General features: G+C 39.2%; 1 protein-coding gene across 1 annotated transcript; it reads left to right on the top strand.

Moving 5' to 3' along the window:
- The first annotated feature begins 42,447 nt into the window (after positions 1–42,447).
- LYPLAL1 (lysophospholipase like 1) lies at positions 42,448–69,450 on the top strand. The gene is made up of 5 exons (XM_065834093.2): positions 42,448–42,604; positions 46,608–46,707; positions 56,883–57,052; positions 68,475–68,590; positions 69,198–69,450. Exons 1-5 carry the CDS (start codon positions 42,520–42,522, stop codon positions 69,429–69,431), a joined length of 705 nt encoding a protein of 234 aa, XP_065690165.2. The 5' UTR covers positions 42,448–42,519; the 3' UTR covers positions 69,432–69,450.
- Positions 69,451–72,089: the final 2,639 nt, after the last annotated feature.

Genomic DNA, 72,089 nt, shown 5'->3' with positions numbered 1-72,089 from the left:
CTGGGGAGGGATGATGAACCAGCTGAGACTTTATGGGTCAGGACTGGAGAGCAAACCAATGTAAGCAACATTGTGGTGGGTGTCTGTTAAAGACTGCCTGACCAGGTGCCGTGGTTTAATCTGAGCTAGCAATATAACCATGATAGATGCTTGTTCACCCTGTCCCCCTCCCACCACCAAATAGGGGAGAGAATCAAAAGGGAAGGGAGAAACTTGTGGATTGACATAAACACAGTTTAAGACAGTAACAAAATAACACTAATATACTACTAGTGGTAATAATACATATAAAATGGAAATCGAATATAAAATAAAAGATACTAATTGTAATTCCTCTCAAACTCCATCTGCACTGAGCAGCCAGTCCCAGGCAGCAGCACCTGGTCCTGAACAGCTGATCCCAGAGAGAGAAAAGAGAAAAAGGTAGAAAGGTCCAGCAGCCTCTGCAAAATGGCAGAATGGCAAAGGGCTGAAATAAAGAAAGTCCTGAACAGGACTCCCCCAAACAGTTCTCCATCCCAACTCCATCCTTCCCCATCCTACTCTGTCACTATGTGGAAGATCTCAACTGGCCTTAAATATGAAGCATGACACTAAAGGCATAGAATATTCTTATCGATCACTCTGGATGTCAGTCAAGGTCTGCCCCATCTATGCCCCTCTTCCCAGCTGCCTCACACCTGTGGCCACAGTGCTCAGAACGTCCTGCACTCCCAGACAACAACAATTAAAAATATTAACTCTGTCATGGGGTGTTCTTTTCTTGTTCTCAAACTAAATCCAAACAATGACCATGCTAGCTACAAAAAAGAAAGGTTTCTAACTGCACAAAGGAAAATTAACTTCTTTTCAGTCAAACCAGCACATCAGGAATAAGTAGATGAGAACTTCTTCAAAAAACTGGAAGAAGTATCATGTTTGCAGGCCCTGGTCATCATGTGGACTTCAAGCACCCTGATATTTTTGGAGTGACACCACAGCTGGGCACAAGTAAACCAGGAGGTTTCTGGAGCGCACTGAAAAGAAGTCAGGAGCTGCTTTGTCTGCAGTTACCTTGAGAAAGTAGAACTAAGGATCTTGAGAGGGCATGGAAAAGTAAAATCAAGACCAGAACCCTGGATTTCAGGAGAGCAGACTTTGGCCTATTCAGGGGTCCACTTTGAACAACCCTATGGGAGACAGCCCTGGAGAAAGAGCAGTCCAGGAGGGTTGGATATTATTCAAGGATCACCTCTTCCAAACTCAAGATCGGTGCAACTCAATGTGCAAGAAATCAAGCAAAGGTGGCAGGAGGCCTGCATGGATGAATGGGGAGCTCCTGACAAAACGCAACTGTAAAAAGGAAGTGTACAAGAACTGGAAATGGAGGTAGGTGACCTTTGAGTGATATAGAGAGGACTGGAGGATAGAAGAGGATCAGGTTAGGAACATTTAAGCAAGCTGAACATCCATGGGAGCTGAGGGGATCCACCCATGAGCGCTAAGGCAGATGACGAATATCACTGTAAAGCTACCCTCGATAATCCTTGAAAGATCATGATGATTGGAAGAGGTTACTGAGGACTGGAAGAAAGCGAATGTCCCTCCTGTCTTCATGAAGGGCAAGCAGAAAGATATGGGGAACTACAGGCTGGTCAGCTTCACCCTGATCCCTGAGAAGGTGATGAAGGAAATCCTCCTGGAAAACTATTTCCGAACAGGAAGAACAAAGAAGATTATATGGAGTGCCCAGCATGGATATATGAGTGTGAAATGACACCTTACCTTCAGTGGGCAAAGAGAGTGAAATTTACGTTGTCTGTCTTCACTTTGGCAAGGCTTTCAACATTGTATTTATCATAGACACACCGATAAGGTACAGACTAGATAAACGGACAGTGAGGTGAGCTGACAACAGGCTGAACTGCTGTGCTCAGAGAGTTGTAATCAGCAGCTAGAAATTCAGATGCAGGTTACTCACTGGTTGTGTGCCCCAAGGGTTGATACTGGGTCCAACAAAGTTAAATATCTTCTGTAATGACTTGGCCAACAGAACAGAGTGCAACCTCAGCAAGTTTACAGAGAAAGGAAAATTGTGAGGAGGCGGTTGTGCTGCCATTCAGAGAGACCTGACGAGGCTGGAGAACTGGGCAACAGAAATCCTGTGATCACCAACAAAGGGAAAGGGAAATTCCTGCACCTGGAGAGGAATAATCCCAGAGGTACCCTCCGACCTCAGACATTCTTTAGTTTTGTGACTCTCTGTTATTCGATTCCTATCAGAACATTAAACACCTGTTTATTGCATCATTACAGGAGACACCAGTCTTCCAGTGATTATTACTTTAGGAGACCTTTTGTTTTAATAACTTCACAGCATTACCATACAGAATTTTTTTACAAGTTGACACATTTTAAACCAAAATAATAGACTAATTCAGTTTTCATTGTGAGTGCACTGTAATCTTTCCATTTACCAGTTGTCACTATGCACTCACCTTAGAGAAATTATTTGAATTAGGTTAAGGATTATCCTATTAGTCTATATTTCTCAGCTGGTTCTTCAACTAACTATGACTTACATGGCCCTCTATCTGGGGAAGTATCACTTTTTGGAAGCAACATAAATCTATATCCCAAAGACTGAAATAATGAAGCAGTCTCTGACACTTTCTCAACAGTATTGCTGTTAAACCTGCTGAACATGAAAAATGTAGTTTTCAATAATTTTGTATTTGCTTCTATAAAAGTCCTTCTTTGATTTCAGCTGACTGTAATTTTTCTGATTCTTCAATCACCCATAGAGCTTAGAAACTCTAATTCAATATAAATCAATGCATGTGCACTGTTGTAAAACTGGTTTTAGAACAGGGATGTAAAAGAAACGTAACTGGTGAATAAGGACATTGCAGGGTTAAGAAAAGAGAAGATATTCACTGTACCAACACTAGGAAACTGACAGCTCAGTATGTGAATTTTTATTCCAACTTCAAGGTTGGTCTAAAAGCTCAGTTTCTAACAGTGTTTTCATTTGCAAAATAGCATGCAGAACTAGAAAACTGAGCTTAAGCAAGATTATTGTTCACAGTCATAAATCTAAAGCTGATTTTCACAAGAAAAAAAAAATATTGGCATATATTTACACCATGCATGACCTTGCTGAATCAACTTGGCATTCTCAAGAACAAAAATAAAACCAGATGACAGATTCTTGTTTTCAGAGTCTACAGATATATCTCACAGTATGTGAAGAAGAATAATTGCAGTGAGTATGAAGGAACTCATCTCATCCCTCATGGACTTCAGGTGACATTTGCCTCCGTTAAGGATATATGCATCACTGAAATCCTTCAAGTAGGTCCTGAATGAGGCCTTCAGCACAGAGATGAGTTTCATTAAGAATCCATGGCAGAGCAGACTGTCTCATTAGGAAATACAATGTCCTCACACAAGCAAAATGTCCTGAGGGGATACATATACTACAGCTAATTTTATGAGCTTTTCTGGAATTGATACAACATTAATCCCTCAGAGAAACTTTTGCAATAAGGGTTTTCATGTGGTCTTCCCACCATGTCCAGTGGGGAGATCCATGGAAAAATCTAGTTCCAGCTCTGTATGCCCCTCATTCTTCTGCACTTTTCTTTGGATACGAATAGGCAACAAGGCCTATTAGTGGTCTCTGTGATAGGAGAATCTGAGGCTGGATATGGGAAATGCATCACTGTTAGTCAAGAAGCAGAATTAGAGTTGCTGGTTTTTTTTCTGCACTTTCTGCTAGTACTGCATACAGATATGGAATGTAAAATGGCAGTTCCCAGCCTCAGAGCCTGCTCTGGACACATCTCTGTCTACTAGAGAGAACTTGAGTTACATGCTAGAGTCACTGTGGACTTTTTAGAAGATGACTGTGGAGTGCCCCACTCGCATTGTCAGGAGGATCACGTTGTTCTGGTTCTGCTGCAGTAGCCAAAGCCACTGCAACCATGGACTCTGCAGCTTGGGGCGGCATCTGCAACACCGTCCGTTCTTCCTTCATCCACAAATGTACATAAAATTAATGAGAAGGGTGAACAACAGCATGGAGAAGCAACATAGTCACCTCCCTAAATTTGGCGCCTCTTAAATGGATTAGAAATTGGCAATGACAGTTTTGTGAGTGTCTTGAAAGACTGTGACGATACAGATGCAAACACTGAAGGAAACTGAAAAAGGGAAAGAGGAACATTATCTGTTGAAAGAATAATTGACTGTTTTCACAGGCAAGAAACATTATTTTGTAATCTTAAATGTAATCGTAATACTTCATTCTGCAATAGATAATCATAATACAAGCATATTTGCAAATAAGCACTTGTCTCTCTCTAACTGCATCATCTGTTTGCTACCTACACTGCCTGTAAAGTAGATGGTACGTTTTCTTTTTTGCATTGCATCCAGAGTGATGTTTTTATTAATCAAAGTTCACACTTGATTAATGCTCCCCTGCCATCACTACCACAAAACTGACATTTAGCCCAACCATGAACAAGATGTTGGCTGCAGTTCTCCTATCATTAGAGTGTATTTCCTTAATACCCCATGTTAATATGGTGTATATGACTAGACAACTAAGACAGAAGCAGAATTTTCATATTTCACTTCAACACATTGTATTCTGGGAGCTGACATTCTGGCACAACACAATACAGGCTGTAGCTCAGCAAAAGGATCATTTGCTTTACAAGAATCTTGTGTACAAGTTGTTAATTGAAAATCCTTGCTCTACAGTTGTTTGGACTCTATGAAATGTAAATGTATGATCCCAACACTTTGCCTGAGAGGAAGGGAGCAAGGAAGCAGGTTTTTAAGGTTTTTATGGACTGAGATCTGAGGCTTGAACCAAGATGATACTCCAGTTATTCGGTAGGCAGAGGGACAGGTTCAGAAATTATAAGAATCCTACATGTTAAAATAATAACCTGCTTTTTAGAAAATAAAATCAAAACTGAAACAGAATGTTTCAAGGTTCCAAAGGACTTTTAAAATAATTTTCTTCTTTCTTTTATTCTTTTCTTTTCTTTTCTTTCCTTTTCTTTTTTCTTTTCTCTTTTTTCTCTTTTCTTTTCCTTTTCTTTTCTTTTCTTTTCTTTTCTTTTCTTTTCTTTTCTTTTCTTTTCTTTTCTTTTCTTTTCTTTTCTTTTCTTTTCTTTTCTTTTCTTTTCTTTTCTTTTCTTTTCTTTTCTTTTCTTTTCTTTTCTTTTCTTTTCTTTTCCTTTCTCTTTAACACAAGAGTGGGAGCACAGGTCGAGGCTGAGGAAGGTGATTTTGTTATTCCCAGCACCATCAGACTGGGTGTGTGAGAACTCTTGGACCTCCCAGGGCTCAGTTTTGGGGAGGGCTGATTCTTACCCAGTAACTCTGCTGAGTTTCCTCGTGGGCTTTCTGCTGCTCTTACACAGCCATCATTGCTCTTCCTTCAAAATAATTATTTCTGATTCATACCACAGGATGTGAGAGAGAACTGGCCTCTCATTTCCAGTGCGGTTGTACCAGGGTATATTTGACTCATGGGTGTCAGATAACTAGGTCAGCATCAGCTGCACATGTGAGCTCTTGGGTGGTTTTCCCAATTAAAACCATGCTACTAGCTTCCAGCATTTTTTCCTTCGCAAATTGATAGTTGAAAAATGCACACAACTCCAGATGACAGAAGTTACTGAGGAATGAGGAATATTTGAAACCTCAGAAAAGGGAAGAAAAAAACCAAAAGGACATGAATGCTACATTTAAACCTCTGCTTTCTGTTATGATTATTAATGTAGTGATTCCCCAGATAAACCGCAACGTGACTGACCCTGTCTTCGAAAGTATGGCCATCCACGTGTGACCTCTAGGACTGGACATGTCACATACATATAGCACTAACGGTACTATGTCACTGTGTATTTGTTCACCTAGATTATGATATATGCCTCTCACTTTAAATTTGAATTTACTCTCACCTTCATAAAACAGATGGTATCTTAGTAGTAGTAGGAGTTGTGGGGTCACAGAAGTTTTGACAACAGATGCTTAGGCTGTGAGCCCAGCCTGCTTTGGAGATCAAAGGAGTAACATAGGTTGAACATCTTCAGAGCCTGGTTAACAGACCTCCTAGTCTTCCCCAAACTGAACTTCAAATGAGGCTAGATTCACACTGCTGCATCTGACAGGTCCATTTGCATTACAGAACTAAAAGAAAAACAGTAAGGACAAAGACATGCTCAAAATGAAGAACTGGTCACCTTACACAACAGCCAGTAGACCTTGCTTTGATTGTAATATGGGGTTTACTCTCAGGTTTCTACAGAAACCTTGGTGTACAGTATCACATGGATTAGAGCTCTGTCAGCTTTGTAAGGGAAGCATGACAAGGGAGTCCTATACATGCAACTTCCCAGATTCAGAGCTTTACGTATAACATTGCAAAGTCAGGAGTTTCCATTGTTTGTACTCTATGTCAGAGGCTTAAAGAAACATTAAAAGACCTGAAATTGCCCCAGCAAGACTTGTCTCGGGAAATCCTCCACTAAAAAATAATTTCCAAGGAGTATAGTGTTTGCACATCCAGATCCTCCCACCACCGCCACTGCTCCCAAATTCAGTGTATACTTGTGGTGGGGGGCAGTGAGCAACAGTGATGGAGCAGTGCTCCATTAATCCTCCAGCTAGTACAGCCACAGAGGGTGACTGTACCTTCATCTCATCCAACTTGGTCACTTAAATTTTAGGCATACAGTCTAAATTAATAATTCTCCCTCTGGTCTACATGGCCCAGTTAATTCCATCCTAAGACAGATTTGTGACAACACTTACCTCTCTCCACTGACTACAGAGAAAGCTTAAATAAGCCTTGCCAAAGTTGGATGAGACAGACCCAGCTCTCAAGGACCACGACTCACTGACATGATTCAGAGCAGCCTCTCATAGATTTCAGGGAGAAGAGTGACTACACGGTGACACAGGCTCATTTCTCACAGTTAACTCCTGATGCACTCAACTGAACCAGAGCAGTGACACTGCATGGATACGACCCTTCTTATCCTACAGCACCTCCAGTCTTCAAAAAGGGCAAGAAGGAGAACCCAGGTACTATAGACCAGTCAGCCTCACCTCCATCCCTGGGAAAGTGATGGAAAAACTTATCCTTGGTGCCATCTCAAGGCATATCAAGGATAAGAGGGTCATTGGGGGCAGCCCACATGGCGTCACCAAGGGGAAGTCATGTTTGACCAACTTCATAGCCTTTTATGAGGACATAACAAGGTGGATAGATGATGGCAGAGCAGTGGATGTGGTCTACCTTGACTTCAGTAAAGCATTTGACACAGTGTCCCAGAGCACCCTTGCTGCTAAACTGAGGGAGTGTGGTCTGGACAATCGGGTAGTGAGGTGGACTGTGAACTGGCTGAAGGAAAGAAGCCAGAGAGTCGTGGTCAATGGAGCAGAGTCCAGTTGGAGGTCTGTATCTAGTGGAGTGCCTCAAGGGTCAGTACTGGGACCTGTATTATTCAATATATTTATCAGCGACTTGGATGAGGGACTAGAGTGCACTGTCAGCAAGCTTGCTGATGACACTAAGCTGGGAGGAGTGGCTGACATGCCAGAAGGCTGTGCTGCCATCCAGAGACCTGGACAGGCTGGAGAGTTGGGCGGAGAAAAATTTAATGAAATATAACAAGGGCAAGTGTAGAGTCTTCCATCTGGGCAGGAACAACCCCAGGATCCAGTATAAGTTGGGGAATGACCTGTTAGAGAGCAGTGTAGGGGAAAGGGACCCGGGGGTCCTGGTGGACAGCAGGATGACCATGAGCCAGCACTGGGCCCTTGTGACCAGGAAGGTCAATGGCATCCTGGGGTGTATTAGAAGGAGGGTGGTTAGTAGGTCCAGAGAGGTTCTTCTCCCTCTCTACTCTGCCCTGATGAGACCCAAACTTGAATATTGTGTCCAGTTCTGGACCCCTCAGTTCAAGAAGGACAGGCAACTGCTGGAGAGAGTCCAGCGCAGGGCAACAAAGATGATTAAGGGAGTGGAGCATCTCCCTTATGAGGAAAGGCCAAGGGAGCTGGGGCTCTTTAGCCTGGAGGAGACTGAGGAGTGACCTGTGAGTGTCACAAGGATGAAGCCAGGCTCTTCTTGGTGACAGCCAATGGTAGGACAAGGGGCAATGGTTACAAACCGGAACACAGGAGGTTCCACTTAAATATGAGAAGAAATTTCTTCACAGTGAGGGTGACAGAACACTGGAACAGGCTGCCCAGGGGGGTTGTGGAGTCCCCTACTCTGGAGACATTCAAAACCCACCTGGACACCTTCCTGTGTAACCTCATCTGGGTGTTCCTGCTCCGGCAGGGGGATTGGACTGGATGATATTTCGAGGTCCCTTCCCATCCCTAACATTCTGTGATTCTGTGATCTAGCAGAGTGCTGGCCCACTCGCCCACCAACAAAGACCGAGACATTATACTCACACAACCTCAGTGATTTCACACTCTGAAGATACTATTCAGCCTCTGATGCTTAATCTCAAAGGAGGCATGATAAAGAAAATCAAATAAATCCCTTCTGTGATGAATTACAGCTGTAACACTAACTGAAGCTCTCCTCAAGCACCAGTCTTCTTGTCATCACTGTAAACTGTCTAAAAACTCAACACAAAGTAATAGAAATTAAATCTCAGTAATGCTTTAAATCCTTTCATTCGGTCTCTAAAGCTCTGTAGCTTTGCCCATATATTCCATGAATAATAGTTGAAAATATAATTTAGTAGTAGCATCTGATAAATCCTCCTAGTAGATCGTCAATTGTTACAGGATCAATTGTTCCATTATTTTTTTCATTTTATTAATGTAAAATCTATTCATTTACAGAGTATTTATTGTCTCTTCCACCCCACCCCCCCTTGTTTTTCTCTTATTGCACTTTTTGCTCTGAGTCAAATTAACACACAATTTTTGCTAAAGTAGTATGAAAAAATCAACCAGCTTTCCTCCCTCCTTTTCTCTTGCACCTTCCCTCCCAACACGTCAGCTCCAATTCATTTTAGTTTCTCTCACTGGAAGATGAAAGATGTTGCTGAGCAGTTTAGAATTGGTAACTTGAAGGATTTCCAAGTAGCAAAACCAGCTTTAAAATGAAAGCACCCTCCTACGGGCTTCAGAATTCAGGTGGGACAATGATTTAGGGATTTTCTATTTTCTTACACTGCAAATCAGTAATAATTAATGATCTGATTTAGTTTTGACTTCTGGTAGCTTTGACTGATCAGTCTGATTCATAGATGAGATGAAATTCTTGTGGACTCCGGCTTTGCGATGGCAGTTTATCCTACACAAGTGGGCTGATAAATTGGACTTCCAGGACTCTCTCTAGCAGAGATATTCCTCAGGTTAGTCCCAAAGGTCTCTAAAAAGTATAGCACAGCATTTAGGTCACTGGATTTTTTTTTTTTTTTAAGCAATAAAGCCTTTTTACTTGAGCTTGAAAATGAGATCACACACAATTGTCACTGAGGACGGTAGATGTACAGAATATGGAAGACGAAGAGTGGAGCAGTTGCTCTGTGGTGAGAATGATTTCCACAAATAGACATCCATTGGGAAACAAGCTGGAAAAACTTGACTTAGTGTTTTTACAGTCTGGTAAGGCACTATTAGCATTCCTTTGGCAAATGAGGATTTATTTGCTTGCGCATTGTAGATTACCTTATGCAAAATTAAAAATTGGTGCTATGCCATGTAACTATTGCTCAAGTCCCTTTTTAAAAGTCACTTGGTACATCATTTAAAATCAGTGAGAGTGGTCACTGGAAAACATCAGTTACATGGTTTCCATTGAAAAAGAAAGTACCTGTTTATAGTTATGTATTCATGCAAACAGTGTAGCATAAATAAATATCACCATTCTGTACTTAACATCACAGTGGAAGCGAAATAAGGCAAAACCCAATGCATAACATCTTTATTGGTTCTCAGGAGGAAGAGAGTAGCAACTTTTTCAGTGAAATGTCCATTGCTCTGGGCTGTCAACACTAGTCCTCCAATGCAGAACAGTCTTCCTAATTGTCCACAGGAGAGGAATATAGTGTTATAGAAAACATTTGGTAACTTGATGTAACCTGGTTTCTTCCACACAGAAGTTTTAACTGTTTACTGATAGTTGTCACACTGTTCTTGAAGCATCATTTAATTTTTCTTTCTTATTAGGGAGGTTAAAATGAACTCCACTTTTTGTGCTTCAGTATGAAGTCTTCGGATTCCTTGTCTGTGGGGTGATTTTAGGAACTTCTGCCTTCCACCTCCTGCTCTTCCCACTCCTCTTCCCACTCTGTCACAAGGAAATGATGCAAAGAGAAGGGGACAAGGACCCAGCCCCCTCTTCAGTCCATTCTGCTCTGTGATGGGAGATGATTTTTTCCCCTGCATGAGTATTGGGGCACAACCTAAGGTCCACTGAAATAAACACTTTTCCTTCTGATGCAAACCCCTGCAGAAGAGTAGGTGCAGTCCCAAGCACAGAGGTTTCCATTAGGCATAGCAGAAAAGCCAAGTGAGAAGGAAGGATGACCTTCTGGGGTCTTCTCCCTCTTGTAAAACTCTTTATGACGGCTGGTGTCATGAAGTTCTCAGAAAACTTAAAAACAGAGAGAGAGAGACTGTACAAATATTGTAAGCTTTAAAACTGGCTTATGGACAGGAAACAGAAGGCTTTAGTAAGAGTTCAGTATAGGGAGATGTAGCAAGTCATGTGCTTAAAAAGTCAGAATATCATATACATGAATTGTCTTGTGGAGTGTGAGGTTTTTACTTCAAAACTGGTTTTACTGATAACACAGTAACTGAGGATGGGAAGAAAAATACACAGAGAAACTAAGCCAGATGGACTGGAAGGACAGAAAGGGAGTGGAGACACAGAGAGGGGCAATGAACCTCTTGCTTGGTAAGTGGCAAAGGCAGTTTAATGTAGTGAATAAAAGTGAAAAGAAAATGTAGAAAATATTTTCCTTTCCTCTCCTCAAAAATGATGCATCTGATTCTCTGCTTGCATAATGATTCCAGCTCCAAAACAGAGAATCAAGAGTTAAATAGATGTTGTTTAAATCAAATCAATTCTAGACAGTAAATACAATTCCCATCAACTTTAGTGAAAATACAAAGTGCTGAGAAAATTACATTCTGACTCGGATTTTTGTCCCCAATAGAAAGGAAGAAGCTTACCAGTCATTATGGTCCTCTGGGATACCTATTTTTTATATGAAGTTCATGGGCATCGGGTGTATCCAATCCAACGGTAAAGAGTGTTTCCAGAGTTAACAGGAAGGTTTTTGGAAATGTCTTACCAAAATGTTATGACTTTATCTAAATAAAAGCTGTTAAAATCATATTTTAAAAACTAATATTTATATTTCATGATAAAGCAAAAACCGTAAAGAACACTGGCTGCAGCTGTAACAGTTAAAAGCTGGAGGCATATATATAATAATAATTCATCTAATAGGGCAGATTTTACATCCAAGATTAAAACATACTTTAAAAAAAAAAAAAGTGGGTTTGAATTATAAAAAACGTACAGTTTTATACTGCCATCTTACTACACAATTTTATTCTTGGTGAAAATGGTGAAAATCCTCATACCTCACTGGAGACTTTTTCATACAGTTCTCTTCTGGCTGTTAGAAGATGCATTAAAACACACTGAAAAAATCCTACTAAATTCTGAAAACTGACTTTCTCAATTTCTTTCAGGAGCACAAAGTTGACCTGAGGAGCTTGCAGCTTCTCTTGCCTCTGTTGTTTTGGTGCTCTCAGTGCTTCAGGAAGTATCATCTTCCTTCTAGAGTAATTGAGATATAACTCTTCTGTGCTTAATATTCATTTTTACTCCTGAAACACAAGGTTCCCAATTTAAGATTTCACATCACAGGGATAAATAATCCTTTATATTCTTCTACCGATGTTACACCCTACACCCTAAAGAAAATAAAATGAAAATAAGAGTCTTCTTTCTTACTTGTTCTGTTTGAGATATTTCACTTAGTCCTCTAAAAACCATTCAGAGGTGCATGCTCATGTGTATAGTGGGAGGGGGCAGATGTTTCCAGATAGCTTGTAGTTTAGGCTTATCACCTTTCTTTGTTTCCCCACAATTGTAGTACCCTAATGTACTATGGAAATGTTTTCCTGGAATTTTTCATGTTTTTTCTTGCTGTGGATGCTTTCCTAGATGAGTTAATTTCCACCTCGAGAACTTTTTGAGTCATCTAAATAAAAGGAGATGAGCCTTTTCCTTGCAGAGGGCCAAGTAGACCTTTCACACACCTTTCACAGGCCACACATTAACACACAGATTAGTGTTATTTTATAATATGTGGCAGGAAAAATATACAGCTCCAAGTCATATAAAACAAAGTTGTGAGGTAATTCTGCCAATAGGTTCTCACATCTTCTACACATGACCTCCCTTGAATGGTGGACTCCCACATTTAAACACCTCCTTGGAAAACAACTTCTGAATACTTTATTAAGGGAAATATCACATATACAGCATTCCAGATCTGGAAAAATTCACAACGAATGTCTCTGAAAATGTGTAAAAGCTGTAGCTCATCTCTGATTAGGGGATCATTTAGCTTAAAAACATGCCTGTTGAAGCAAGAGGATTGCACGCATTCACTAACGAGAGGCTGGACAGCAGCACCCTTGGACTTCTGTTACTGGATGCCAGTTTTCACCTCCCATGAAAGTCCATGTGTAACCCACATCAGCTGAGGGTGTGTGAAATCACCTTGGAGCTGGGCACTTTGGGCTGGTGGTCTGCAGGTCTTCTAACAGATGGGATGAACTGGCAGAGTATCCCACCCTCTGGTCACCCCAGGCACCCACCACCCATACACACCACTAGCTGCTGAAGCATGTCTTTGGTAAAGTTCATAGTTGCATTTCAATGGAAGCTTGAAGAAAATACTCACATGTGTATCTTCTCTAAGCCCGCCCTAGGAAGAGTTTGCAGGATTGGGTACAATTCCTCAAAGCTGTGCTCTGGACAGCCAATCCTTCCTCTGCCACCCCCCATCTCCTCTGTGAATTCATGCTCTTCTCACTCACATACTTCAGGTATTCTTTATATCAAAGAAATTCTCCCACACCACATGAAATGCCTTTGTTCTCTCCAGAGTATTTGTTGAGTAGGATGGATTGGATACACAGAAAGATCATGGTAGGCATGTGAAAACATACCTAAAACTTAACTTAAGCCTACAGTCATTTAGAGTAGAGCTCAAAACCCGCCTGGACACATTCCTGTGTAGCCTCATCTAGGTGTTCCTGCTCTGGCAGGGGGATTGGACTAGATGATCTTTTGAAGTCACTTCCAATCCCTAGCATTCTATGATTCTATGATTCAAGGCTTTTCTGTTGTGGCTTTTAGGACTTCAACTTGCTTGCATGTTGTCAGCTAATGAAACCATAGCATGAATTTGTGAAAGGCCACATGTAACAAGTCGTGTCACTGGCTGGGGGTGCTAACTGTTTTGCGTTTCCCAGAATATATCCTCTCTTTCTGCCTGGAAATGTTCTATGGTTAGTAAAAGATAATTCTTCCCATTTGTCTGGATAAGTTGGCCCAGAGAAAAGGTAGTTCTCTGGCTGCCAGATGTACAGCAGCACTGGGCAAGCGCATGTGCAGATCACCAGGTGGATGTATTGCTTCATGTAGCAACTCAGGACTCCAAATGGATCTGTTCTGTGGTGTATAATTACTGTGCCACTCATCTGTTCTGGATATCTGGGACCAAAAGTTAGAGCCCCATTAGCTAAAATTCCTTGGGTTTACATTATACTGTAGTATAGAGATGATATCCTATCCTTCTTCTTAAAATGCTTGTGCATGATTTTCTACATTGCATCTCTCTTCCTCATGAAACTCTCAGGTTCATTGCTCCCTACTGCAAGAAGTATTTGATGCTGGTCTGATGATAACTATTAGATTTAAGAGGTCTCAACAGAGGAAAATCCCAGCCCATGTGCTGAGGAGTAAAGGGTTTCTGGTAGAGCAATGCTGCTGGGATGGCTCCTATAGCATCACCTAATCAACTCCATCAATTTTTAGCTGTCTGAACCGCCTGAAGTTGCTGGGAACCAGGCCAGTGGATGAACCACTGAAGGCTGAAGGGTGGATCAGCAACATGTGCGTCTGACCCGTGTATCTATGGAGATGGAGCCAGTTTGTGGAATTTGCGATTCTAGCTATCTATAAGAATTGTCCAGTATGTTTTACATAATGCCATAAACTGATTTAACTTGTATTCCTAGCTTTACTCACAAACTCTCCAGCAAGAAACTGTGGAAGTGGTGGCTCATGGCACATGTAAAAGGAGACCAATGCCAAACAGACATGAGTACTGCAGAAAAAGAGGTCTAAGATGTGATGTAAGAAGCACTTTTTATGCTTTACTGTGACCATAATTTCACCCAGCAGAGTGAAGGAAGGTGCCCATTGTCACACTGTCTTGCAACTGCTGTAACACACTGGTGAAATCTCATCCTGCCCTACACAGTCCACTCATGTTCTCACTGTTCTATGTTTTTTCCAGTGAAAACTAATAAGTGCTTTTTATCTCCAAAGAAACAGAGTGCCACAGAATCTACCTGGCTTTGTTATCGGATGATTTCCCTGAGGCTGCAGATCAGCCTCCCAAATTTTCTGTGTGCACCAGGAGCTAAAATGAGCTAACCTTCTGTCAAGCAGCAAATTCTGGGACATTTTTTCCACTTTTGCAAACATTAGTCTGTTTAAGTGAATCAAGTACTTAACATGGCACGGTGAGGAGGAACTCTGGGGAAAAACTAGTGAGCTCATAGTCCAAAACTGATGCAGTCATAGTACTCGAAGAAAAAGAAAGCAAAAAAAACCACTCAAATTTTCCACTATGATAAAACCAGAAGCAGGCGTTAGAATAAGTAGGTTTTGACATTCATTGTTCAGTGTCACTAGAGTGTTATTTTTTCTGTATAGTAGAACAGTGGTTAATTCATAGCTCTTGGGATATTTTTTTTCAAGCATAAATCACTATAGGGTTTTTTTTTCTTCCCTGTATCAATCAGTGGTTTATGAAAACCTGCAGGGAGAAATAAACCATACAAGCTGGCGAGTAGTTTTAGTGGCATTTAAAACAACTGTGGTAGTTATAAACAGTAAACAAAACATAGTAACCATTTTAAACACTAGAGATTGTTGTACCATAGGAGTATAAATCATTAACTTAATAATTTCAGCAGAAGTGACTCAAATGCAAAATTAAGCCAACAGTACCCCCTGTGGCAATAATGAAGTACTGTATTTCTTACAGAAATCAACTGACACAATTTGTGGTTGCAGCTTGGATATCCTCTGAAGCTGATCTTTGGAATAGAGATCTCCAAGCAGCTTCAGCACGAAGTACTTTTATAAGGAACTATATTCCAGGAATATTTTCATAAACACAATCCAGAGCTTATGAGCAATGGAGATGAAGTTAGAGGTATTTCAACAAGAGATGCACACATATAAATGTGATGGCAGATCACTGCTGAGATTCAGACAGTTCTGAGGTTTTAGACATTGCTGGTTTGTTTGCTGTTGTTGGTTGGTTGGTTGTTTTCTGAAGAACCTAGTGACACACCCGTGTTCTGAAGTATGAGATTAAAACATAGAAGGGTCTTAAGATGCAGTGTTCGCTCTGGCTAAACTCCTGTTACGGTAGGACTGAAGCGTTCAGTTCCAAGTATCCCAGCTGGCCGTTTACAAAACACTGAAGCACATCTGAAATGAAATTACACTCAGCCAAACCCATCCTACATATCTTCCTACTGCCTGGAAACGGAGCTTAGAGTGACTAGGTTTCTCTCTAGGCATTAGTCATGGGTTGAAAATTCGGTGGCTGAATCTTAGCTTTAAGTCACCTTAATTTTCCATGAAAATTGCAGAACTTCTAGGATATACAAGTGCCATGCAGCCAAAATTTCTTTTAATTACCATCTTCAGATTTTGATACATTTTCAAAGATAAGAGAAAATTTTAAAAATTGCTATTGGAGTTGGTAGGTAATGCAATTCACTTCAGCTTTCTTTCTTTTTTATTTATCTGCTATTAGTCCTTCCAGGACAGAATTCTGGGGATGGAAAAAAATCACATATTTCTGATGTTAGGTGATACAACAGAGTGAAAAAATAACATGATAATACCTCACTTCAGAAGAGCCTTTTAATTAAGGATCTCAGAATCCTTATTTCAGATATCTGCATAAGGATTTCTACATATGAAAATATGTAGAAATTTAATCTTGGTTGTGGTCAAAGCTCAGGTAGACAAAAGTACAAAATATCACCGTTTGCAGGGTGGTGATCTATAATTTCAACCTAGTTCTTTTTTTAACACAACTAGATTTTTGTTCTGTAAGTACGTGTTATGACACACATTGATGTTTACAAGAAATATGAAGTCCTTCCCTATATCCTAGGTAAGACACAGGCTGAAAAGTAATGGACTGATTGCAAACATTTCTAAGTGTGAATCCAGACTATTGACTCAGGTCTACATATCACATATAATGTATACATTAGCAAATAAAGGTGATGAAAGGAATTTGCAGAAATGACAGGCTACAGTACTGTGTGCTCCAGGACCTACCTCTAAGATTTAATCTTAAAACGATTGTTTAAGAAGGAATCATTATCCAAAATGGTTTTAACAATATTACCTTATCCTGTTGTCTGAAAGCGCTGGAACAATATGAGGTGTTTTGACTCAGTGTATCAGAGAAGAGAAGATGTAGCAAAGTGCTGCTACTGCTGGGAAGTAATCTGGATAATTTATCTGAGTAACCAGCAGGGACTGAGTCAAGCTTCAGCTATCTGCAAGCCTTCCTCCCAGGACAGCCTTCTGAGAATTACAGTACAGAACAAGGAAAAAGAGAAGACATTCAGGATGGACACTGTGAAACTTGAAAGGGACCTTTCTGTCAGGATCTCAGGCAGTGGAAAAACTGAATTCCCAAACCCGTGGCAAAGCCCTCACACATGCAGGTGGTACAACTGTGCTGAGCCCATGCAGCAGAGGAGCCCAGGGGTTAACTGCGATGGCCAAGTGCCGATGGCAAATGGCACCCAGGACTGATGCCAACAAACCTGAACATTTGGTAAGGGCTGAGGAGTCATTATGCCTCCTGTTAAAATGTAGCAGGCAGTTCTCTATGTCTTGACAGGTAACTCCATGTAAATAGGAAAGGAGTACTTTGGCATTCTAGGTAGCTTTAAGATGGTGTCATTTACATACCATAGGTAACAGATCAGAATCCTTCAGCCTCAGTCCTCCTGATTCTCAGATTACCTTTCAGGGTGATTGTTCACATTTGTATCCATACTTACAGAGTAACCAGTTGTACACATTACCAGTTGTCTCTAAATCTAAAATGTATGTGAACTACGGGAGTGACATGTGCCAGACCTTGAAAAGGATTATTCTGGTTCATACATAAACACCTATCCATCATGTCTAGCAATAACATGTTCAAAAAAATATCAAGTACTTTGCCTGGGTTGAGATTTTCTCCTTTCAGATGTGCCCTGGTGTGTGCTTTATTTCTGAAGCAACATTAGCCAAGAAAATCCTAACAATGGCCAACTGTCATTGCTGTGTAGCCAAACTGAGGATTAGTAGCACATTTAGCCAAAAGCAGAAGGTTTAAAGATATTTCCTGGCTGAAATATTTTTCAGGTACAAAACACTGCTATAGATCTTTGCATGCAGAAGGATTCTGCATCATTCACTAGGAAAATTCCCATCATCAAGAAGAATATTTGGAGAGAGCTGAAAACTAAATAGATAACCTGGCCAATTACTTGGCTCCAACTACTAGTAAAAATCTGCTTAAGAGGAAGACATGGCTTGTGGACCTTTGTACTGGACAATATGTCCTGAGATTTTTAGCTTGATAATATTGGAATCACTGGTTGTCTGAAAAATCATAGACATTGGCCAAGACTCTAGCTGTGACCCCTCTGGGAGACCGTGGGAGGAATGAAGGCTCCACAATGCCACCACAGGGCATACCCTGGCCTCCTGGAATAAGTGGGACTTTTTCAGCAGTGAATGTTTTCCATTTTTCACAACAGAAGCCAGCTCAGATCCCAAAGCCAGCACTAGTTAGCATGGAGGTAGCCCACTATTTACTTACAGGCATACATCAGAAAAAAAACTAAGAACCTTCTCAAGTTCACAGGTTTGCAAAGCATTGTAAAATAAAGACTTTCCTTCAAAACATAAGCTAATGTTGACCACACAAAACTAAGGAGGCCTTGTTTTGCTCTACATAGGTAACTTCCAACTCTGGGTCTGTTTAATACACATCCTTGTAAGAAAATAATTAGGTTGTTAAGTGTGAGTCAAATGTCACTTACGTTATGAATAGTGCATGTCTGTGTGATGAAGAAATGCTGACTAAATATGAGTTCAGCCTCTTAACTACATTTTCAGCCAAAATTGCTAGAGGTTACTTAATATGTGTGAACAACATAAACTGTAAACAAAACTAAAGAGGGAAATTTGTTCCCTGAAATACACCCTTTTAGGTCCCAGAGATTATTAAATCAGCAAGTTAGCTCTATCATCAATCTCTCTTGAACAACAGTGGTCTATTTGTAAGCAAGTCATTGGGACAGTTAAGCAATATGGAATAATGTTGTAGTAAATAAAGTTGCAGGGTCCCAGGCAACACTGCAAAGGTGTGGTACATGGTTCATTGTTCTTCAGCTTCTATCAAGAAACATCAAACTTCTTTGAAAAGATTTATTTTGGAAACATTGTGTGAGATATTTATCAAAATTGAAGGCTAAGTGAGGTAAAATCACAAAGTTGAGAAGAGACAAGATGAAGCATACCTTCCTTTATCCAGTTCCTTATAAATTCCCGTGAATCACATTGATTTTCCTTTAGAAATTCACAAATGCCCTTGATGTGCCATAGTACTTAGCCACTATGAGAGTGTACAGCCTGGGAAACAAGTCACTGTTCTGTAAGCACCCTTCCGAAAGCCCACCCATTGCTTCTCTTCCAAATTCTCACCCAGCATGACATCTCACTGCAAAGTAGGTGTCATGATCTTCCTGCTCTCCTTCATTTTTCAAAGGAGAATGTAAAGTGAAAATTTCACCTAAGATGACAAGTCTACTTTATAATAACCCTTCTGCTGGATTACTAGTAAGGACCTTGGCAAGCACTTAATCTTGGCTGCCAAAAACATTATTCTGATCATCTGGAAACATGGCTCACCATCAGAAAGGGCTAAAACAAATCTGATTGCAATCAATATGCTGTCATTATTTTGGTGACATAAACATTTTACTCCAATGTGGCCCTCTTATGCACATCAACCCATGAACTTGACTGAGTTGCTTCTATTGTAACTCCAAGCATCTAACATTCATACAACACATATTATATCTCTATAATATATAAAATCTGCTATTTTAATATCACATGCAGAACAAAACTCCCAAACCCATGTAGGCTTAAAGTGATAACGGAAAATGTGACTACTGATGCTTCCAGGACAATTAGAATTGAAAGAACTTTAGTTCGCCAAAATTACCTTATGAGGAGCCTGGTACTTTCTTTTAATCTTAAAAATATGAGCTTGCTGCCTTTCCTTTCTACTCTTACAGCTTATAGCCAAAATGGCAGCATCATGAGTTGTACTGTAAAGCATAAATATGGACAGAAATTCAGTATAACTAACCCGGTATAACTAACATGTTTGAACTCTGTCAGTAAACATTAGTGTAAAATGTAAAACCCTCCCAGGCAAAGAAAAGCTATTTGTCATCCCTATTTACTACTCCAACATAAAGTGAAAAAAATAACATTTTCTCCACATAATAATGCAGCGACAAATCCTAAATACACAGATGACTGCAACTTAATCTTTGAAGATCCTGCATGAGACCAAAAATAACTATAAATAAGTATATAATCAGTTACCTTTTGATCCCGTTTTGAAATGTCAGATATGCCCAATACAAGCAGAATGATGTTAGAGGCAATCATTTTCCTGACCACCACAATGTACAAGCTCAGCATTTCTAACTTGTCTTCTCTGTTAAAACACTGAAATACTTCACAAATATATGATGTAATCACGTATTAGCAACACCCAGGTATGTTCAGGATAGCATTTGCATTGGCATGGTAACTGGAAGTGCCCACAAACTCAGACCCCTGACAAAGTACTACTCAAAAAAGAGAGAAAAAATGGTACCAAACTCAGACAAAACACCATAAGAGCATAAAGAGAATTGTGCCGCTAAGAAGAAAGAAGAATAAGAATCTGCTTTTATGTAATCACTCAATGTCTACAGGTAAAGAGGGGAAATCTATTCTGTTCCATCCTGTGCAGCTACATCTTTGTACTAGAGCCTGATGTCTAGAAAGTGGGACAGACATTTTGTTTGTTTGCTTTGGTTCGTTGGTTTTGTTCTGTTGTTTTGGTTTGGGTTTTTTTTGTTTGTTTGTTTTTGGTTTTGTTTTGTTTTTAAAGTAAGTGGCTTTTTTAAAGGAAAACCAGTGATTTCTGTATTCCATTATAATAACTTTTCTGTCTCTGACAAAATAAGGTAGGTTGATGATGCAAAAATTCTGTGGGAGCTTATATTGTGAAACAGAATGATAGAGTACACTTTGAGACAGTCTAAGGAACAGAAGATTGCTCCAGTCAAGAAACTAAGCTTGAGCTTAAATCACTGGTTATCTCTTGCATAACTTATCTATTCCATAGAACTGGAATTACTTCATGGAATTATGTCCTGCAAACACAATGAGAAACCGTACGTGAACTTTAACCAAACTTTTACAAAGGGCCCATTTGTTCTTTAGTTTCTGTCATACTCTTCGACCTTCTTTAAAGTAATAGTATCATGATCTATGATGTTACTAATATAACGCAACTGTCTTTGTGCTGTCTTAATATGACTAAGTCTACTGCATCCTTGAAATGGTTATTTTATGTAATTGAGAAGAAATGACTAGGAATATAATGTTCGGAGTTCATGAAAACTTCCTCCTTGAGGTCACTCCCCAGTTCACATCTACTCCAGGCAGACCTTGACTGACACAAAGTGGAACACAGGAGGTTCCACTTAAATATGAGAAGAAACTTCTTCACAATGAGGGTGCAAGAGCACTGGAACAGGCTGCCCAGGGGGGTTGTGGAGTGTTCTTCTCTGGAGACATTCGAAACCCGCCTGGACACGTTTCTGTGTAACCTCACCTGGGTGTTCCTGCTCTAGTGGGGGGATTGGACTAGATGATTTTTTGAGGTCCCTTCCAATCACTAACATTCTGTGATTCTGTGATATTTGAAAGCATAACACCAATGGAGGGTCTGACATGATCTTCAAAGAACTGGTAATGGCAATACTGATCATAAATGTAACATTGGCTATAAGGCAGTCCTTTGCCTCTCAGGAGATCCGTTTCCATGTATCAGATCCAACTTGCTCAAACATGGGATACAGGGTTTATCAGTACTGCTAGATTTGGCATCTCTTCCATGTTTTCTTGCATCGAGGCAGGATATCTAAAGTTGTTCAAGAACATCAGTCAAATATCCCATGCCTTGCAGCATAATGTCACAAGTATCATAGCACAAACTGATTTTTTTTTTGCTAATCATTCCCCTCTGACTTTCTTGAAGGTGAATTTGGAGTACTATGTCTAATTTTGTTCCTTCCTCCACTAAAGTAAGACACTGACAAACTGGAGTGCAATGGGGAACCACCAAGGTGGTTAGACTGGAGCATATGAACAAAAAGGAGAAACCAATGGGTTCAGGTTTGTTCACCCTGGAAAAAAAAAGAGACTCAGCAGGTGATTTAACGCCTGCCTTCTACCCCCTTATGAAAGGATGATCACGGAAGAGAGACAGCCAGACTCTTCTCAAGGTGCACAGCAACAAAAGAAGAGGCAATAGTCCCTAGTCATAGGAAACAAAATTCTGGCTGGCCATTACAAAAAAAAAAATCACAGCAAGGGTAGTACAGCTGGACAAGGTCTTGAGCAACCTCATCCGACATTGAAATTAGCCTTGCTTTGAGCAGGACTAGAGGACTGCCAGGGGTTCCTGCCAGTTATTTATGTGGTTCTATGGGTCTGCAACAAAGCTACTGAAGTTGTAGGAGCTGCTCCGCAGGTTTAAATTTAGACACTTCTGCTGTTGTGAGAGCAGATCAGTCACGTTTCACCAGCACAGATTCTGGTCTGCAGGGCCTGCCTTTCTCAGAGGGAGTAAACATCAGCTGTTTCCACTGAAGGCTCTAATATATGTCAGCCTTTATTACTTTGAGGAATAGGCCACTGAAGATTCAAGGAACAGATTTTTAAAACTCCTTTATGGAAGGTACTGAACATCGAGGACAATTGCAGACGTGTCTATCTTTTTAGGTACCCTAAAAATGTTGCTGAAACACCATAGAAAATTAGGCCCTCAGTGTTTTATGTGTCTCTTTTGTTAGTTACATGGGTTGGGTTTCTTCTGCTGTCCCACAGTGCTATATGCAGAGCTGTGTTTATTTTCCAGGTCAAGTAGTTTCACACACTGGAAATTTAACTTTGAAGAAATAATGAGGAAAAAAAAAAAAAGATAATCTTAAATCTACCAAGCTTAAAGGGAAGAGAAAAAAGTTCAGTTCACATGATTAACTGTCATAAGCACAGTACATACCATCGGAGGTGCCAAAGCCCAACTTGAAAGGTTTTAAATGTTTCAAGCTGTGCAAGCATGCGTTTCTTTAAACAGGCAGAACTGATTATGATGATCACAGGCAAAACCTTAGTTAAACAGAGGATGTGCAATTTTTATAAATCGTTATACAGCCATTACTAACTATTGAAATAAATGACTCAAATGTTTATTAGCATTAGAGTCTTTTTTCTTCCCTCTGTATCCTTGGGAAGAATAAGAAATGTTGCAGGTGATTAAGACAATTTTTGTTATCAACAGAGGACAGGCTGTGAGTTTGGAGAAAATCAAACTTAATCAAGTCTTCTTTAGATTTCAAAAAGTTTGCTAAACTTTGGGATAGCTTTCATTTCTGAATAACACTTTTCTAACAGTTAAGGTCAAAATGCCACAAAAATGCTATTTTTTTAGGGTTTGATTTTATTTTTTTGTTGCATTTTTGTGTTTTGTGGTTTTTTATCCCTTTATTACCCAAAAAATATCCATTTTGGTCATATCAAGAAGCTGAATGAATATCTGTTTCCCACTATTTCAGGAGCTGTACACACTCCTGTACATTCAACATTTTAGATGAATGAATAGAAAGAAGCACAGGAAATGTTGAAATAGGGATAAGGTCATGAAATCAGTATTATATTTTACTGTTCATGTTCCTAAGTCTAAACAAAACCTTACTCAGCTGAGCTATATATTTTTTTATAAAAAAACCCTCAACTTATTTAACCTGGCACAGATCATTGTTTGGACACTCCTAAATCTTATTTAACTTTCACAAGAGACCAAATTGACAAAAAGTTATGAAGCAAGCTAAGAGTTTAAACAGAGCTTTGTAAGGGGCCAATTTTGTCAATTTGAAATTTTAGTCAAACTGGCATCACTTAAAGATTGTAAAGGCATATATTATTCTAGCCAAGTTGTACCTCCAAAACAGTCAAATGCCCACAGCCCACCTCTAAAACACCATCTTCAGCATCCAACAGTAGATCAGAGAGATTAAAACATCTGGAGATGGACAAGGAAAACATCTGAAGATGGAAAACCTCTTTACCTTGAGGGTGATGGTAGTTTACATCTTCAGTTTAGGTGAAGGCTGATTCTCCTCCTTGCTGGCAGCCTCCTCCCTTCATAAGGCCAAATGAATCAGTAGTTCTCAGGAACAGAAAGGTCTGCCTGGGCAGACCAAGTCACAAACTGAGGCTTAAACATGTGCTTGCGTATGTCAGAGCCAGAAAATATAGGAACAACATTGTGAACTTCAACCTATCAAAGCAACAAATGATCAATATAACTTGCTTGCCACAAAAAGACAGTTTTACTGTCCTACCTTTTGCTCTGTCAGTTGGAGACACCTGAAAGAGGTCTGATGTTCAATATGTGTTGAGCATCTGTCCTTCTTTTTAAAATGTTGCAACCAGCATCCTTTCAGATCAAAATGCAGTGCCCAGGTGGTGATTCACAGTACTGATCCTTATTAGGACAGACCAGAGCTGTTCAATCATTATCCTCCTTAAGGTACATTTAATGTTTTCCTGCCAGGGGTTCCTCACCAGTTAGATCCAGAGCACCTTGAATAAGCTGGAATTATTTGCTCTGTTTTTTGGAATACAAGCAAATTTGATTTGTCCAGAGTGACAAAGCATCCTGACTCCTATGCCTGGCTCTTAGTCAGAGTTCCTCCTTTCTTTTATTTCATGGTCTATTATGTGAAATAGGATCTGTAACCAGCAATAAATCATTGGGTTTGGTTTTTTTCTGCACACAGAGCATCTCATGATGAACTGATGTACTAGTTTGCCAGCATCTCACTTCCTCTCTAAATATAGAGACATACACTTTCATCTGTCTATACTTATCTCTTTGACACATATGTAGACTTTACAAATATGTATCAATTTCTGCATGCATTATTCAGAAGAATATACAACCTATACTATATTGAGGTTGTCATTCTACAATAGCCTTAATTTTGTAATGGAAAAATCCAGATCCAAAGGGAAATCTAAGAGGTTGATTAATACCAGAAAAGGAATAAATAAGATTGGAAACAGAGTGGATGCCTGAAAATCTTACTTGTTTCTACCTAGGGTCACTAATTTAATTTTCTCCTACCGTCCATGTGGTTTTTGTTTTTTAATTTCCCGGAATTCCTGACTGTTTATTCTATAGCAAACCAATGGGATTTTGAGGCCACGGTATGTTGTGGGAAATGTCTCAGTAGTACGTGTTCTTTGTTAAACGTTGCTGAGGAGCTGCGTTTGTGTAATTGAATAAACACCAACTATCCCGCTTTTAAAAGACAGTGTAATCTGCAGATCAATTAAAGCCAAATGTCTCCTAATGGTTAAGACACTGCTATGTGTCATCCTCCCAATTCTCAGCAAAGAAGTGTTCCAGAAGTGCCTTGAAATCAAAATGCCAGTGTTAAAAACCCCTTCAAATAGATGTGTGAAGGCAGCTGGCATGTATATATACGATTCTAATAAGAACAGTGTTTTTCTAATAAAATCTTGTGTGATTCATCCAACGTGTAAAGCACAACAAAAGAAAACAAGGAGCAGGCTGTGTGCACACACTGACCAAGTTCTGATCATGCAAACTGCTTCAGCTCCTGCCCTGAGCTTGGCCAGCAATGGGGTGCCTCCTTCCCTCCTCCCACCCCAGCGCCTGGGCTACCTGGATGAGGGTGGGGACCTGGGGCTTCAGCCTCACACCAGGTAAGAAGATGGCCACCCTACTCAGTTTTCCCCTTGCCACATCCCTCCTCACTTCTAACAAAACTTCCACATCAAATACAGATGTAATCATGAAAGAAATAACAGAGGTGCTGTCACTGGCACTTGGTAGACGCCTGTCCTTGATCTAGGTCCAACCTCACTTGTCCTTCCTTGCCTTCTCCCATTGCTAATACTCCTCCCAGTGCTTCACAGATGTTTTTTTATTATGCTACTGAGTGGTTATTTTTCAAGTGGCTTCTCAGAGCAGATGTTCTACAGGCACGTGCGCTTTAGCCTTCTGTTGACATTATTTCTCTTATAAAAGAAGCGTTACTGCCACGCTACTTTAAAACAAAACAAAACAGAACCTCAAATAAACAAACTAATCACTGGGGTTTTTAAATATCTGCTGATAATATTATAAGACATCTCTGATCAGCTTGGATGCTGTAAATGTTATTGTACATTTCGCAAAACAACTCTATCAAAATGTCTCTTGCTCAGAAAGCTCTAGTCCCTGTGTTGTTGTAGGACAACTCCTTTAACACTCAGCAATAAAGGCTACATGAGTAATAAAATGTGGCACACATACACTTACTCTTTAGACATACATTATTTAACTGCCATATTTTGATTATTTACTCTATTAGAAAAGTATGAAAACAAAGTATGCATAGTTTGATCTTATGCCAGTATGTGAATGAATTCACACTCAGTGAATCCTGTCTCTGCTCCTTCCACCAAGTTCACACAATTAGGGCATGTTATTTTATTTACTTGGTCCTAGTATCTTTCTACTCCGCTTTTAATATACTGTTTAATTCCAGTTACTAGTGCAGACACACTCTTTTGCTGCAGTTTTGCATAGGTTTTCACAGGGTGTCTGGAGGTGCTGCACTTACACCAGGTTAGTTGTCAGGTCAACACTTCAAAATTGGCGAGGAAGAACTCGTTGCAGAGAAGTAACACTGAGGAGTGGATTTCAGAGAGGAGTGTGCAGCAGTCATGTGGAAATAAAAGTGGGTTGGAGGCACTATCTGCATAGAGAAAATAAACAAATATGAGTTTGGGAGCTGCAGCCAGTGGCTAGGTTTCCCCCAGCGAGTATAAAACTGGAATTGCTCCGTGAATTAAAACTTGGTTTCACAGGAGCTGTGCCAGTTAAAAATGGTTGAAGAGCTAGCCCACAGCCCACAGCTTTTGGCTTTGACCAAACTGTACATCCCACTGCATGCCCTTGATGTGGAAGCACAGCCTTGAAGAATGAGCATAAGAGCAGAAAATCTTGACTCAAGCCACCTCATACCTTTGCCCCACTTGGCCTTTCTATACAACCAGCTCATTAAACAATACTTCAAGTGCCTGATTCATACTCTTTTATGCCAGTGAAATTGTTGGATCCAAACCAGCATAAAACTGGAGCCACACAAGGCTCAATTAAGCTCAAGGATTTTGAAAGGATTGATCAGTGAATGTTTTGGGGTTTTTTTCAGTTCTTGTCAGTATAAAGCACCAAGTGTGTTTCTCTTGCAGAGACTTTTTTGACTTCCAGAAACGTAGGAGGTGGTGCTGGGACAGAGCAGCAGTGTGACAATGACAGTAGTCAGGGAATGGGTTTTCGTGACAGTCTATCTACCAAGTAGACTTCTGTAACTCTCTGAGACTTCTGCTCTGAATGGCAGCTTCTGTCCTGCACTCATCAATTTAGGAAAAATGAATCCAACTTTTGCTCTTTACACTTTCTCCCTCCTTAGCCTAACATCACTCCTTTCTCAGTGTCCTACATACCACCAAAACATCTGGGTTGGTGGCCCGTGCCAGAAATCACACCAAGTTGTCCGATTGGTCAGATGTCCCCAAGGACAGGAGAAATGGGTTGCATCAGATGTCTCTCCATCCCACTAATAGTTGTTCTACACTAAGATAACAGTGCAATGGTTTTTTTTAAGAAAAACAAAACAAAACACACCATAACAGAACAGTGGGATATTAGCAATTTAGAAACCAAGGTAAGGAGACAAAGAAAAAGAAGGCTAAATGTAGTTAAGTGTGTGCATGCCTTCATTTATTCATGCATACATACTCGTACACATGCACTCTATGTAACTTCCCTCAAAATACGTAAGATGGCTGAGAAATTTCAAGGGTGAGCACAGAACAAAACCAGAAAGCATAAGAAAAATAAAGTAGCTGACTTTGAAAAGAGTGGAAAGTACTTTTGATTAGATTTCTACTAACTGTGGGAAAGCTACTAGGGGGAAAGTAGGAAATGTTTAAGCAACTGTTGGAAAGAGTGCAGTTGAAATTCTTCCCACTTCAATCTAAACAGGGAAAAGTGCAACATAGGCCATTGTGGTTAGGTAAGGAATGAAACGCAAAGAGTTTTACAAGCAGAGAGCTGAAAGCTTTTAAAAAAGATAAACAAATCTGGTGCAGAGGATTTGGAGGCCCTGTATGTAAAAATAAGCAGAAGTAAGTTAAGGGATCAAATTAAAGCAGCAAATGGAATTACTGAATGCTAACTACATAAATATTTCAACTGACAACAATGGGCTATTTAGACATATTCACATTAAAGAAAAAGGAAAATGTAATAGTGGTCTCCTAAAAATGCACAAAACATGAGAAACAGGGACAAAGGAAATGGTCTAATAATAGTATAGAGAAGGAAGGGAAAAAACAAGGATTATATTACTGTTCCTGATTTAGAGCCCAGTCCAGTCCCACAGGAACTGAAATGCGTCTCTTTACTCTTTTAGGGGTAGATCTTCATCTGTACCAGGTGGAGGCCCAGACAGAAAAGACAGGACAAAGTGTGCCACTTTTCTCTCTACGGGGTTGGTTCAGGCTGCTGCGCTTGTGGAGGAGGCACAAAACTCCTGCAAATTCCACGTGGCTGTAGTTATTCTAAAGGTGCTTTTCTGCTATTTATGAATTGCTGGCAGTCAGCTTTTTTCTGATCACTTTACTAAATTCAGGCCAACTTGATGCCAGATAGCACAGCACCATAAAGCCATCATAACAATGCCTTAACAACCTTTACTCCAGAGAAAACCTAGGGCAGCTCAGCAACACTTGGGTAACTCCGTACTTGGTTTGTTTACACCTTGTGTCCATGAAAGGAAAAACTGATGCTAAGCAATAAGATTAAAGCTCAGTATAATCTAATAGGCTGTGAAGAGCTACAAATGACAGTCAGATAGCCAGCGGCCCACAGTTTTTAGACCTGGAAGACGTGCTTGCTTTACATGGTTCTCTTCCGTCATATGGACCTTCAAAACAAAGCACTTATGTAGAGGAGGATTTACAGAGGGAGGGGGCTGGGAAGGCTATGCCCCCCTTCGGATCAATATATGCTCGTGCTGCTTGACGGAGAGAGACCTCTGCACCGCACTGCGGTGGATAAACTAGTATTTTTCTTTCAAGCCCTCTCTCCTCATCTGGCTCCACACCTGTTACGTGTTAAGCTTATTTTCAATTACGATGAAAAACATTTAGGATGACCTAACAGATGTGTACAAAATAATTAAGGAAGTGATAATGATGCACATGGTAAAACATCCTCCCATTCAAGAGGCCCATCAGCCACAAAACGTAGCAGAAGCATTCTAAACATAAACATGAATAAAATCCAGTAAAAACATTTTTTCACGAAGATAAATAAATACCTGGAATAAGTGGTCAGACTGGGTAATAAAAACAAATTGCAACAATGATTTAAGTATTTGCATATTGCAAATAAATATACAAAATACTGTAAGGAGGGAATGAGATAAATGTTATAAGAAAATAAAAAGAAGATACTTGGACGTGTCCTTGCGCAGGCTGCATATGGAGTAAAAGTAACTGCAAAAGAGCAACTGTATTATTGTTAGAGTTATCATTACTTTATTGGTTCTTCTGACACCAAGTATATACAAAGCCAAAGCCAGACACTTACAGTGGAATTGTAAGCACATACATGCTCACAAAGTTTACAAGAACAAATTCTGATTTCTTGTTTTGGGCTATCACTGTTGAAGATGCTGGGACTGACATCTTGTGACTCATGAAGGATGTTAACCTTTCAGAAGACCACTGTTACCAGGAAAACGTTCTGCTTTGAAACCTCACCTGACCTCTCAAACTCATCTGCTCTATTTCAATTTATCCCTGAACCCCAAATCCAAAACCCTGTAGGTATGGTTCTGTTCCTAAATTTGAAACTTGAGTGCTTCTCTGGGCCTGGTTCTCAATAGTTTTAATGGTGCCACATTGATATGCACTGGCCGAGTGTGTTTTCCTCTATGTTTATCTCTTAAAGATGAGTTGAAAAAGTACATATACCCTGTGCCCAAAGTATGAATGTGTTGACGCACCCTTTGAAAGTAGTGTTAAATCCTTAATACTGTTAAAAATATGGAAGTATGTTTGATTTGTTCTTCAAAAGTTCTACTCTATCTCAATTCTGCTAACTTTTGCACTGATGCACAATGTTTACACGTTCAGATAGACACTACTCAAACTTGCTGGATGACAACACTCTGTTTACACACAGGACGACTCTCAGTCCAAGTTTCTCTTTTCCCGTATTCAGAAGATGTTTTCATGTCATTCTCAACAGACTGTGTCTCGAGGCAAGAAGCAACATGGCTTTGTTATTGCTTTGCTTGGATGATCTCTGATTACTGCCCTCTACGGATGCGGGGTTTGGTGTCGTGTTTTGGTCCAAGAGAGCTGCAGCTCTTGCCCCGCATCGCAGAGGCAAACCAGCAGTAGATGGTGATGGCTATCATTCCCCATTGCCCTCTCCCAGCTTGGAAACCAGCCACCGAGAAGCTGCATCTCATTACTGGCCCTGACAGTGCATGTCGTGTTTGAGTACAGTGACTAATTCAATGAATTTGGCATGCAGAAATGTCTCTAAATTGCATTATTCCAGTGAAAAGAACAGCTGGATATCCTTAGGAAACAAATATAACAACACTAGTATTGAGATAAAAGAATCACCAGGAACTTTAAAAGGGGGAAATAATTTAAAGCCCTAGCTTGCATGTATCAGAACCAGCTTGGTAAAACAGATCCTTTTCTAGCGTTATCAAATGGTCTGGCACATGGATAACGTGCAAACTGTGGGCTTCCCATTCTGCTAAAGTATTAGGGCAGGACTTCATTCACTGAAGGTTTCGCTTTAATATTAACAGTTTTGATAGGTGTTTTCAATGCCACCACAAAACAAAACCATATCAAAATGAGTTATACTTCTATGTCCCATAAATTAAATAAAAATCTATGATTTTGACTCACATTAGTTAATGCCTCTCTCTCCTCCTTCTTCTCACAGCTTTTTGACATGAGGAGGCATTGGAGAATTTGGGCATCACTCAGTTATATTGCTTCTTTCTTAATAAAAGGTACTAACGTTGAAAGCTTTAGTAAATCTATGACCCTCTTTCTCATGTATCAAAATATTGAGAGATACTGGTAAAACTCAGAAATCAGGGTGTCTAAACCAACAACTCTTCTACATGATTATCACAAAGGCTCTAACATTTAAACACTTCAGCCAATTCAGAATTCTCACAGTGGCACAGATTTTTGGAGCCTTTCTAATACTGAAGTTCAGAATTACAAATGGTCATGTGATGCAAAGAATCGGCAAAAAAGCTTTGCCTTGGCACCAGATACATAACAATTTCATGTACTGAGATTCCTACTACGTATCTCTCAGTTACCCACTTGAGACAATACAATCTAATTTCAGTACTCTGGGCTAAGTGGACCTACATTCTTCAATAAAAATACAAGGCTTCAAAACCTGCAATGTTTATTTAACTGAAATACAAGAACAATTTGCGCTTACAGTCATTGTGACAGCATACCCAAAGGTGTTATGTGTACATACAAAACACAGCAGAATCCGATTTGCACCAGTCTTGACTACAGAATTGTATCTAAGTGTACAGATGACAAATGCTTGCACCATGTCATGGACCTTGGGAGTCTTCTATACAAATAGCAAAACGTGATCTAAAAGCCATATCATCATTAGTAACTGACAATAAGCTCAAATCCTTACATATTCAAACTCCGAGCACATGAAAATTCAAGATCAAGATCCTACTGCAGTAATTTAGGATGAGACTCTTCAATATAAAATACTTATTTTCTTCATTATAAAACTAGACCATGACAGAAATCTCTTACCTGATCCTGTACTGAACTTTTGCTTAACTTAAACAAAGCTTAGATAGCAGCCACGTTTGCTTCCACAGTATCTCTAATAAATAAATACACTCATTCGAAAAAAACTTCACTCCAAGTTCACCTTGGCCCTCTTTTTTTAAAAAAGGCATATTTTTTCTTCCTGACCTCTTTCCTAGCAAAGACAGATAGATTGTGTGCAGAGTTTATTACAAGATCGATCAAGATAATTGAGGTATAATTTTCTCAGCCATTTCTGTCATCATTTTTAAAGGCAGAGATGATTATGTTTCTTTTTCACCCATCTGGGAAAACACACTGTTCTCATGTAATTTGAATGTTTCAGCAAGGATGTGAGACGATCTTTTTGGATGTAACTAATAGCTCTGCCATTAGGACATCCTCTCTCGAGACTTCATTTGTCTTATTATGAATTGTCAACGCTATCTCTTTCAGAAACAACCAACCACACCTAAGTCTTCTCTTCTTCTCTGGCACAACACCAGACAATATTAAGTCCAAAAGGTTGCTATGGTTCTGAAGATCCCTAAAGATCCACTTGCTCCTTATGAAAATCTTCACAGACAATCCCTTTTCTATAGCACCCTTTTTCTTTTTAAGAATGATTATTGAACAGTTGTGTGACAAAAGGTTTCAGTTTTGGTGTTTTGTTTTGTTTTTTTTTTAAGGTAATCTCAAAATTAAACTACACGTCCCATATTTTTGCTGGAGTGATCTATGCAAAATTGTCTGCTCATTTGCACCAATCTTTCAGTGCCATTTAAGTGAATTACTCTTAATTGCATCTGACCTTTCAGAGAACAAGATCCTGACTGTCTGCTTTGTTATTTTTCAGCCAATCTTCTTTTTCCCTCTGTGCTATTCTGTTTCTTGTGACCGTGATATTAGTTACAACAAGAAGCATTCCTGTTCTAAACATATTTTTTGATCCAATATTAGATAATTTTTGGATCTGCAATGATAACACTTTTATTATGATCATTTATATTTCAGTCTATTTTAATCACCAGTTTTCTACCCAATAATTTTCTATCAGTCACCTCCAGTTTTTAACACTTGAAAAGGTTAAGACTTCAAGTCAAAGCTTTTGCCTCTGCTTACTATTAAAGCAAGACATGCGTGAGTGTATTTTATCATGTATATAGTTTGTATTAGTGGTTTGAACCCCGACTTTGTTATTTTTCTAGAACTGGCAGTGATAAAATGTTGCTATTCACTTTAAAACTATTCTTTTCCAAGTATGTTAATGACACAAACATATCTAAGATTCAGTGTCCACACCATATCTAAGCATCTGGGTCCGCATTCAACATTCTTGTTTATATATATGTATAGATACAATCTTTGATGTACCTTGTGCACCAAATACAGTCATTTTGTAAACATAGGCAAATATAGCTGCTTGCTCTGCATATGATTTGGAGTAATAATATTATATAGATTTATATTGTTCCAGCTCACTCTTTCACATGTTGTTTTGTTGTGCTTTTTTTTTTTTCTCTAATACCAAAAAACTAAACTGTTTTGTAAAAATAATCACAAAACTGAAAAATAAAAGAATATTAAATAGTATGCTTTGGAAATTTGGATCATAATGGTGGCATTTAGTTAATCTGGACTTTTTTCGGGACTGTCAAAATCTCTTTTAAAATGAACCACAAATTATTCATTATCTATCTGGAAAGTAAAAAGTACTTCAACATTTTATCCAAGAGTTTACCTGTTCTGACTGGCAGCAAAATAAATATGATGGGTGGTCTGTTTAAGGCACCTGTCCAAGTCCAATCACATTACATTTTCATAGTATCAACATTTGAAAACACTATAGCCGTTGCATCAACAAAAGTGCATGGGAATATCTCCAAAGCAGATGGCAACTAGCACATCACAGAAACATGCAGATTCTTGAGCCAATTCATATAGCAAAACAGCATCTACCACAGAGAAAAGGGAAGAATAATTAGCATATTCAAACCTTCAGAACTTCCCAGCATCACATGGTTTATGCTAAGGACCATGAAAAGTAATTGCTCTTACGTAATACTGGCTTTCATTTGGATGGGACCAACTCACAGCAGGATTTATTCAACTGAGTAATTCCCTTTGAATTTGAAAGAATACACAATTCGTTTGACAATATTGGCTAAATTTTGTGTAATGGAAAGCACAGCAATTCAGACAAGGATCTTAATTCAAGCACTTGATGGTGTCAGCTCTTCCGAAGCAATATAGTTCTAATGTCATTAATGTATCAAATTTTATTGTAATTCACAGGTTTCTAGTAAAGGCCACATTTCAAGACAGCAGCGAGCAATCTGCACCTATATGATACATAATGCTTCGTGCTGGATTTGTTCACATGCTTCATGCCTAGGCCTCTTTGCAGTCGTTTCTGGAAACACTGATTATGTTACATAAATGTAACTTACATGTTTCACTTTGCCTGAAAATCTGATGATTTAATTTTCTACATAACGCTCTGTGCTAATTGACTCAGAATGGAGTCATCCAGCTATCCACAGGTGGCCCAGTTTTGCACTTTCCACATGCGTGAGAATTCATTCAGACGCGTAATGGAAAACTGCTCTACAGCTAGACTGAGAGCAGATTCAGCACCCCAGTGGGTAACCCTTCTACAGTAACCTGTTCAGATGTTTCATAATCTAATTACATAGCTCCTCTGCTGCAGGCAACAAAACCAACCCTTGTTATTGCTGTCTTGATGGTGCTGATTTAAAAAATGTAGATACCTTTCAGATTATGACAGAACTGGGTCATAACTGTTCTGCTGTTGCACAGCCGTCACACTCCCATGAGAATTAGGAGATCCAAACTGAGGCACAATTAGACTTCTGAGAGGTATCATTTTCAGTGACCTGCTAATAATGGTGCAGCCATGACCTGGAATCCAACAATAAAAAAAGCTGAGAATTAGGATGAGCTTAAGCTCATCGAACTTGAGATGTCCAGACTTCAGACGGATACAGTTGAGTTCATCACCACCGGTATCCTTTACAGATCATAGAGAAGATCCATTGCCTCTATTGACTACAGAAAAGGACCAGTGTTACTGACTCAGAAAAATATATCCATGCCCTTAAAATCCCATTAAACAAATCAGTAAGGACAAACCCAGAACAAGAAATCCACGCCCTTAAAGATTAGTAAGGACCAACCATAGATTTTATCCTTAGCACATGAAAAAAATTATTGTAAAATCTAGAACTTATTATCAGAGATTAGAGAACTATTCTTTTGGGAAATATTCCCTTTAAGGAAAGTGAATGAAACATAACAATTGCATACACAATAGTTACTCCACATATTGGTTTTATAGTAAATTATAAATTTTAAAGTAGGGAAAAGGTATCAATGTACCATATGTCCTTATACTATACCTGATCTGTGATAAAAAGATACACCACAGTGTTTTATCTTAAGACATCACACGGGTTATCTTAAATGCTTGGAGTACAATACTGCACCATTCAGATTACTTCAATATTAAGTATGTATGTGTGTAGGTATAAACATGTTGGACACCCTCCTTTGGAAGAACTTGGTGCACTGACACTAAAATAATTTAAATCATAACATATTCTATTCAAAGAAATGGGTTTCCCATTCATCCACTGTCTGAAAGTGGAACTATATATCTTTAGGGCACCCCTTAATTTCCAGTCTTCGAAAGGCCTTGGTGGTTGCTCTTGTCAAATAATCACAACATTGTACTAATTTTCCCAAATGAAATGCTATAAATTTAGGCGAATATAAACCTGTCAGAATTATCCCTCTCTAAGTTTTACACTGGGGTGTGTGCTGCACAGCTGAAGAGCTGAGCTAATAAGTTAGCTAATAAGTTTCACTGAAAAATGAAAAACGCTGCTTTATGGCATCACGTAAATTGGCATTAAAAACAAAAAAATGCTTGCACCTATGCCCCAGTTTTGGCAAACAAATGCCAAAATGTGGAAACCATACAAACAAAGTCCCACTGGTATGAAAGCAGGAGGAAAGCAATAAATAGGTCTATCAGGGAGTTCTGTATTAAATGTTTCCATATATACTTCCATATATATTCTATTTCCATATAAATTTCTACATTTTACCTGCTCAGGCTCAGAAGGGGTAAATTAACCAAAACCAATGCGAACACAAATGCCTTCTACCTGCAGATTGAAAAAAAAAAAAAAAGTGATTTCTGCCATTTCCATGTTCTGATATCATTACAGGCTTGTACGCCCAAAAGATTCTTTTGGTGGGTTCAACTTACCTTTGGGTCAACCAGAGGCAGTTACTCCAGACTGACAGTAAGGTAATTGAAACCAGATTTTAGCATTAAGAAAGCAAATTTAGATTTTGTTGTGACTGTATAAAGTCTTGCCAATATATTTATATGAGCAAAGCCCTCTTTCAGACTTCCAATTTATACTGGCAAAAGTACTCCACATTGCCACGAGATTCTTTGGTTGGAGAGATAGCATTTCTATGGAGAAAACGAGAGAGCTCGCTAGCCCAGGTATGTTATTTGAGAGTGTGATATGTTTAACGCTCCTGATTCTCATACACATAAATGCAGAACAGGGCAGCACATATCTGGGCACATTCATTTATGAATTCCAGTGCAGTAATCTAACTAGAGCACTCCTGTTAACTTCAAGAGTTCCTAATTCATAAATCAGAACTTTTTAAAGTCAAAATTATGAGAGTTTTAAAATAAGAATTGGTCCTCAAGGGAAATACCAAAACACAACAACATCACAAGGTACAACAAACTTGCCAGATACACAGTTAACATTGATGAAAGACCCTTCGTTCCAAGTCCAGAAATTTTACCAAAGATTGTGATAATATTGTGGTCCTGGTATCAACATCCTCCCACAGGTGAAGCTCCAGTGGAGCCAAACCCTCCCACAGCACTTCAAAATTCCCCTAAAAGTCCTGAACTCAATTTCCCATGGCTAAGGTGAGTTTCTCCCCATGGTAAGCACCTCTGAAATACTGTCTGATACATAAAGTAGCTCTGCCAGCAACTGTTAAGTCAATCTAAAACCAGCCATATCAGTTAGCAGTTGAAGCTCTAAACCAGCCATACCAGTTAGCAGTTGAAGCTCTAAACACCAACATATTAAACAAAAGGCAGACATCACCAGTACACTTACTAATAGAAAGCAGCTTAGCTATTTGTTGAGAATACTGTTAATGTGTTTTTGGTAAGCCTCGAGCACGTTTGCAAGATTCCTTGGGGAACTCTGGTTGAACATCCCTCCAGGCTCCAGCAGGCCATAAGCTGAACAAGATGAGCCAAGGAGCTTGCCGGGGAGATGCCTGCACATGCAGCAGCTGAGTGGACATCCCAATGACTCAGAAGCAGCAAACTCGCTGCAAAGTATGAGCAGAAGAAACACACAGGCATCAGTAATGTAGCCAAGCCTGGATTTATTTTGGCGGGATGTTGGCTTAGCTGCAGGCTCAGATTTCTGAAGAAGGGAACTGTCTCCTGTTGTCCCTGGGACCGTGCCCTCCTTTGTTTTTCAATAAATTGGATGGCATGCAGTAAATATCTGATTCCTGCTAGCAAAATTATCTCACAAGACCCTAAATACCAATTATCTCTTGGGCCAAAAAGAACACGATTTGTTTATTTATTACTTGTTTACCTTGCTGTGGTAACTAGAAACACTGGGTCAAGATCCAATCATGCCAGACGCAGAATGCAACTTGCTTTTCTCTTTGTGGCCTGAATTCCCCCACCCAACTCTACAGTAAATCATATCTGTGGTGCACAGTATCAGGGATGCAGCTTAGCCAGGGAGCATTTTTTCTAGTAGGGAACAGAACTCAGCATCAAATATACTTCTCACTGGACAGAAAAAATAGCTTTTCAAAATCTACACGTTTTGAACATTGACCATTTGCTAAAAACTCATTTTTTAATTAAAAAATATGAATGAAAATACACTTTTTGTTTGGCTTGGTGAGAGTACAAATAGTTTAGGACGATAAATGAACCACTAGGTCACGTGCTTGAATTGAATATCAACCCCTCTGGTACATTTACCTCTCCTAGAATCATAGAATGCCCTCAGTTGGAAGGGAACCACAAGGGATCACCCAGTCCAGCTCCTGTCCCTGCATATGATAACCCCACAGTTCACACCATGTGCCTGAGGACGTTGTCCAGTCTCTTCTTGAACACTGCCAGGCTTGGGGCCATGACACCTCCCTGAGGAGCCTGTTCCAGTGCTCCACCACCCTCTGGGTAAAGAACCTTTTCCTAATGCCCAACCTGAACCTCCCCTGGCACATCCTCCTGCCATTCCCTCAGGTTCTGTCACTGGTCACTAAAGAGAAGAGTTTGGCACCTGCCCCTCCTCCTCCCCTTGTGAGGAAGCTGTAGCCGCCATGAGGTCTCCTCTCAGTGTCCGCTTCTCCAAGCTGAACAAACCAAGTGACTTTAGCTGCTCCTCATACAGCTTCCTCTCCAAACCCTTCACCAACTACGTGGCCCTCTTCTGGACATTCTCCAGTAGCTTTATACCCTTTTATCCTGTGGCACTCAGAAATGCATGCAGTGCTCCAGGTGAGGCCGCACCAGTGCAGAGCAGAGTGGGACAATCACCTCCCTGCCTGGCTGGCAATGCTGTGCTGGACGCACCCAGGACACGGTTGCCCTCTTGGCTGCCAGGGACCACTGTTGGCTCACATTCAACTTGCCGTCAACCAGAACCCCCAGACCCTTCTCTGCAGAGCTGCTTTCCAGCATCTCATCTCCCAGTCTGTATGTACAGCCAGGGCTGCCGTGTCCCAGGTGCAAAATCTGGCACTTGCTCTTTCTGAACTTCATGTGGTTGGCGATTGCCCAGTTCTCCAATTTGTTCAGACCCCTCCGCCCTCGAGAGTGTCAACAGCTCCCCCTAATTTTGTGTCATCGGCAAACTTGCTAAGCAATCCTTCAAGTCCTCTGTCCAAGTCATTTATGAAGACATTGAAGAGTGCTGGCCCTAAGATGGTTCCCTGTGGAACCCGGCTAATGACTGGTCACCAGCCCAACATAACAACATTTAATAGAACCCTTTGAGCTTGGCCCATCAACTGGTTGCTCACTCACAGCATTGTGTGTTTATCCAGCTGTGTGCTGGACATCTTGTCCAGGAGGATACTGTGAGAGACAGTATCAAAGGCTTTGCTGAAATCCAAAAAGATCATGTCAACAGGCTTCCCTTGGTCAACTAGGTAGATAACCTTGTCGTAGAAGAAAATTAGGTTGGTCAGGCAAATGTGACAGATGTGCCTAAAAAATCCCCCTGCTATATAAATCCTGTGTCAAAGTACTGCCCTTGATTTCCAGTGAATGAAACCACCAGCAAATCTGAGGATAGCTGCTTATTTTTTTCAGATCACAGTAACTGGTATGATGGTCTTAAAAACAATGGACAGACCCTTCAGCCCTCAAAAAACTGGGAGAAGGCCAGGAGAGGGAACGAATGTACAAAAGATTCAAAGAAATTAAGCATTTAATTTTAATGCCTTAATAATGAAGAATGCAAGTATAGGAGAGGTATCATGCAAGCAATAAAGACTAGGAATTAATGATGTGATCTTCTGATCTAATTATGATAATGATACTAAGAAATAAAGGTGTGTGCAAAGATCCAAAGACTTGATATTTTTATTTCCATATCAAAACCCCTGCTTCTGTCAAAATCATCTAATTGTAAAAATAGTCAACTAGAAATCAGTTATACTTCTTTGTAGTCATTGATGAAGCACCTGTGGATTAACTCACCTGTTAAAAAAACCAACAGTAATTGTACAATTTATAAAAGCTATTTTTCATTGCGGGGTGCAAGAGCTTTTGTTCTGCATATACAGTTAGAACAGTGTTTCTGGATGTTATATACATACGCATGCTGGACATGAAAATTATTCTGCAACATACTGTTTTCAGCTAAAGTTAATTTTAAAGTGCAAAGCCATTCTAAACAACAAAAATATCAAAATGGTTGCAAGCAAATTAAATTCTTCTGGTTTCTTCTGAATAGAGTCAGTGTGAGAGAACAGTCAGAACAGAGAGGTCTGTGAGCAAGAGCCTATCCTAAGGAACAAAATACAGCTCATGCTTAACATTTACTTTCTTTAAAAAACTTAAATAAGGCCACATATTTACATTTCAATATTTATTTAAGTCAAAATTGAATCCATTTATTTCATTAAGCCCAGAAATAAATTAAAAAGACAAGTAACTGCAACAAAATACATTTTTAAGGGTGCAGGAAGAAATTTTATTGACACTGTGAAAGGTAATAAATTCCTTTTAGAGATGTTACATGTCGGTAGTGAAAGACTTGTGAAAAACCATTAGCATCAGAACTTTAAGCGTATGTTAGTTTAACACAATTTGCAAGCTATTTTCATACTGCCTATAATTTTCTATAGTTATTAATATAGTGTTAATTCAGGATAATCTTTTCAGTTAGTAAGGATAGGTTTTAGCAGCAGGCATGATTTTCATAGTTTCCATGGGTTACATCTGTCTGTTTCACAGGCTTCATAGCTATGGCCCAGGGAAATAGTTATAACCTTTTTCTAGTTCTTACTCAAAGCACATTCCCTCCTTCCTCTTTGGGCAGAAGGCAAAACTGGCAGGGACAGGGATTCTATCATCTCTCTAACAACAGAAAACTCCCAGAAACAACAGAATCATCTCCTGGCCGTTTCTGAGCACTTGATTCAGACCTATCACAGTTAGAAGGTTGGGTTTTTTTCTGTGTGTTTTTTAATTTTTATTGTTAATGTCATTACATTACAATTTTAAGGTCATTAACATTCTATATAATTAATATATTTAAAATACTCCAAGAAAATATTTTCATCTGGTATAAATAATAAGTTATTACAGTAAATTTGTTGTCATCAGAATTATAACTCAGCTCTTTCCCACTTATGTTTCTTCAGGGCTCCTATTCTCTCACAAGTTTCTATTTAGTCATCTATTTTGTCTTTAATTTTTAAAAAATATTGGTCTTTCCCCTGAAGCCCCTGAAGTCCTCTTCACTCAAGGAAAGATACCTATAGCCCTTCGCCTGTTTTTTAATGGAAAGGAAAGAATAAGTCTTGCCTTAACTGTTTCTCTTCAAAACAAGAACACACAGGATCCTCCAAACCTAGAGTACTATTTTCGCATGGTCTGATATTTTATCCTTTGTTTTGTTCCTCGCATCAGGCTTTATTTGTTGGTACAAAGAAATCTTGTACCTCCAAGCTTGTAACTCAGAGGCAGGGAATGACAAACCATGAGCTTTAAAAAGGCCTGATCATGATTTGTTGCCGTAACTGTGCAGAAGAGTTTGTCCAACACCACACACCACCTTTGTACAGTGATCCTTCACATTTAAGAGCCATCAGAAAATTACAATGCTCATGAAAAATCTCAAGATAAATTAAAATATTACAAATAAGTGCAATTAAATGAGCGACTATCTCTTATTATCATGATTAAACTTTCCTGCTAAGCTATTTTTTTAAAGGAGTCTTGATGTCTCAATTACTATGATTCTGTCTGTATATGGCAAGGTGCGTCTCAGCTATTAGGTATTGGCAATACTGACTTGTTCATGGTGGCACTACTTTGCTGAGATTTTGTACTCTCAAACTGGGCAGCAGAGACTGTAGAAATTTTTAAATACATCTTTAATCACTCTCTACCATGTAATTTTCTCATTTCGCCAACTATCAGATGTTTTCCCCCTATTTCCTTCTTGGACTTGCTGCAGAATGCTTCTAGATATGTTAAAAGGACAGCTGTGTATGTTATGAAGAGGCATCTTAACACACCTTTTGTCCGACTACATTTAACTGGTTCCCTAAGATATCATAGCCTAAATATATAGGAAAATAGTAGTCAGGACAGTAATTTGGACAGAAACGCAAGCACAGCATGCTCTTCATATTACACACATGCTGATGTTTCGTCTACTTAACCCACAGGCCATTCTGAAGGTAATAACATGCTACCTCAAGAGGCTAAGGTTTCATTACATTTTTAAGGACTAACAGGTGTGCCCCTGCGGCTTGCCAAAATACTTCATGACAAACTGCAAAACTAATCTGTAAACTTGCTCCTCGCCCCCTGGGCTCGCACTGCACCTGGCCACTGAAATGGCAAACGCCGAGCTTATGCCTGGTCATCTTTGTTCCACTGCCGCAGACCTCAAAGCTCCAAGGCAGGTGGTTAATTGACACATGACTACTAAAAAAAAAAAAAAAAACAAAAAAAAAGCAACCAAACAAAACAAAAAAACAAAACAAAACAAAGTCTTATGACTTTGACTGTGTGTAAGTTACACAAAAGTGCAAAAGAGAGCTCCTATGTCCTCACTGCTCCTTATCCCCCTACATCAGTGTGGCAGGAAGATGTGTCAGGGGAGGTTCAGGTTGGACATTAGGAGAAGGTTCTTCACCCAGACGGTGCTGGAGCACTGGAACAGGCTCCCCAGGGAGGTGTCACGGCCCCAAGCCTGACAGCGTTCAAGAAGAGACTGGACAACACCCTCAGGCACATGGTGTGAACTGTGGGGTTGTCACACGCAGGGACAGGAATTGGGCTCGATTATCCTTGTGGGTCCCTCCCAACTCAGGACATTTTGTGATTCTATGATCAGTTCAGCAAAAGCCATCAAGGCCGCGATGACGAGGCCACAGCTCCTCCCGCCCTCAGACACCGCCGCTTGCCCTTCCGGCGCGGTAGCGAAGCCGCTACTGCGCCGGCGCAGTGTCCCCGCTGCCGGCAGGGCCGGGCTGGGAGGAGGCAGTGGAGGAGAGCCGTGGGTATGGCGGCACCCGCAGCGCTGCAGAGGAGCGTGGTGTCCCCCGCCGGCAGGCACACCGCCTCCCTCATCTTCTTGCACGGCTCAGGTGGCTGCTTTCTCCCCGCTTCTCTCCCCTGCTACCCCGGGGCGCCGAGCAGGGGCTCGGCGGGCATCGCTGCCCGCTGGGAAGGGCGGCAGGGGCGCTGCCCGTGGGAGGCCTCCCTCCTTCCCTCCGACCGCGGGGTCGGGGTGGCTGCCGCCTCCTCCTGCGCGGCGGAAGACGGGGCAGGCCCGGTCCCCTCAGTCCGCGGCGCCCCGGTGCTGCGTGAGCGCTCCGCGGGACGGGCCCGCCGCCACGGCAGCCGCCGGGCTGGAGGGAGAGGAGCAGGGCCGTGAGGTGTAGGGCTGTGAGGTGTGCGGCGTCCCCTGGGGACAGCGGTGGCCGGGAAGGAGCAGCCTTGCGGGCACAGCGTGGGGTGTGTGCCTGGGCTGGGCTCGCCCAGGCCTGAGGTGGGTCTGTGGGACGTATTTTAGGGCCGGTGCTGTTAAACAACAGCCTGGTTTGCTTCGCCATGAGAGCAGACGCGTTCCAGAAGGTGTTCTCTTAATTCATCCACTCTAAGGGCAACCGCCAGCAAAGGATGATTTTCATAATTAAAACAGCGTTTTGAGGGTCAGACGGAGAGTATTGTTGACACCTTTTAAAACCGGGTGTTAAGAAAGTGACTTCTCTCGGTTCAGAAGGCTCCCAGCCGTGTCTGCGCTGGCTTCATGGCCAGCACCTGCAGCAGGGAGCGACCTGCCTTAGTGAGCGATCTGAGGGTGAGGGAGCGTGTTTTATTGGGCTTTTTCCTTCAAGGATATTTCTGACCAGCTAAATAACAGCAAAGTCCACAGAACTTAACAAAAAAAGCAAAGAAACCAAAGCAGCCAAACAAAAAACTACACACAGTAATCATAGGTCTTTACGAGATCAAGGCCTTGGGAATCGCTTCTATTGAGCTTTCTGTGTGCATGTGGGAACATGCACAACTCTTTCAGTGTCTTTCTCCTGGTTTTGCTTTTAGCTCATGCTTCTGTTTAGTTTAAAAAAGATGCACATGCTTGTTAAGTTAGTCTCTTTTCCATAATCTAGTTTAATTTTGCTTTTCTCAAATTCTGTGACTTAATGAAAGTGAGAGTTCATAACGTGTGTTCAACCCTCTTGTTAACATTTAACGTTTTAATGCTTGAGGAAGAAATTTTCTGCCATGGTGGAGGAGTAAGGGAAGATTATGGTTAGAGGTTGATTCCACATGTGGTTAAATAGTCTACAATTTTTCATTTTTTGATATGATTTATTCATAATGTTTGCAGTGGGGAAGTATGAGAGTGCTTTTATTTGGTTTTGCTTAGCAGTTCCACAGAACAGAATTTCAACCAGCAGAAGCCGCAGTGCTGTTGCTGTGGGCTGGCCCATAAACCTGAATTGATACCTTCTGTACAGTGCTTGTGATGGGAAGTGGCAGTCAAATGGCATGGATCCATTTTGTTCATAATGCTTGCTCCAGACAAATTGTAACAAGTGGCGCATGTAAATGCAAAATACTGTAGAAAAATATTAGAATGTTCCTGATACTGTACATCAGATTTAGGTAGGAGATCCATTTGGTAGCTCAACAGAGAAGGCAAATGGTTATAACAAATGTACAATAATTTTTTAGACTTAGGCTTAGAACTTTTGCATGTTGTAACATGCACATTACGTGTTGTTAAGCTTAAATTTTGCACAGAAAGAAAATTTGGAAATTCAAGCTATATTTGGAAGGAAAATTATTAATATTTTACTTGGCAAGGGGAAGATACTGTTTCTGCCATTGGTCTATTTCAGATTTGGAAACAGCCAAAAAGCAGAACTGTCCATGCATTGTTTGCTGCTTTTTAGTAGTGTTCAAGAGAACGTACAATGCTAAAAGTCTAAGAACAGCCTGAAACACAAACCTTCCAGAAGGCAGTTGGGTTTTTTTGGTGTCACAATCTTTTATTTTTCTTCCCCCACCTCCAGATTCTGTTCTTACAAAATCAAAATGTTACCTCTGCATCCAAGTGCTCAGGGTGATTGCAGAACATTTGGACTGTGGAGATTCTGGACAGAAGGTCATAGTTAAATTTTATCTTACTTAATGAGTTTTCTGTGAACTCTTCATGGATAAGCTAGCTTTGTTAACTGCAAATGCTTCTGCTGATCTTGAATAAATAATAAAATATGTGTCCTGCAGTTTGTAAAGACCTAAGTATGTTCCAATTCTGTGAGCACTGAGATAGTTGCTTAGGTTGACCTACCTGAGGGTTGGTCTTGTGCATGTACTTGGAAAGCCAAGACTTTTGCTTTCTAATTGAAAAAAAGAGGAGTATATAGAAAACCAAATATTTATTCAAGCCTCCTTAAGATGTGGTGTACATAAATTAGGTGACAGGAGGAAACCCTGAAGAAACGCTGGACCATCTGTTAAGAATCAGAGGCGTGTTTGGACTTCAGACCATGCTACTCACATAGGCAAGGTGCATGTGGGACTGTGTTCTGCAGTATCCAGTTAAAGATGTAGCTTTAATTTTAATGTAGCACAGAATAAAATTTGTGTCAGTTTTGTGACCCTGTTGCTTATTTGTCATTTGGACTATTTAGGTCAAACAGAAGGAACTTCACCATTATGCTACCCATGCTCAACAACAAAAAAAAAAATGCTGGATTTGAATCCTTTTGCCTTCCATTTTAATTCTGAAGATGCATTAATTGTATGTGTAAATAAAAAACACTGTATTTTTTTTTTTTTTTGAGTGCTCAAGCAAGAACTAATCTTCTCCATTGGGGAATTATAATCATTGTAACAATAAATTGGTATATTAATGTGGCATTGTTCAGATGAACCCACGTAATGTGACAGTAAGCCTGGCTTAGGACAGTGATATTTTTACTTTGCTGTGAAGAATAGAGTGAGTTCTAAAGTTAAACTGACTGATTTGAGATATAGTAATAAAGGATACTGATAAGTCAGATTAGCAGTTTCAGTTAATAATGTGGGAGCCTCAACTTCAAACAAGACTAAGGTGCTATGGCCTGAGTGGCAGCAGTGAAATTCAAGTTTGCTGAATCCCCAACAAATTTTTAGGTTGAACATTACTATGTGTTTTATTACTGCCTACCACAAACTATACTCTTTGATGGAACAGTTTCCTCAAGATCAAAGTATTGTTTCACTCTTAATGGAGAGCTATGTGTGTGCACTGTTCAGAGAGGTAGCAGTGAAGTTATGGTTGAAGATACCAAGTGATGTAAAGACAAGCTCTAGAAACTGTCTGATGTATATATGTATAATTGCTCAAAGGAACATGTGCTGTCTGCATAAGGATTCATCCTGCATATCTGTTTATAGCACTTCAGTCTGCATGGACTTTGACTGTAGGCTGAGTTGATAAGAGTAGGAAAAAACACATTGAGACTCGAATCTCAAACAGCTTTTGAAAAGAACTGTGGGATTAAGGTTTTTGGGGAGCCTGCCAGATATTTTAACCCGAACTCATCTCTTTAGTGCTTCTATAAAACATTGGTGGTGTCTTACTAATACTTCTCTTAAAGCCTATGTGTGATATTAGCATAATTCAATGTGAAGACACTTTTTATTGCTCTTGACTAGGTTTTGAAGTGGCTAACATAAAATTTTACAGTAAAAGCAGTTACCTTTTCTAAGGGTAGCAGGCATTTTATGTCACTTTTTAAGACGCTTACCAGGGATAAACAAAAAATACTGATATCAACATATAAGGTAAGTTGCAAGTAAGAGGTAAGGCCTTGTGCCTGATTAGGAGTTACTGAAGCCATTGGATGTAGTAAAATATTTATTAAACTTACGCTGGGAGGTCTCTGAAGTGGTCTCTTCCTAGGAAGTTTTGAGTCCATCTTTCTTGGAAAGGGGATTGAGGTTATTCTAGAAGGTTCTTTTTTAGCATTTTTGAGGATTAATTTTGTGATTTAGAAATTAAAACAATCTGGTACAAATATATTGGGCATTGTATAGTTTTCCTACTAAATGCACAGAATAATTTGTGTTATAATCTTCTGTGTGATACAGGTGATACTGGCCAAGGAGCAAGAACATGGATAAAACAAATTTTGAATCAAGACATGGCTTTCCAACATATAAAAGTAATTTACCCAACAGCTCCTGCCAGGTATTGTTTAAAATATTTTAACTGTTGGATTAAATTACTGTATTCCAATACTGTAAAACACGCTTGTGACTATTAGTACAGGCTTTCATAACACTTCTTCCTTCTTTCTCATGTGTATGTTTTTTGACAAAACTGGAGTTCAACAGTATGTTGCTACTCGGGGACTAAGATTTTAAGTGGTTAAGGCTCTAAATGGTTAATACTTCCCAGAAGTCACAGTCTATAATTCAAATTCAGGTATTGTCCTTATAGTATCTTTCTATCTCCTTAATATAAATAGAAGAAGATACTCCAATGTGGGTTGTGATGACATTATAGAGCCATGTTCTCAATCACAATCCTACCTATATTTACTCCCATAAATTAATGACTGAAATATTTTATTTAATGCCAAGTTTCAGTCCTGAAAGTGGGTAGTCTTTTTGATGGGTAATATGTGAAAGATCTTCAGCTGCTAGAGAAACGAGTGGGAGTTTAAAATTAACATTCCTTCTAGTTTGAATCCTGACTCAACTGTTTCAAAGAGATGAGAGTTCAGTATTCACTGTAGGCACAAATCTCTCTATTAAATGACATGGTGTGTTCAGAAATAAAAATATTTACCCCTCAGGATTTGGAAGTTAATGGAGTCAAACCTAAAGGCTAAAAGTTGGACACCTACTTCCATGTTTAGCTACATAAAGACATGGCCTTATATTTCAGAAATATTTAGTTTTTCTTAATATAAATTCATTTTAAGGTGTCTGTGGCTCTAAGTTAGGAAAATGATTCCTTGAAGGGTAATGGGGCTTAAGTTTCTTTCTGAATTTGTGCATAAGTGTAGACGAATGCTGAAAGGGAAAAGAAATTGTGACGTTCTACACAAACTTTCGAGGTACAAAGATTTAAAAGTCAGAAGAAAATTTCTTGGAGGGTATAAACAAGTATAATAGCAGATTTTGTCTGGTAGTCGCTAATACGTGAAAAAAAAACTTTACCATGCATTTTTATGATCTACTTAGGCAGGAAAAGCAGTTGAGAGAATGCAGTGTGAATGTACGCACTGTGTTGTAGAAAACTTAAGCCTGTGCGTGGAAGTCTTTGAAGCAGTGTGTTTTGGGTTAGTAGGTAGCGAATATGATTTTCTGTAAATAACGTACTCATTGCTTCATTGATGACAGGCTAAAGTGATGGCTAGAGTTATCAGTGGCACATCACACATGCTGATGACTCCATTTCTTCCCTGTCAACACAGCAGGTACTGGGAAAGTGCAGAAGTATTTGCTTCCTTATGGAATGATTTTTTTCTTCACATGTTACATGCAGCCAGAGCACCCCAGACCACATCTGTTAGGCCAGTCCTGCACTCTTCCAACCCACTTCTCTTTTGGGTCCAAATCCTTTTCTCAGTTGTTTTGGTTTCTTTGGATAATTACAGATGTAAACTATGCATAAATGATTAACCAGCAAGATCTCCTGACTCAAATGAGTGGTGTTTATGGGGAATTTTTCTTATCTTAAGACTTTGGATCTCAGATGGGAAGCAAAATACTGTTGTAATTAAGAGATGCGAGAAAACAGCTCCACTGTCTCTTTTTTTTTTTTTTTTAGTTGAGGTTACTTGTGTTCTTCTCTAGTACATATGAAGGTCATGCATGAGTTGATTCAGAAGTGTTTTTTAGCGAAACTGAAAAGTCGTAGATTAAAAGAATACAAAATACCCACACTGTTTGTCTTTGACTGTCAATATGAAGTGTGCTTGGGAACATTAGTGTGCAGCTGATAAGCACCATTAGCTGACGCAATGAAATAAACCAGATGCCCTTAAGTACAATAATGTTTGCTACTGTTTGCAGCAATGCTGAAGTGAAGTTTGTGAAGACGTGTTATTGGTTGAAACCAAAATTACGGAAGCCTTTACAGACCCATTTTATGTTGTTCTGGTATTCAAGTCCAAAACACATTGTGCTTTTTGAAACGTTTTTAATAGTTGCTCTCCTTTCTTCCACAGAAAGGAAAAACATGGCCTAGAACATCCAAACTTGAATGACAGACATTAGAATAATTACATCTGCATTAGGAAGTGAAATAGATGATCTGATTTTGTGTATGTGTGCATGTAGGTATGTTTTGTTAAGATTTCTGGATGCTTCTGGCACCAACAGGGGAATTTAGCATCCTTGATAATGAGACCTATAGGTAGATGGCTACAGGTGTGTAGATCTGCTGCTGAAGGTTCTGATCCAGTCTTTGATTCAGTAGAGACAGAGTGATATTCTGGTGGAAAGCCGTGCTGATGGGAGCGAGAGCCTCTGTGGTGGCACAACCTGCTGCTGTGTTGTCAGTTACCGGAGGAGAGTGCAGAGCTTGCCAGTGGGTTTTTACACGGATGATGAAATCAAGGAAAAGCTTAAAGTTAGGCAAGACCATACTAGGGTTGCTTGGCTAATACGCTCTTCTGGCAAAATACTGTTAATGTGAATGAAGTTCATACTCTATAATAAACTCCTGTCCTTTCCGGCATAGCTTACTACATACACATTCAATGCTCTCCGGCAAGGTAGTTATGCCAGTAAAAGCACGTTTGATGATATAACTGCAATGTTAGAGGCTTTGGCAGGATGAACTGCATGTCAGGAACACCTCTTCATGTTTTTGATGGATATAATTCTGCTGATACATCTATAGATTTGGCCTCATACATTCTTCATCTCTATCAAACAGAGTTCTGAAAAGCAGTAGAATTCACATTTTTGAACAAAACGTTGAAAATCATTCTTTTTCTTTGTGGAGGGTGGATGGGGTTTATGTTTAGGTTTTGTTTAGGTTTTATCCCAGGAACTAAAACATATGTATTTTTCATTTACTGCAATGTCAGTAGTTCAGGGATGTTTTGATTCAAGAGTCAATATGTTTGAAAATTATTTTGGAAAACCAGTGCAGCATATAATCTAGAAGAATTCTGAAACATGTTCTCTGGCTTCATTAGCATTGATTTCAACAAACACTAGAGAGGATACTCCCATTTTACAGGTAAGAGCATTAGAATGTTACTGAACTACGTTTTGTAACATTGTTTATTCTTTATAGGTCTCTGTACAAAGTCACCCCTTTTTAAAAAACATTTAATTATTTCCATAATGTGGAGGGTCTGTGTAGAGCAGGGGTGTCAAACTCATTTTCACCTCCTTTTCTACTTCCTACATTTACACAGTCCTAAAATTACATGTGGCTGTTTGAAGGCAATTGCAAGGCTGATGTGGCCCCTGGTGAAAATGAGTTTGACACCCCTGGTCTAGAGGATGATCACCAGACATCCCCTGGACAGATAAGTGTTTGCAGCACTTTGTCACACTCATCCCCCATGACTTTGGAAAGTCCTATGAATCTCATAAGTGTTTGTTTCCTGAGCAAAAATAACAGAATTTAGATAGTGCATTTTCCCACTAAAAAAGAATAACTTGCAAAATTTTGAAGTAAAATGCTTGATAAAAAACATGCTTAGATGAAAAAAGGGACAAATGGATTTGAATTCTCACTATGATGTAGTGCGAGTACTGGCACCTGAATTTGGAATATGTTTGGAAGTAAAATCCATGTAGCTGGGGCATGCAAGTTTTGCTTTATAAATGAACATTTTTAGACTTTGGTCAGAGAGGTTTTATTTTTCCTCTGTAATGCATGCAACTGGGATACTTAAAAATGAGAACTTGTTTCTTATAGGTTGTTCATTTAAGTTTATCTAGCTTTCTTTCAAGATTAGAGCTTCTGTACATAGATTCAACTTGATAAACCCAATAAAATTCTATTTCCTCTCACTTGTAATGCTAATTTATATATTTAATTAAAAAAAAAATAACACCAACTCAAATGGTAGCCCTAGTAGCTGATGCAATCCCTTAAGCCACGTCTACAGTAATAGCTTTAAAGGAATGGGTTTCCTTTTTCCTTTTTTATTTGGGTCAGGATGGCTACAGCTTTAAATACTGTTTCAGCTGCTACAACTGTGACTTAAACATTAGGTTTCTATTGAGTTTCTAAATCAGAACTGAATACCACCCAATTTAACGTGGTTTTTTTTTTTTTTAATAGAAAGCGATAGTTTAAATTGGCATTGCAGGAGCTAACGTGGTGAAGTTAAAACCATTTAGGCTCCACTTGTTTTAATAAGTATACCTTACCTTCTATAATTCCCTTAAAAAATCTAGGTCAAAGATTCTTTGCGTTGTCTGGCATTCCATTCTGACAGTCCTTCTCTTTAGCAAGTCAAAGTAAACTATAAATACTTCTTGGGCTATTTTGTGGATCTTTCTGACATTCACTCAACATACTTTTCTGTGGCCAATAAGTCTCCATCCAGAATTTTTTGTCTGGTTTTGGTGTTGGTTTGGGTTTTTTTGTTTTCTGTTTGTTTTCTCCGCCTCCCCCACTCAATTTGTTCTAATTTCCTTTGTCTCTAAGTATGTGGCTGAGAAGGGCTGCTTGGCATTATATGGTGTGGTACTCCATCCTTTCCCCTGAATTCACATCTTTGCTGGGCTGGTGGTGGAAATGAGTTTCATCTCATCGTAGTCCCCCTTTGGCTCTCTCACAAAACCACCAGACGGTTTGGCACTGTCCAGCTGCCTTGGCAGAGAGGCCTGGGACTGGAAAAGCATCAGGGCTACTGCAGGTCAGACTGGAGGTGGACTGGCATCGGGGAGCGTGCATGGTGCCTATCGGATGAAGTTTGGCTCAAGCAAACATTATTAGTCCTTCACTTTTGTAAGCCCTAACCTCATTCATAAATTTAACACAAAGAGGTCTTTTTAGAGGTGGAGGCTTGAGGGACCAATGGAAAGGGCTTTGGTTGGTGTCATGGGGTGGTTCTTTCATCTCCTTCTACAAGTAGAAATTTAAGATATTTTGCATAATAATGACAGAAGCACACTTGGATGAACTTTTTATTTTCCTTTTATTTCTCCTCTTTCACTAGGTGAGGAAAACATATGGATATGCATACATGCAATGCTTACATCATATACTAAATACCATGTGGAATGCAATAAACACTTGTCAGAGATACTTTAGTCATGCTTCGGGAAAACACAGTAGAACATGATGGCAATAACCTTGGATTTCTAATCCCTTTAACTACATGGCGCTCTTGGACATCCTCTCGTTTTTCTTCTCTCAACTGTTTTCCAATACAGAAGAGCTGGAGACAGTGGTTTTTATATGGCCTCTTCAGCAAGCAGTTGTGGGGTTCTGCGTCATTCCGTGCTCTTGCTTTGCAATCTTTTCAGGGGTGTCTCAGCTTAGCTGGTGCCTTTCATCCATCCTCAGTGTTGTTTGCCACCAGCTTGTGAAAGGTACCACTGAATCCAAGAGTGTCTTTCAAACTCTGTAATGGAGAACTGCTTCAGATTGGACCCTGGTTTACCTCTTGCCATTTTCTTTCAGTGAATTCATGAAGTAGCCACTATTAGCTGGTTGCTGAGAAACTGGCAGTGTCTGTAAAAACTCATTTACAGTCTTCACAACCATAAAGTTATTGCCATTTCTCTGATTAGTACAAATCCCAACAATTTACACCAACAACCTGCCCCACAAACCAAAACCAAAACAAAACCAAACCAAAAACCCAACTCAACAAAACAACAGAAACAAACTCGGAATTTGACCTGCTGACTTTTATGTCATCTTCCGTTGCAACTTCATCTTGAATGAGTAATATTTGTCCAAAGTAACTAAAGTTGTCAGCATATTATTTCCTCAGATAACCATTCTGTACTGGCTTGGTTAGCTCCCATTTCAGGCAGGCTACATCCAGAACAACTCTTACCAAAATGTTTGCATATGGTTGAGTGAACAAGCACAGCCTGAAATTACTCCTCATGGAGGTGACTCTTGCCTGCTGTTTTTTATATTTGTTTTTTAAGTATATTGCCAAGTTAAACTGTTTTAATTTCTGACACATTTTATACTATGTTACCATACTGCTTCCTTGCTGAGGTGTGTTGAACCTCAGTTTTAAGGCAGGATATACCTTGGACTAGAGATTTGAATTACACTTCTGATTTGATTAGGTGGATTCACTGCCTTCTCCCACTCTTTCTTTTAAAATTCAGTTTCAGCTTCAAGCAGACAAGAGTTAAAAAGCAGAATTATGAACCAGATTTTCTATTGCAGTATACTAGTATCAGCAGTGAGATGCTAGCAGAGAATTTGGGACTGGGGAGTACCTTTGCTTTTATTGGAAAAACCTGCCATCAGCTTTAAGAGAGTCAAGACTTGTTTCTAGAACTTAAGGAGTCTAGGAGTATTCTCTATAGATTTTCTTGAAGGGATGCCTAGACTTCCAAAAGACAACGTTACAATGTCTCATGTGACTCTGTGCCTCCTGAGAGGAGATGGGTTTGGGAAGGAAGCAAAAGTAAGTATTTAAAAAAAAAAAAAAAATTTTCCTCTTTCTTTCTTTGAATCTTGAAGTCTAACTTCACTGAAAATTCTCAGTTCTGTCTGACATCTTGGGAAGTTCTGTCTGGAATGTGAAGAAAGCTGTAAACCAGCAACTGTGATCTGGGTTTTATGTGACTATATTATCAGGGTGATCATAGCACTGAGTGTGAAGCCAGGGATACCATTGTGCATCAAGAGAAGAAGTTTGGAGAAGAATATTTACGATTTATCAGCCTGCTGTCTGTTACTCTTATGTTTCTTATTTAAAGCAGCGAGTAATGCTGGCTTGTCATTTAACATGAAACGTTGGACAAGGATAGTGATTTATTAGGTAGCGAACAAAAACACCTGCAGTTTTATGTGAATTGCGATGCTAATAGCATCATTTGGTGATAGAATCTGACATGATTTTAGATCTGAATTTGAACCTTGTATAGTGCTATTCAGTTGCTCTCCACTTTGGTTAACTTAAGATAATTTTAAACTATTTAGCACAATTCTAAACATGGTTAAGAACGTCCGCACTGTATAATCTGTGCTCCAGGAAGGCGGAAAGAGATGGTGTTACTGCTTCCTGCTTTCATTGTATTTTCACCATTGGTAAGCAGCTCACATTAGCAGAAGCTAACCTATCTTCACTTTATGAAAAATTGCTTCTGTTTGAATACATGTTTAAAAGATTGAGAGGATGAGAAATACTTACAGAGATATTGCAGGATATATTTTTCTTGTAAGACGTACAAATACTATATGTAGGATCATCCTGAAACTTCAGTCTCATGTAAGAGGTGTATGTGTGAGAAAACAATTGTCGATACATGCACACCCTGAAAAAATAAGATCTACAAAGTAATCAGAAAACATGGTCTAGAGTGATTTGAGGATGTTGGAAAGCATTTTAAAGATTCTTTTCTTCTAGGTGCCTGCAGTTTCTTAAATGGTCTTTGATATTAGCATGCCTTTTCTCTTTATTTTTAAATGTTAAGAGTTAGTTCAATTTGTAGAAAACTGTGTTTCAAGTGTCTCTTAAAAACGGATACAAGTTTGGAAGTCCGATATATTCGAGAGAGAGGGTTCTTGATCCTTGTTTTCTCATACAGATTTGAATCTTTTGAGTGCTACAGAGCAAGCAAAACAAAAACATGCACTCCTTTTAAAACTAAACAAACAAAACCAAAAAAAACCCACATACAACTTGAAGGACTATAGATTTTCATTCCACATTTCAATAGCACACGTTTTAGAGGCATGGAGTTGTATTTTTAGTATCATTTTTAAAAGACAATAAAGAAAGTGGAGCGTAGCAGAAAGAATCATTGGGACTAATGTTAAAAGTTTTGTTTTAGCTTAGGAAAGCAAAAAATCCAACTTAAAGCTGACCATTGGGTCTGACACTGTTCTTAACTGACCACACTCATCTTGCTGGATGGAATTCTCACTCCACTCTATATTTCTTTGCTCTTGTGTCACTGTAATGTACGGAATTTTTTTTATTTTTTTTTTCTTTTGTGGTTTAATTGCATGAAAAAAATTTGTGCTGTATTCTTGGAGCTGTACAAATGGTTCCATGCCAAACATATTTGTTTACCGTGGTAATGTCTGAGTTGTAGTGTGCCAGCTAATAAAGGGATTTATTTAAGGAACAAGGTGAATGGCTAAAACAGATGTGCCAGTTGGGTGAACCGTTAAAAGAATCTTACTTCTCATCTTTATGTGAAGGTTATTTTTAATGCCTTTCTGAGAAATCAAGAGTGGTTGCAAGGATGTTTTTGAGACAGCTGAAAGCACCTTGTCCATTTGCGTGGGGGCCTTTTGCCGTGGACTTAAGACACATTAGCCTTTCATCTATCTCACTGAAAAATTTGCAAAGACAGCAGGTACAAGTCCCGAGTTTTGACATTTGATCAAGTATTATAATCTCATCATGGATTTTGTCCTGTTTATAAATCATATGATTCTGTCTTTCAGTTGTGGGGAAGCCTGTTTTAATGTTTCTGTAATGTAAATGTAAATTTCTGTAATGTAATACAAATATGTATCTTCATTCCATGGAAATCCTGCATCAACGTGCTGGAATAATCCTAAATCCTTACACATCTTTTCTGACACAAATACAAGGTAGTCTGGTTTTACTAGAAAATAAAGCATTATGACTGCTAAGCATTTGAACCAGGATTGATCTCAAAGTCTGGAAGTTCTACAGGAACTAAACCATGAATTAAATGCTGCTTGCCCAAGGGCTTAGTCTGTTGCACATCACATTGTCCAAGTGACTTCCAGAAACTCCACTGATTCACTTGATATTTTTGACCATAATGTCTCCTCTTAGCATTTGGAAGACTTTTGTGAATTATAGATTTGTAATCTTTTATTCTTAGGTGTTGATCAGTTCATTTTGGGAAAATCCTGGGGTCAGTGATAGCACTAAGGAGAAGTTAAACCAAGAAAAACAAAAAAATAGCAAAAGCATTTAAATATTTTTAAACTTAGCTTTAGTTTGTTGAGTGTACAAAATATTTCCACTGAACTTCCTTTAATCTAGTAGGTGCCTTTTTTTAATAGACAAGTAAGGGCTAAATTTAAAAAAAGTTGATTCTAGTGCTTAAGTATGTGGTTTGTTTTGAATTAAGAAGAAAATCTGTGTTCTATTCACACAAGTTGAAAATGAGAGAATATTGCTCTTGCATGCTCCTGGTTGTGGCAGTATTTCTGGTTTAGAAATAGCCATTTGTGTATGTGAAGCCTCTCTGGTATTAATAAAGACAGAATTTGTTCCTTCATTAAGGATAATTGAAATAGCGACTTTCTCATTTTGAGTTAGTTGTGTTTTTGTTTCATGCTAGTACTGTAAAAAAAAAAATCCAGAGAGAGCACAGAAGTCAGTGTCAGCTTTTTCAGTGGGTTCCCATCCAGCCAAATTTGTCAAACCCTGTCTGTAAGCAATGATCGTAACCTGATCTGGGCCCATCTGAGTTTAAGTAAAAATGAAAAATATGCCCCCTGATTAAACATTGCAATTAAGGATTTTAGGGAGCTTGGTTTTGAGATGAAGCATTGATCTCATAGCAGTATGTTTGGTGTTAAATTATAGAGTCCTTGCAAGGCAATTAGATCACCTTTCTTGGGATTTTGTGGCTGCTTTGAATTGTAGCTTCCTTTGTTATCTGAGGTTTGGGCAGCACGTTAAACCATTTAAAATATTAATCTGACAACACAGTATTATGGTGGGGGGGACTATCATGTCTCTAATTTGTGTCTGTGCACCATTTCTTTCATTTATTTTTATGAGGTACAGAAGGAAGAAGCTTTTGCAAATACCTAGAGGTTCATAATACCTGTCTCCTGTCAATTTCAACAAGAATGAGACAAATAAATCCCATAAAGTCCTGCAAAGCTGTCTTGTTCAGCAGTTACTTCAGTTTGTCCTATTCCAAGGTGGATTTCATCCCTGATTTGCTTAGGATTAAGAACATCTTGACAGTTAAGATTTAAAGTGTTGAGCTGACCTGATGAACCTTGACATTGAACTGACCGGAACTTGCATTTTACATAGCTTCCAAATGCTGTCTTCATTCTCGAAGGACCATGTTTTGCATGCAAGGAAATGCAATGTGACTGGATATAAATTGAGTTAGACCTGAAAGAGGTTCCTTCTCTCCTTTACTGGAGAGATGCTGTATTGTTTTTATTTATCAGCTATGCTTTTGATCTTGTGTTTGGTTAATCATCTCTTGTCTTCTCTTCCACCACTGCAGGCCATATACACCTCTGAAAGGTGCCATGTCCACTGTGTGGTTTGACAGGTATAAGATCTCTAATGACTGTCCAGAACACATTGAAAGTATTGATTCCATGTGCCGGGGTCTCACAGACGTGATCAACGATGAGATTAAAAATGGTATTACAAAGAATAGGATTCTAATAGGTAAGAGAGACTTATTAATATATTTATTTTAATGCTTTTAATTGCTAAGAGATCATGTACTTTAATTTATTATACTTCTCTTCAACAGCCAGTTCTCAAAAATACTGAATCTTTATGGAAACCTGTATCAGATGGGGAATGTGAGTAACTGTAGACAGTGTCCTCAAAAATGTAACTTAAAACTGGTTTTATTGTAAATAGTCACTTGTAATCGTTACTTAAAATACAGAGTGAGTAGTGTTATACTTTCAAAAGTACATATTTGTACTGTTTCCTTTTAGCCCTTTTCAAGAATGGAAAGCCATACTTTCCCAAAATTACTTGTATTTTGGAGAGTAGAGATGTAGCATATAAATAAACATGAGCTTTTTCTTACTGCTGTAATCAGTTTGGGCTAAGTTAATTAATAGGGAAAAAAATTTGCTTGTTATCCGTCACTAAAGATAAGCACTTGATAACAAATGAAATATCAGCTGTCATAGCTCATATGTGTCTATTTTCCCGTCTCTTTTAATTTCCACTAATTGCCAGTAGGTTTCACACTACTTCTGTGAAATAGTGGGATGTTGAGGCACAGGATTTGAGGGCAATGGAGTAGCCTGTGTCAGAGAGAGAATGAGAATTCACAAGTCCTTGGCTCCCAGTCCCATCCCTAGACCACAAACTATTTCAGGTTGGGGGAAAACCTCTTAATGTAGGAACTTATAAATCTATGGCTGACTAAGTCATGCCATCAGAATCCTGCGTGGTGGACCACTACTGTTCAGCCTGCAGATTTTCTTGGTCCAGCCCCATGTTGCTCTTTGAAGGCCTCTGTTTACTTTCCCTTTCTGGCTAGTTGCCCTGTCTGCAGAAGGCATTGTTTTGGACGGCTGTCAGCACAGACTCTTTGATCTGTCTCTCCTGTGTTATACCTGCTGGCTTGGAAACAGCTGAAGAAACGCAGGTGCTTTTCTGTAGAGTAAGCTGGGAGATGTTCTGTGTACAAATCCAACTCATTACTAGGATTTTGTCCTTTCTCTGTAGCCTTCAAAATTAGAGCTAGTGAGACTGGAATATGAAATTTGTTTTACAAGTCATAAGCAGAGTAAGGAAGTTGGTATGTGCCAATTGTTTCAGCCTGTAGGTTCTTTGGAAGTCCCCATCTCTCTGTTTGCATTCCTCATCTGTAAATCACAAATAATTGTACTTATTTTCTCACTCTTGAGAGCTTTGATTTCAGGCTTCCAGAGTAAGGCACTGTTTCCTAGCCTCTGTGACAGAGACTACATGTCTACGTCCTCACAGCTGGATCTAATATTTGTGCAACATGCAAAATAAGGCAGCCCTGAATTAGCTCCATCCACAGTGCAGAAGGAGACCCACATGGATGCATAAAAAATCTGCTAGTGGAAAATGAATTGTGTCACTTGTGGCTGCACAAGATTAAGTATTATCCTAGAAGAACTTTGTGCCTTCTCTGCACTGGTTTTGGTGATTAACCAGTGTGTGGTCCAGTGGAGAACGAAACTTATGGATCCTGCAGGGTTACTGTGTGTAAAGGTTGGGTTTAGTATCAGTGAGAGTCAGCCTAATGTGACATTCTTAGTTGTTTTAGGTGGGACTTTGTGCAAATAATTGTCCATCTTCTGGCATTGTTTCTTACAGGAAGTTAGGAATTCTGTAAAGCCACCTGGTAGCTTCATAACATTTTTGATCAAAAGAGAATATGAGCCTAAGGTTTGATTATGAAGATATAGTCAGTATGTCTTCACCAAACTCTAACATTCACTGAAAAAGGAAAAATGGGTGGCCTGAAATTTTTCTGAGATTGAGAGAGATTGGTGCACAGGAGACAATGGAAGATATAATCACTTGCTTAGACTGTCAGAGAACTAACTCCTATCAGATCTTTTTAGATTTCTCTTTCTAAAAGTCAGGAATTTCCATCTGCTACAAGAAGAGGAGGCTTGATGTGACAGGTGGGGAGCAAACTGGATTTGTAACTGCTGCTATGATCGAGTTGGAGGAGGCACCTTTCTTGAGGTGAAGGGAAAAATAAGACAATTAGAGGAAACCATGGTGGAGTTTTGCTATGAATATTTCCTCTGTTCATTCAGTTGTGTTATGTTGGAGATTCATAATGAGGATACTGGAACGTACCGTATTATGGGAAGTAGAGTCAAAATAGTTGAGAGAAGAGACTGTATGACTTGGGAGTCTATGGAGAGCAGTAGGGGCCTTTTCAGGTAGGTCACAGAAGCCAAGAAAGCAGAGCAGTTGCGTGAAGAGGTGGTTACAGGGAAAGAAATGGTTGTTAAAGGGTCAAGAAGAACTGGGTTGTGGGACTGTCTGTTTTGTAATGAGTGGGAGTTTTAATGAGTGGAAAGAAAACAAAATTACTATGAGGAGGGTAACAAGATTGAAGGTTATGGTTTTATATGGAATAACGGACTAGAAATTACAGGCTGAGGGTGAGTGTCAGATATTGTTAGATGAGGGCAAGTGAGGTGTTGGGCAAGCAGGAAGGTGGGCAGCTGCTGACAGCTCAGAGGTGTGGGATGAGAAGACAAGATCTGAGGGAGCACCATGCAAAGGAGAGCAAGTGAGAAGAGAGGGGACGCAATGGAAAATGAGAAGCCAAACCAACACCTGGTGTTCTGGGGGATGATTCTGCTGGAGCTATTAAAACTTTCCACAAGGCTGAAGATTGTGGGTACAGTAAGGTCATTACTTCTGAAAGAAATTATATCCTGTGCTGTTTGTTTCGGTAGCATGGTTAGCTCTGAAGTCCACAAGAAGCTGCTTGTGGGGCAGAATTCTCAAGCTGGGCATGGAGACCAGTTTGTGCAATTCCTCTCCTGTTTTTCTATATGAAGAAAAATATGGGTGCAGCCATGTTTCTAACAGCTACTCTGTGAATCTACTGAAGAATTACTTAATTCACTGGAGGTAGAGTCTATTATTAAAACCTCCATATCAGTTCAGCGTAACAACCAGCACACAGTAGTACATGACTCATCCACCCGTTACTGTTTCCTGATGGTTTCATGAGTTGCTCTACTGCTTATACAGAAGTCTTTTGAAGGAAGTGGAGTTCTTGTCCGTTACAGTTTATTTCCCCTGACCTTGAGGGAAGAAGGGGAGACTGAATGTGATGTATAATTACTCAAAAATAGTTATATCATTCCCAGAATTTGATAATGGAAGTCACTTTTTAGCCAAACATTCCTGTTGAGTTACTCTGACTGGTCTTCCTGGCCAAAACACTTATTGCACATAATCCTGTAAGTAGGTTTATATTGACTTTGGAGATAAAAGAGGACGATAAAATTAGTCAAATTCTGACAGTTGGAGCTTTGATAGTATCCCTTCTTAAAAAATGAATGTATTCCTTCTTTATAAATGCCTGCATTCATTGCTAAATGACCTAAACAAGCCAACAGCCACATTTTAACATGTGGGACAATAATTTCTTTTTCTGTTTAAAGCTGAGTTGGTTTTTCAGGTGGTAGTGGTTTTGCTTTGTTTTCTTATGGTGTTTTTTTGTGTGGTGTTCTTTGTTGTTGTTGGTTTTTTATGAGCTGCTTCCATAGTGATGATGCACTACAAAATAACTCCCCTTATGTGAAAATTGTCAAAGATTTCAACAATCTTATTGAAGAATGTTAGAATCTCTTGGGAGAATCATCCATGTCACATTTGGAGCATTCTGATAGTGCTCGCTTTAGTCAGCTGTGCTTCGGTGAAAGGCAGTTTTTTGTTCTCTTTTTTGTTCTTAATTTAGCAGTACTTTCTTATTTTTTCAGGTCACATTTTGTGTAGCACAGAAATGCTGATCCAAGCGTATTGGTCTCTGCCACCTGTAGTCACTTGTGTAAGCAGCCAGTGAAAATAAACTTTCCATAACAGTCCTGTAGATTTGACTGTATGCCAAAAAACACATGCATGATTCCTGACCCCTTGTACTGTAACAATAATATAAGACACACAACCACTTTTTGTTTATTGCTAGGCTTCTTACAAAGCTACTGAACCATGGTGGAAGTAACATGAAAGCTCTGTGCTTCTTGTAAATATTAGCATTTCCGTCTCCCTCAGTGTGTGTGAGGATGGGATGGGGAGGAAATATCTTGGCTTTGACATCCCAGAGAAAGAGGATTCTGTAAATATGGGAAGATAAACAAAAATCAACAAGAAATTGTTAAAATGTTGGGCAGACTACTTCACCTACAATCTTGGTATTTTATGTATTTGGCTTTTAAGTCTTTTGCTGTCACTCATCCTATCTTGTATCTTCTGTTTTTATTAGGAAAATGTTGCCTTTCACTTAGAGGCACTTACTGCCTTGCTCTAACAGAGTAAATTCATGGTTTTATATTGTCATTTATCACTGCAATTCAAATGAAGTTTCTTTCTGTAGCACCCATTATGTGGCTTTGTGGTTTATCTAAATTATGCCTATGAGATGCTGGGCTCAAAGCAGTACTGTTAGTCCATCTACCCCATAATACCAGCAAACATTAATTTTCAGTGCATTTGCTCTTATTTTTTTTGCACCTGAATGGGCCATTTATTTTTCTTTTGGGTCTCTACTACTCTTTTTACCTCCTGGTGTGCAAGCAAGAGACACTTAACAAAACATGGTTTTCATTTCATTCAAAAATCTTGAGTATGTCTTTGGTTTCTAAGTCTTTTGCTGTCACTCATTCAGTAGGAGGTACAAATGCTAATAATTTTAAGCAGAGAGTAGGATCCACCACTTGTCACTTTGTTTCCCAGCTGTTGGTGGTGTCTGTATTAATGTATTTAGAAATGAAGGTAGCATATTCTCGGTTTCAATCTGCATAGTGATTGACAGGCTTAGCAAATGATAGTGAAGATTAGGAGTAAATAAGGCTCACAGCAGTAAAACCAAAAATAATTCAGTCATGATATTGTCATCACATATTATCATCAGATGATGGCTTTGGGAAGAAAAGAATTATAAAATAAATGGAATTCTGATCTTTTCAGCCTTAGTAGAAAATCTGTTGAAAACTTATGCTTACTTATCTTTAATAAATGCCTGAATTCGGTCCAAAATTAAATGGATGGATGGGCTTTTAGAATGCTTGAGAGTCATGTGTAGACATGCCACAGGGTGCACATTAACCTGTATGTACTTCACAGTTGTGCCTACAGGATCATAGGAGAGTGAGGCTTAACAACGTTCACTAAACTATCTTCATGTGTCAGTGCAGGTTTAGTTCTTTTTAGGCAAATTCTTACCATTGCTTTTCTGACTTGTTCTGAAGATTTCCATTAGTGAAAGGTTCGTAGCCTTCCAAGGCAGCCTGTTTTTGTGCATCAGTGTTCTTCACTTTGGAGAGCCTATTTTCTAGTTTCTTTTGTGTGATACAGTTTAAAATCGTGAATGCCATGAGCATAAAGAATAGTTTATTCTCTTCCATGTTTCATGGTTATGCTGACTGTAAAAAATGACAGGTAAGTGTTGCAGCAGGGCTGTGCTGTTGTCCTCAGAAATAACAAAGAAAATAAGATAAGTAAAGCAAGCCATAGATTTGGTAGCATAGCATCTTAGTAAAAATTTATTTGAGACTTTTCATGGATTTAATTTTCGTTTTAGTGCTAAAAATTATGATTCCTTAGGTACACATGTTGGGTTCACCTCTGCTACCTATATCAGTTGAAAATAAAACCGTGACTGGTTCTGATTTTACTGCGAGTTGATACATTAGAAACTATTGTATATTTGTTTCTACAAGAAATCAGTAAAACTTGTAGCACTTAAATATGCAATCAAAATGTGTTTTGACTGGTTGGAAGGTTGGGCAGCAAATTGATTCATGTTCCTAACAAGGGGAAGTAGCCAGTCAAGGGAAGTTACCTTTGTTCTTGTGAAGGCTCTTGGTTACTGAGTAACAAGCAGAATAAAAAAGCTATTAAGGATGGAAACCATTCAGTGCAGTTCTACTGGTGTGTAAGGTTAGTGGTTAGTGAAGTTTCATGAATAGATTAAAAGGAGAAAATCAGTGTTGTGAGGAAACTCACTTGGGAAAAAGTACAAGTTTGAGCACTTACACAGGAGCAGTGTTCAGGGAGTTCTGTGGAGAAGGGAATTTGCTGTTCCACTGGCATTTGTACTCTCCACTAATAGTCATATATGAGCACTGTTAAATGTATATAATACTTCCATTCATGTATGAAAAAGGAAGGTTGAAAGTCAGCTTCTTCACAGATAGTATGTAGAACAAAGTTTAGCTGTTAAGAAGGTGAATCACAGAAAGCCCCTAGGGAGAGTGGAAAGTAAACTGAAATGTTTAGGGAAAAATTCTCAATAAAAACCAGATTAAAGTAACTCTCAGTTAAAATATCTAAAGAAAGGAGAAACTGAGAATCAAAAATGCTGAGAGAATGGAAAGACAATGAGACAGGAGCATGTAACATATTGTGATTAAAACAGAATAGGCAAAGACAGTTTCTAATTGTGCTAGTGTAGCTTCATACAGCAGGAGAGTATTTGTCTCTCCTTGCACTGGATGCTGTAGCATTTATCTCTTGCCAGTTTGTTAACAAAGCTGTACTGACAAATTTGAAGAAACACAGGAAAGATTAAGAACAACTAGTAGAGAGAAACTAGTGAAGAAATATTGCTTCAAATAAGCATCCCCAAATCCAAATCTTTATCTCATCAAAGACTGGGCTTAGCTTGTATTGTTCCTCTGTTGGTTCTGTGCTGTAATGAAGCAGTTTCTGCTTCTGCCACTCAAACTCATGTGAGAGGAGCTCAAGGTCTGTCTCTGCAAGGAGCAGAAGATCTGTACTCAGCACCGATGGCAGGATTCCTGCACTAAATATGATTAATAGCTAAAATTTATTTTCTATGGCTGTGATTTTCTAGTGTGATTTCTAGTTTCAGCTTTAATCACTATTAGAAATTATACTGGAAAGCCCAAAGAAGTGATCTGGTTTGTTGTTTCCTAAGTCGATAATGATTATCTATAACAAATTGACTACAGCATTTTACAGTCAGATCTGTATGAATCAAGAAGCAATTAGCAATGTCAAACCTGTGTTTGTTAGAGAGGTATTTTTTCTGTAAAGAAGAATTAAAACCTAAAGAGATTTCTGAAATCAAGAACAGGTCATTGCAGGCATTAAATTGGAGCATGAGGGGGAAAGCAGAGTTTTTAGCATTCTCCTGTGTACAGGGCACAAGAGAGAGACTAAATAAAGAAACCTTTGTGCTAGATAATAAAGTTTGTTATTTTCTTAGATACAAACTCAAACATTGTTAGACCAGATACAAAGAAATGAATAAAGCTGAAGATAGACAGTAGGTAAATATTTGGTTTCCTGAACTCAATATAATGTTGAAGTGTCATCATGGACCAGATTATTGTTTCAGACAGATATAAATGAGGAGCAAATTGAAATAAATCAAGATCTTTAGTGGAAGTGAGCTCGAGCTTTTATACAAACATTTTGATGTTTAAAAGGCTCCTAAGGCCATTTACAAGCTCTGGAAAGAAGGTTTTATCACTGAAAATTGTCAGCTGTGATAAGGGTTTCTATTTTATTCAAGCAGGAATAAATTACATATGAGAAATTCAGTCTTTGTTCGCTGTGTTACATCATCCTATGGCTGGGGTAACCTTAACATAGTTACAGATGATATTCCCACAAAGCCTGTTTTGTTTTTAGTAAAGTATTGCATGTGAGTTTCCTTCTGATTCAAATGCTTTAATTGGGAAGTGTGATGATCCTGGAATTTCAGCAGATCTTTCTCAATTAGCAAAGCAAGTTATGAGCAGCTTGCTTCTCACTGCAAAGGGGCCTTGCCTCAAAACCAGCACTACACAGAAGCAGATTTGAGCTCATAAATGCATACTCAAGGGAAGCTTTTTTGCAACTGAAAGAAAAGTGCTTTACTTGATTCCGTTTTCTATGTGCTCACCTTTTAGCCTGTTTGTAAACCTGCTTTGTAAGGTAGGAAAGTTAATGCAAATAGTTAGGTGCTTTCCTGAACTGATATCCTACTCATTGCAGAGCCAACACTTTTAAACTGTTTTGAAGCATTAATCACAGATCTCTTAAAATAGGTGTAAGGGGAAAAGTGGAAAATTAATGTACTTGTTATGTGAAACCTGTTGGCAAATTCTGCACTTTTATGCACAGCATTTGTACTTAGTCTCAAGCAAAAGACTTGCTATGTTCTGCTCATCTAAGGTTGAAATGTTGCAGTGTCATTTTTGATCTGGATTAACACTCATGACACAATCTGCTTAGCAATGCTGTGACATTTAAGTATTCTTTATGCTGAAGTCATTGGTGTACATAAGCAAACATGTACTTTGCTTTTGTGTTTTGCTTACATTCTGACTGTCACTTCATATATTTTTTTGTGTAATATCTCTACCAGCCTCTTTTTTTTTCTTAATCCAAAATTTGAATTCTTATAAAAGTTCTTGACTGAGCATGTCTCTTACATGTTATGTCAAATTTACACTTATACTGAAATAATTCTTCTAATAGAAAAAAATTGTCTCCAAATGCTTATGCAAATTGTTGTGTTGGAAGCATTTACCATACAGCATTTACTCAGAGATGGTTGTGGTATTAAGTGGTAAACTTCAGGTTTTCCCCTGGAAAACCCAAATTGAAAGAACTAGTCCTTTGTATTACATTTTCTCATAGTAGTATGAGCCACATGAAAGAACCATTACCTAATAGTCTTCTAAACAGAAGGTGACTGCATTGTCAAAGACTGCTGGTGAGTAATTGCAGATAGTGTTGCCAGATTGTGACTAACTGGGTACAAAATTTTAGATTAAATCATTTACAAACTAGTAATGATTTTTCAATGCAGCTTTTTTTTCCCCCTGTGTTCTAAAATACTTAAAAGGGACTTCATTTTATATGTGGACAAAGTATATCTCTATTTATTTGTAAGCAAATGCACCATGGTCTCTTAGAGTATAAATGCTACTTCTTTGGTTTGGAGGTGACAGCATCATTCAGAATGACCAAAAGGAAATGAAGAAATAAATTATCAGATGTGTCACAGAAGAGAATTAAGGAAACTTCAGCACAAGATGATATTGTTTACATAGCAACTTAGTGGAGGTGTTGTATTTTATATAGTTTCTCAGAAGGCTGTGTTTTTCTCTCTCTGAATGTGGGGTCAATGGTGTTGAATTTTTGTGGTAACTATGACACTTGTGCAATGTATATTTTTGTTGTTGTTGTTACAGAATTCTTTTCCATGTGATGAGAATCTGTCTGGTAGGAAGTAATGATGCATATGAGAGGCTCGTAGGACTATTCTCAATATTTTTATTTTTGTGAAGACAAGTGTATTCAAAATTTCAAGTGATGTGGGCTGTGTGAGTTTTTAAGGTGTGCTCTGAACTTGTTTACCCACATTCATTCCTACTTTTTATCAACTACCTTTGCTTCTGAAATGCCACTGGGCACTTAGATATAGTACATTTAACTTTGAACTGGTTAAAGATTGATTTGTAGGGCAAACAGCAGGTCCTGGCTTTATTTACCAAAGATAAATATCAGGGTATTATCAGCCCCCTGGGTACATACCTAAGGGATCCCAGGTGTATCTTCTAGTTTGGGGACACAGCTCTCCTAATTTGATTAAGGACTCTGTTTGAAAAAGGAAAGCAAGACTCTGGTCTTCTGCATTGTGTGGTCTTGCTCTTTCTCAGATCCAAGCTCTGTAAGTCAGGAGCCTGCAGTTACCGCCCTTGGTTATGATCGTGTCTTAAGGCTTCATGGTGACAGTAAAGGAGAAAGAAGAATTCAGTTGAAATTCCAATCAGAAAGTCATAAGAAATTAAAAAAAAAAAGTATGGGAGAAAGAAAGAAAGAAAGAAAGAAAAGGGAGGGAGGGAAGGAAGGAAGTCTGATGAGGAGCAGCTGAGGGAACTGGGGCTGTTCAGCCTGCAGAAAAGGAGACCGAGGAGAGACCTTATCGCTGTCTGCAACTGCCTGAAAGGAGGTTGTAGCATGGAGGGGGTTGGGCTCTTCTCCCAAGTAGCAAGTGATAGGATGAGAGCAAACGGCCTCAAGTTGTGCCAGGGAGGTTTATGTTGGATATTATGAAAAAAGTATTCACAGAAGGGGTTGTTGGGCATTGGAACAGGCTGCCCAGGGAAGTGGTGGAGTCACCATCCCTGGAGGTGTTTAAAGGCATTTAGATGAGGTTCTTAGGTACACGGTTTAATGCTACAGTTAGGTTAGGTTATGGTTGGACTTGATGATCCTGAGGTCTCTTCCAACCAAAATGAATCTATGATTCTATGGCGGGAGGGAGGCAGGAAGGAAGGAAAATACCTCATGTCTAGATTAGTCTAGTGTATTCAGGAGAATTTCCTACACAAATCCTACCAAATCTTCCAGTCCTAACATAGGATGGATTGTGAGCTAGAAGGGCCTCAGACCTGTTGGGTCTTGCTGTAAGAGGATTCTCCATTTGAAACAGTCTCACTTGACCAAACTAATGTTTACGATGTGCAGCGCATTTGCCCCTGAGTTTGCATGGGCCAGAGATGTTTTGTGCGGCCCCAGGATCCAGCAAAGCACCACAGTTGCAGGGTGTCACTGGGCTCAGTTTGGGTACTTCCTGGCATGGAGCTGGAGTCATGGCCTTTCTGCTGGTTGCCACCTCTGTGCCACAAGGGATTTCAGCAGCTGGTCATTTTTCACCCTGGTCCTTATGTGGATACGGTCGATATAACAGCCTGTGTACTGTGTCCTTGTGAAGTGATGCAGTAGTCTGGGTTTCTTTCCTAATGAACAAGCATTGGTCGTATAAAATCGTGCCTGAGGAATTATCTCATGTGAGGAATAAATGCAACTGAAGAGACATATGGAAAACAAAAGGCTATTAGTTCAGAGTCCTGTTAGAGCTCAGGTGGGGTACATGACAGTTTTTCCATGTTTATTATCTATCCTAAGGTGCAACAACAAAAAAAAACCCTTGTGTACTAGTCTAGTGTGGTGAACGTTCATTGATTATGTACAGCGGTGATGCGGATCTTTTGCGTGTGAATGGTACTAGCCAAGCAGAAAAAATAAGTTGAATAAAAACACCAGTGAGAATTATCTTTGTTAATGTCAGAGAATATATGGCCACAGTGTTCAGCTACCTGGTAGGGACCATAGATGAATGACATCTGAAGTAATGGCATTTTGGCTCTTTTTTTTTTTTCTCAGTAATGAATGTTCAGCAGTCCTTCAGCTCTACAACTCCTTAATTGAATCATGCTTTGCTTTAAGAACACTGTAGCCTTTATGTTACTTGAGATTTTTTTTTATTGCATTGTGTATAAAATAAACAAATCTGAGCATGAAATTAAATTGTATGTTGGGTTACAAAGACATATAACAAAATCCAATCTTTGTTTCTTTCATTGCATCCTAGGAGGTTTTTCGATGGGAGGCGGAATGGCGATGCATTTAGCATATAGGTTTCATCAAGATCTGGCAGGAGTCTTTGCTTTGTCTAGTTTTCTCAATAAAGACTCTGCTGTTTACCAGGTGAGTGTGTGGTAGACTTTATGGAAAAACTGCTTAACTAAAAGAAAAGCATGATAATTAAAATTGAGTACAGCATGTTTATTCATCTGAGGCAATTGATTAATATTCTAAACTTATGACATTTCCTGGAAATTGGTAAGCAGAGTATTAGGGACGTGAGGCTTTAAAGCTGTCCTTACATGATGTTTTGTTGTTACTTTATTCTGAGTAACTCAGCCTAGAAGGCAGATTAACAAATGAAATGTTTTGCAAGTTGTCCTTCATTGTTAGAGAGTTCATGTAAGTGTAACTATTCTTCGAAAATTTGTGGTGAATTATAATACTCATGGGCTCCATCTGCTGTCATGATTTTTTTATATTTCTCTTACTTGGAGAGGGATATAGACCTTAAAGTAAACCCTATCATTTGTCAGGAGTTAGCACACTGGAATTTGAAGCGCAGTTTTTTTCCAGTGATATTTCCTTGTTTGATTTTGTAGAGATAGTACAGTATCACCACTAAAAGGCAGGTTAATAAATGAAATGCTATGTAAATTGTCACCATGTAATTGTAACTATTCTTTTAAGAGTCTTAGTGATGTGTCATGACTGTTTCTTCTCCATCTAGGCTTTGAAGAAAAATGAAAGTGTTCTTCCAGAATTGTTTCAGTGTCATGGAACTGCTGATGAACTAGTTCTCTACTCATGGGGTGAAGAGACCAACAAGATGTTAAAGTCACTGGGAGTATCAGCATCACTTCATACTTTTCCAAACCTTGATCATGAGTTAAACAGAACTGAAATAGAAAAACTAAAAACCTGGATTCTAGAGAAATTACCTCTTGAAGCAGCAAATAAATAAAAGAAGATGCAACTTTTAATATGCTTTTTGATTTTTTTATGCATTTAAGACCATGCGTGGCATGTATATGGGTGTCCCATGTACATTTTATAAGCACAGCTTCAGGTAGACACTTACATTCCACAAAGTTCAGTTAAGTGGTGAAATGATGGTGCTGACTATTAACACACTCATTTTATCATGTGGGTTTCTTTTTCTGTTTCCTTGTCCAGTTTTTAAATACACATCCATGTCAGTCTATGGAAAGTAATGACTGATAATATTAAGAACATTCCTAAGTAATCTAAACAGTATTCAGGAAGCATTGCTCTGCATTTCCCAAAGATTTTTTTTTTTTAAGTCTGTTCTAAGGTGGAAAAATGTACAGTGGTGTGGTTGTCTTTCTAATGGCATTACAACTGAAAAAGGCCGATTATTAAAATAATGCATATTTCCTGTAGAAATTTCACTGGCAGGAACTGTATTGGCTTCAGTTGGATTCTCAGCATGTGGGAATGAACCTGTATAAAAGCAGAGTTGTATGTCACCTCAAAAGATTGAGATTTGTGTTATATTTTTAAAGTCCTAAGTGGCTGTGTCTGGCTATACCACAGCCTCTTGTTATTACCCATTCTCATTGTATTGTTACTCAGAGATGTAGCTTTATGGGAGTTGCTTGAGTCCTGTGGTTTACAGTATAGGTTTAAAAAAAAAAAAAAGTGCTGTCATGATTTTTAAGATCTGTCCTGTTTTGAAGAAATCATTCTTTGGGCACTGTTCCCATAGAAGTCTGGTTTTGCCAACAGTTTTATTTGGGCCTGCAAGATCACATTTTAAATTAAAAGATCAGGATACTTGACTGTGAATATTTAAGAGTGGTAAATAGTGATTGTGATACAAAGAAAACTTGTATTCCATTATTTTAGTGGTGGATGATTAACTTCTGTGTCAGTCTGATAAATTAACTCAGGGTATAAATATCTATTCTTACGTAACTTTAATGTTGTTTTTTTTTTTTTAATTCTCCCCCCTCTGCCCCATTTTCTGCTTTCCAAATTCAGTAATTTTATTAGCATGACAAGGTATTCAGCCTTTTGCCAAAGTAAATAGATCTGAATCTCTTGCTTAATCTTCTCCTTCTCCCTTTTCTGAAGAGTGGATCTAGGACACTGTTGTTTGCTCTGTCACAGCAGATCACTGCCAGTATTGGCCATTACTCCAGAAGTGTCAGCCAACTCCAAGGGACTAAGAGTTTCATTTGAATCTTCATGCACTGAGTCTTAAGCCAGCTTTTACCTATCTTGAAGAATAAGCAAAGGGAAAAAAATGTCCCTGTTCAAGTACAGGGCATGTAATTGGCAGTAGCAAGTAACAACTTCCTGCTGCTAAAAATATTTTGCTTTATTTCATTTTGCTAGCATTAGCAAGTCAGCAGTCTGTTCTGAAAAACAGGATTTTAAATGGCACATGAAAACTCAGCTATTTCAAACAGTAACTGAAAAGCGTTTTTTTTCCTGGTGCCCTAGGCTTCCTAATTACTACAAATTAAATTGAAACAGGTGTGCTCAGAGGCAGCTGAGCTAACATTCCCTTGGCCCTACTCTAATTACAATCCCTGACAAGTGAAGTTGTAGCGCTTTGGTGATAATACATCATTTTGAGTTTTGCACCATTTTCTGTTCTTTGTGTAGTTCCTATTGGGAGGCTGTTTGAACCACTAATGCTAGGTGGCAATTCATTTTGGTGACAAGTGCATTCATATGGGAAAGTGGTGAGCTCCTGGCAAGATGGCTTTTAACAAGGTCAGAGAGTAGCACAAACCACTTGAAATAAGATCATGGAGGGAATAGAAATTATTACCAGGCCAAATCCAGTTCCTTTGACTGTTTTTGCAGTCTCAATAATTGCAAATACGGTGGGTACAGAGTTAGGTTTTGTTCACTGGATATAGACTGAGAAGCAATTAAGGTCTGCATTTCATGATGTTCACAGAAAACAGAGAAGTCCCCAGTCTGCTGATTTCTTCCATCTTCCTGGACTCGTGAGTGAAATGCCAACTGATCAGGAGATGGATTGTCACTTAAGATTAGAAATCTGATCGGTATGTCTGGTAAAGGTGTCCCAAATCTCAGAGTTCGGAGGTCACTTGACATGTTAGAGAACTTTTGGGGATGTTAGAGAGCTTCTCGATAGTGTTTTCCTTCAGTCTGCAGGTAGCTGCAATGGGAACAGTGTGTCTTGCCCTTTTGCTGAGGATCATGTGGCTGTGTCCCAGATGGTGCCTAGTTCAGGCTGGACAAACAGATTGAAATTTACCCCAGAAAAAGCTGGACTGCTGGTTGGTGTTGAGAAGCAGCCAGAGGCAATATTAGTCCTTGAAGACAGTGGGCCTGCTGTTAGATCTCTAGTCAAATGAAAACTTTAGTAGTCAAAATCAGCCCAACTGCTTGACAGCATGTTTCAGAAGTAATCCAGGTAGGTTTTTGACTGACTGGGCTTTTTTGACCTGGCCCCTTTCTACTACATTTTTAAAAATTCATTTTCAAATTGATACTGGAGCAGAGAGCAGGGGTTCCTTTGTCAAAAAGGCTTCTCAACAATGTGTATGGCACCACAGCTGCAGGATCTACCTGTTGGTTGCTGGATGGAGTCTGAAGTACTTCGTAGAATGTTTAAGGA

The sequence above is a fragment of the Patagioenas fasciata genome, chromosome 3 (assembly GCF_037038585.1).
Source record: "Patagioenas fasciata isolate bPatFas1 chromosome 3, bPatFas1.hap1, whole genome shotgun sequence".
NCBI classification, from domain to species: Eukaryota; Metazoa; Chordata; class Aves; order Columbiformes; family Columbidae; genus Patagioenas; species Patagioenas fasciata.
Note: the sequence above shows the minus strand (reverse complement) of the source record. Positions and strands in the feature narration are given on the sequence as shown.

Excerpts from the sequence above, each read along its gene's own strand:
- LYPLAL1 (XM_065834093.2), top strand. The coding sequence starts at position 42,520 with ATGGCGGCACCCGCAGCGCTGCAGAGGAGCGTGGTGTCCCCCGCCGGC. Across the intron at positions 46,708-56,882 it reads TACCCAACAGCTCCTGCCAG|GCCATATACACCTCTGAAAG; the intron begins GTATTGTTTAAA and ends CCACCACTGCAG. Across the intron at positions 57,053-68,474 it reads AAAGAATAGGATTCTAATAG|GAGGTTTTTCGATGGGAGGC; the intron begins GTAAGAGAGACT and ends ATTGCATCCTAG.